This window comes from Melospiza melodia, chromosome 16, assembly GCF_035770615.1.
Source record: "Melospiza melodia melodia isolate bMelMel2 chromosome 16, bMelMel2.pri, whole genome shotgun sequence".
Lineage (NCBI taxonomy): Eukaryota > Metazoa > Chordata > Aves > Passeriformes > Passerellidae > Melospiza > Melospiza melodia.
In genome coordinates, this window is record NC_086209.1 from 19,479,602 (window position 1) to 19,551,446 (window position 71,845).

A 71,845-nucleotide genomic window follows, 5' to 3' on the forward strand; every position below is an offset into this window, starting at 1 on the left:
CTCTCCCCACAGGATGTTGTCTCTTTTGCCACCAGCCCACCCCAGCAGCTCCTGTGGTGCTTTGTTCTTTGCCAGTTTGTTTTACCATGGGGAAAACCCCTTGGCTGGGGGAGCTGCTGCTGTTTTACCCCAGAGAAGGCAAACCAGAATGCCAGGTCATGAGTAACGTAGTATGAATACCTCCCCTCCCATTTACCTGGAGAATGTAGGGCTGTTTAGGTGCTAAATAATGAATAGAATAAAACAAGATGCACGGCTTCATCTGGCCAGGTGTCCCCAGGAATGGAATGGCAGCAGAGAGGCTCAGAGGATTGAGGAGCAGGGCACTTGGAGCGTGGCAATATCTGGGATGATTAACTGGTGCTCTGGAAGGTCGTGGCGGCAGCATAAAGAACATGCTGTGGAAAACAGTGATTCTTCCCCATAAATAAAATAGCACCGAGGCCTTAAAGGAGCAGGGCTTGGAAACAAGCAGAGGGTGTAAATAAGTAAGTAGCAAGGGGAATGTGAGAATATCAATCAAGAAATTAAGCCGACAGCATAAATAAGCAGGCAGCCATAGCCTGGGGGGGGATGGAAGAGCAGGGAGTCAAGCAAAGATGTCAGAGCAGCAGCTGAGAGAAAAGAGAATCTGAGTGTGAAGACAAATGGTGCAGTGGAAGGAGCCTGAGAAAGAACTTCACCTCAAACACCAAACCCCTGATAAGCAGGGCTGGCCAGCACACAGATTAATAAAGCGAAGCAGAGGTCACAGTCCAAGAGACAGCTCAGGATCCTTGGCACTGATAAAACTGCATTAGCCTCAGAAAGTGATTTTCTATGGAAGTCACTGGGTTTGTATCTCAGCGTATTTTTTTTAAATACCACAGACTATACAGGCTGTGGATGTGCCTAGGGAGGAATGTATTATGGATAGAAAAAGTGTCAGTTATTCTTTCCTTTTCTAAAACCCTTCACTTTGAACACCCATAAATGAACTGTAGGAGGGCATCTTTGAGGCAGACAGCTGAGCGTTTTGATTTTGCTTTTAAGCTATGTCATTAGCAAATGCTTTTCTTTTGTAGCTAATAGTCCTTGTGGGATGTTGTGGAATACTGAAAAAAAGGGGAGAGAAGGTCAAAATATGTGTGGTAAACTCGGTTTTGTCACTTGATGTATTTTCTTCCATAGACCATCAAACTTTCTTTTTGTCCTTTTTGGTACTGTGAGCCCAACTTAATTCTTTATCATTAACAAAAGCTGTGGGTAATATCACCAGTGACAGTTCAGGAGGTGTCTGAAAAGGTGTTCTGTGTTCTTGAGAAAGTGCTGTGTGTGAGAGAGGACAGTTTGGGTGTGAGACTTTATCTGCAGTCAAAGAAAAAGAAAAGAAACTCCCTCTGTAACAAAGCAAAGGTTGTTTCTTCAAAATTAACACAGAAATTTGCTAAGGATAACAAAAGTGAGGGGACAGCAGGTTTGACTGACAGAGAACCTCCATGGCCACTGGGAATAGAGAACCCCATTCAGGATTTATTCAAACTTTGCTCCCTACTGAAGCACAGCTTGGTGGGTTTGGCTCCAATCACTGTCCCCTCCGTTGCAGAAGCAAGTCCCTCTGTCTTTTTCCAGACCAAATTTCAGCATTTGCCTCTTTAGAGTCCCATATCATTTGCAACTCTGCTCAGACACTCTAAACAATGGGAGAATTATGTTCTTTCTTTAAATATTTTCCCCTTACAAATCAGTATTTTCCTGCACTCGCTATTGGGAAAAGCTTGATTAGGTCTAGTTTGAGCTGAAAAAACTTCCTGACCTTTCCGGGCTGGGCCCGGGGGTTCTCCTGTTCAGAAAATCAAGGCTGCTAATAGGCTGTGAGGGCATTCATTCTGTCTTTAGTTGTTGCAGGAGCTGTGTGTGTTGGAGGGTGAGTGCCCCTGATCCTCACTCTGGAGGCTCAGTGCTGCAAGCCCAGCAATCTGCTCTGTTTACAGTGTTGGGTCTCAGCTTTGGGCTTTTCCCTGCAGAAAACCAAGTGAAATGATCCCATCCAGTGACAACAGTGTGTTTGAGTTCCCCAAATGAATGCCAGCCTTCCCATTAAGGACCTTGTTGTCTCCCCTCTTTTTTATTTTTTCCTGTGGTCTTTCCCTCACGAGCTTACATGGCATGGTTAAAAACCTTCAGTTCTTCTGCTCTGCATTTGGTGTCACTCCCCAGAGCCTGCAGAGCTCAGGGCTCACCTGAGGATGTCTGCTGGCCCCTGCAATCCAGCTTTATGTTTGCAGCTGCATCCCCAAATACAGACACCAACCAAGGCAGGAGATGGGACATGACATAAATTACAGAAAACACCCGCTCACAGATAACGTTTGGGAGGAATAGGAAGAAGCAATCCATCACAAAGCTCAGGGTGAGCTCTCTGGGACACAGCTTTCCTCTCTTCAGAGCTCTGTTCACACAGCAGCAAAGCCCCTGTCCACAGTGGGATTTCTAGGCATTACTACAACACAAATAATAATAATTAAAAAAGAAGGTGTTTAATTCACTGCAATTCCAAACAAACTCTGCAGAGAATTCTGTAACAGCAGAAGATAAACAACTTAAAAGGGAAAGCACTGGATGCTTGATTCTGCTTGCTCACAGCTGTGATAAAAGCTATTACCAATTTAGAGTGGCTTATCAAAGAGGAGTATCTGGTGTATCAATAAGTAATTGGCAAAGGGAAACCAGCACTATTTATTAATTAGCACCTATCACTTGTGCAGGGCTGACTTTGTTTGCAGAACACAGCCTTAGAGCCTGCCCAGGCCCTGTCATTCAGCACTCCAGATTTCAGATACTGCTTTCTTGCTTTACCTGAGTGAAGTTTTTGGGATCCAGGGGGATTTTTCCATTAGCAATCCCAGCTTTTTCCTGCCCTGTTTGCCACCAGGTCAGGGCTGGGGGTGTGTCCATGAGCCTGGTCTGGTACTGAGGTGTTTGAACAGAGGAGCAGAGATGGGAGCAAACCCTTTACCAGGGCAGTGAGGCCCGGGGTGATGGACTTAAACTGAGGGAGGGGGCAGTTAGATTGCGCAAAAGGAAGGTTTCTGAAGTGAGGATGGTGAAACACTGCATTTCCAGAGAGGGGGTGGGTGCCACAGCCCTGGGGGCATTGGGGGGCAGGCTGGAGGGGCTCGGGAGCTGCTCCAGTCCAGGTGTCCCTGCTGAGGGCATTGGGGCTCCATTCCAGTCCAGGTGTCCCTGCTGATGGCATTGGGGGTCCATTCCAACCCAGAGTATTCTGTGAGTGTCTGATCCATGCAGGAGCCAGCCCAGAGCTGTCCTGTCTGCCTGGAGCAGCTGCAGGCAGCACATGGATGGGTTATTGATGAGTTATTGATTGGTTATTGATGGCTTGGGCCAGTGTGGGACAGAGCACCAGGGCTTGAACCAAGTCACCAGCTCTGAGATGACGCTAATGAGCATCTTTGCACTTCTGTTGAACACAATGATGCTTCTATGGATTTAGTCAAACTGAGGGGATTTTTTTTTATCTTTAATGAGCACTTTAATGCCCCTTCTCATTGCAGTCCAGTCACTATAAGATATGAGCTTTTTTAATAAAAACACAGTCAATTCTCCTTCATTGTTGCCAGCAAACAACGATTGACTGTTTTTAATGTACATTTCAATTTACAGTGCTTTTGGAGGCCATGAGGGAAATATATAGTCCTAACAGCTTAGCTTAGAGTCGTTGTTCTGTCAATACAAAATCATTATAATAAAAAACTCCTGTCGCCTCTGAACTTAAAAAATCCAGAAATAATTTGATACGTGTTTTATACAAATCCATAGCTTACCTCTGTTGGAAATGGAATTGTGGTTAGCTCCATTATCATTATTGCAAACTTATGATCATAATCATGGCACCCCTGCAGGAGGAGCTCTGAAAGGCTCTGCAGCCTCTCAATGCTGACAGGGCACTTTCTGGGGGAGCCTTTCAGTAAAGAAATGGATCTGGTTAATGTTGAGAGGCTGGGCTGGAGCACCTGAGCTGGGTACCTGGCCTTGCCACCATGGTCTGAATGCTGTGACAGAGCAGGAGGCTCCAAGGGAAGGGAATGCCAAAGGTGGGACAGCTCACTTGGGTTCCTCAGCACCCTGTGAGTCCAGGATGGAAATTTCACAGCCTCACTGGGAGGTTCCACTGTTGGACTGGTAATTTTTATTTTTTTTTTCCCCCAAGCATCTTCTCAGAATTTTTTATCACAGCTCTTGTCCTCTGATTCTGTCACCTCTCCACGTGCAAGGGCCCAGCCCTGATCTCTCTGCACTCTGCCAGGCAGCACTGGGATCCTGCCCTTCTCTTTTTAACACTGACCACACTCAGCTCTCTCAGCCTTTCCTCGTGCACCCCTGCCCCAGCCCCAGACTGATGTGGTGCCCCTCTGTTCCCTCTTCTCACATGTTCCAGGCCCCGAGGTTTGGGGTGGAAGTGGATGGTTCCAGAGAATCCTGGAAAAGGCAGTAGGGGCTGGTACAGCTGCTCACCCAGAAACTTCCCTTTGTAGCTGGGTGCTGCCTCTGGGGGTGGGGAGCTGTGTCTGCTGCTCTTGAAGGTCTCTGGCAGGTACTCAACCCTCCAGAGAGAGCTCAGGCAGCTTTGGGAGATGGTGCACAAAGAGCAGCAAGTGGTTTTCAGGTGATGTGGGAGGAGGGTGATGGTGACCTGCCAGTTAAAGAATGGAACAGGAGATTTTTAATGTATTTGAAAGGTGTGCAGTGAGGAGAGTCTGGAGCAGGCAGCGAGGAGAACAAAAATCCCCTGTATTGATGAGCTCCTGGTGAAGCAGGAAACAGGGCCCTGGTAATGAACTCCTCAAAGAAATTAAGGAATTTTGAAGGCAGCATCTTTGTGTCTCCAGATTCAGCTCCACACGTGACAAAGGCTTTTGCTATGAGAGCAAGCATCTGACCTTTTCCTTCCCACCTCTGCTGCAGCTGCAGTGCTCAGCCTGCTCATTAGCAGTGCCTGGATATTAACCTTGGAATAATCCAAGGGAACGGCCCAGAGGAAGCTGCAGCCTCTGTTCTCAACTCCACCATTGCAGGAGGGATGGATGGGGCAGCTGCAGCGTCCCTCAGGGCAGTTCCCAAGGTCTGGGGAGTTCCAGAGCAATCCCTCTGAAATCCCTGATGTGAGCACACCAGGTGGGTTGGGCTGAGCCGGTGAAGCCTGTCAGACTGCAGACACACAGCTCTACATGAGGCACAAGAGGAGAGGAAAGCTCACCTTGCCACCTCCCCGTCCCCTGCACGGGCAGGCAAATGCTCCAACCAGGGCCACAAGGCAGGGTTTGAAGGGAAAGGTGCTGGCAGGAGCCTGCTGCCAGCCCTGATGCTCTGTGACATCCCCGGACACCCTCCTCACCCTGGCTACTGCTGCAGCTGCTGCTTGTCCCACTGCTGTCAACAGCCCTGCTCTGCTGCTGGAGAGCCACACAGGGACACACAGGGCAGCACAGGGACACACAGGGACACACAGGGCAGCACAGGGACACACAGGGACAAACAGAGCAACACAGGGACACACAGGGCAGCACAGGGACACACAGGGACACACAGGGTCACATAGAGACACACAGAGCACACAGAGCCACATAGAGACACACAGAGCCACATAGATCCATACAGGGCCACATAGAGACACACAGGGCAGCACAGGGACACACAGGGACACACAGAGACACACAGAGCAGCACAGGGACACAGGGACACACAGGGCAGCACAGGGACACACAGAGACACACAGGGACACACAGAGACACATAGATCCATACAGGGCCACCCAGAGACACACAGGGCCGCTCCTTCAGAGGGAGGAGAGCTGGATGTGAACAGTTCCATTGCCTCCAGGTAATCATTTGGGATTTTAGAAACACTTCTGCACTCACTCAGGATATTGCTCAGTTGTAGCCAGCAGAGTACAGACTCAGGGACCTCCCCACTGCTTGTCCCCAGCTTTTGCAGATCTGCTTTGTTTTCTTCCCTTCCCTTACTGATGTGCTTTCAGACAGCAGTGAAATCTTCCTCTGAAATTACAGAATTGTCATACAATGGTTTGGGTTGGCTGGGACTTTAAAGATTGTCTCATTCCAGCTCCCCTGCCATGGCAGGGACACCTCCCACTGTCCCAGGCGCTCCAGCCCCAGTGCCCAGCCTGGCCTTGGGCACTGCCAGGGATGCAGGGGCAGCCACAGCTGCTCTGGGCACCTGTGCCAGGGCCTGCCACCCTCACAGGGAACAATTTCTTCCTAATATTTAATCTAAACCTGCCCTCTTTTAGTTTACCCCTTGTCCTATAAATACTTACTATAATATTCTTATTATTCTTAATAAGAATAATAAGTAAATACTGTTCCTGGTATTCAGTAATTACATTTTAATTCATGCCTCCAGATTTAATTGGCAATTCAGGAGGTCTAGTGACAGACCTGGAAGGCAGCTGCCTTCTCTGGAGGCTGTGTCAGGGTGTGCCAGCACGTCGGTGACCCGAGCCAGGAGCTGGCAAAGCCCTGCACAGCCTTCAGACACACAGATACACCTTGCAACAGCCCCTGGGTGTGAGCTCCTGCTCACTGTACAGGGCTCTTCCAGAGTGATCAAGTGCTGTTCTGTGCTCTGCAGCAATCTGATCTCCATCTCCAGGCAGGGATGTTTGTCATGGGCCGCCAGCTCCACTTGTCACAGGAGCAGAGAGAGCCAAGAGCTGCATGGCCATGTCGGCTTCTCCTGGTGAGGGAAGGGTCTGTTCCACCCTTCTTCCCTACCCACCTCCCCTGGGCAACCCAGGCTGCTCAGCTGGGCCTTCCAAGGAGCAGCCAGGCTGTGGGGAGCCGTCTCTGGGGCTTCAGTGGGTGAGCAGTGGCACACTGGTGCCACAAAGGTGCAGTCCTAGCCATGGCACATAAACCAGCCTCTGAGCACACATTGCCCTGTGGTATCTGCACTTTTGACTGAGGTGGTTCCAGTAAATTCCCATTTTGGTGGCCTCCTGTCACATGTGGTTCTAGAAAAGGAATGTGCAAAAACAGCCCCCAGGCTTTTCCTGTGGTCGTGTTTCCAGAGGGTTCCTCTCTTGTTGGTATTTACTGTTTCTCCTCAGACTTTTGCAGGAAGTGGAATGGAAACAATAGCAGCTCATTTGATCAAATATGACTAAGCAGTAATCATTCATTTGCCAACCTAAAGAGCAAAAAGAGAAAATTAATGAATAGCCATGTGCTAATAAGCTAAGGTTAATTTGAATTGCCAAATGCCACAGATGAATTGATTTTGTACTTTCTACATTTTTCCTGTACTCTGTGCTTTCCCTCTTTAAATTCCCTTGTGGCTTCAGAAGAAAAAGATGTTTTCTAGTTCCTGTCAGATGAGGTTGGATAGTGCTAACACGTAGCACAGCACAACTGTGTCACACTGGATGGTGTTGAGCAGTGTCTCTGCACCAACTCTTGTGGAAATTGTTCTTTATTTCTCAGGGATACTTGGGGATGGTCATAAAAACAAAAACCAGCTTAAATTTCTGCAGTGACCCTGAAGGACACAGAGGCCTTGTGCCTTTTGGCATTTAAATTCCAAACACAGCAGCCTGGCTGCCCCTGGGCACCAGCACCTCCTGATGTGTTTCCAGAGGATGAGGTTCCAACCTCAGTGCATCTCCTGGAGGGAAAAGGGTCCTGCAGCCCCAGGTCCCACTGAAACCCCCTCAGCAGAGCCAGGAACAAGCCTCAAGAGTCTCATTTAAAAATGGTGGGTGCTGTAAAGGGGCAGCTGGGAGTCAGGCAGAGCACAGAAAGCAAAACACAAAGTTATTGTGATGACAGCTATTTTCTCTTCTGGGAATGGCAAGGAAAGGGCATCTCCAAACCCTGACATCAGAGAGCTCCTTGATCCTTCCATCACTCGTCAGAAAGCTCCTTGATCAGCCCTGTGATTGGTGCCTCAGCGTGCAGGTGTCACTCTGGGGATGTTTCTGGTTAGTTTTCAGCTCCCCGTGCAGAGGGATCGGGGAGCAGACGTGTCCTGCAGGGGTGTGCTGGGCTCAGGGTGTCTCAGCCCCTTTGGGGTGGCTCTGCATGGGCAGAGCTGCAGGGGTGCCCCAGCCCTGCCAGGCTCCTGCCCTGGCCCAGCTCTCTGTGCTGGCAGTGGCTCAGCAGAGCACGAGCTGCAGCTTGGCCCTGTACCTGCCCTGGAAGGCTGCGGGGTTTTGTTGTTGTTGTCCTTTTGTACCTGATGTGTTTGGGAAAAACGCTGCTATCTTGGCAAATATCTGGACATCTTTGCTGTTAAGAGAGCAGTGATTAATGTGCTTTTTTGTTCTCTCTGATTAAATTAAAACATGCATTCTAACATGTCCTGGAGACATTTATAATTGTCCTTGTGCAGCCCAGCTTATCAGGACGCAGGAGCAGGTGTTGTCAGCAGAGGCAGCCAGGGTTTCTGTTGCTGCGTGCCAGCCTTGTGCTGAGGGCCAGGGCCCAGATGCCACAGCCCTGTGCTGATGCTGAGCAGGGTTTTCCATGAGCATCCCCCGTGCCCCAGCCCTGCCTGTGCCCATCCTGCAGGGGCTGCTCTGTTTTCCCCATGGGCTGCCTGATGGTCACTCTCCAGCCAGGGTGGGACCAGCTTTGGGCCAGCTCTTTAATCGGCTCATTCCATCCCTTTCTCTGGCAAATTTTATCTTCTTAATTTAATTTTAATTAATTATTTATATATTATTATATTATATATATTATTATATTATGTATATTATATATATTTTTTATTTAATTATTTGATTATTTAATTTATTTTAAATTTAATCTTCTTAATTTAATCTTCTTCATTTTCAGCCCCTTTCGAAAGGTCTGACACCATAAGCTAGGGCTGCAGGGAAAGTTATCACTCTAAAAAACTCCCCCCATTTTACAGACTTGGAGGTTAGATTTCTTGCTGTGGAATGATGATAAAATAACTTTCATTTGAACTTGCTGAGATAAGTTTCTCTTGCACTTTTGCCACCTTTGTGTGGGGAATAAGGACTGAACTGATGGTGGTGTGAGCGAAACACCAAGGGTCAAGTTTTCTGTTTCTGCCATGTTAGCATTATTTTCCTTTGAAGAAGGTGTAAGCCCATGAAGGTGTTGGCATGTACTGGTTGAAAGTCTGAAAAATTAATGTCAAAAAGAAGTTTCAAAGGCAGGACAGTGTTTTCCATGATGTACCTAACACCTGGAAAGGGGAATGCACACTCATGATATTGCTCTGTTGCAACTCCCTGGCAAATTTTTCCTGCATAGGGAAAAGAACTAGCAGTCCCTAAATGTGATACTTAACCTGGGGGCAGTTTGGCATTTTTTTGTTTGCATCTCTTAAGTTTCCTTGGCCCATCAGCCCTGGAGTCACATTAATTCATCAGCTGTGTTTTGGGCATGTAAATCTATTTGCAGTTATGGCCACAGAAGGGCCTGGTCAGAGCTCTGGCAAGGCATCCATCAAAAAACATCACATAAGAGATGTCTCTGATCCCAGCAGTGGCCACTCAGGGTTACCACTGCTCTGGAAGCAGATGTGCAGCAGAAAACTGAGGTTTTTATCAGAGGTTTTCAGGGCAGCGAGTTACCATGGCAGTTGCAGTAAGATGAAACACTGTAGGATCTCTGAGAAGGAGTCTGCTATAATTTTGTAATTCTATAGGGCGTATTGTCCAAGAATTCAAAGCACCCCATTAAGTTTCACTGCTCTATTGTAAGGTGGGTAAATATGATTAGTTCCATTGTTAGTCTGGCAAAATGAGGCACAGAAGTGAGCTGATTCCCCCACTGTGGCACATGTGCCACTGGTGTCAGCTCTTGCGGGGTGTCAGCCTGCCCAGCCCAGCGAGGCAGCTGGGGATGTCTGATGGCCCCTTTGAGCAGTTCTGCAGGCTCAGGTGCAGCTGTGTTTTCCCAGTGGTGTCTATTCCTGGTCTCTCAGAGATTCACCCCTGTAGTGAATATTTTACATATTTTACTTGATGTATCTAAAAGTGGAGTTCATTAAGCAGTCCTTAAAAAAAGCCCGAGCGCTGAGTTCATGCCTTCATTAGCGTCTGTGTGCTGTCAGCGCTTTCATCAGCCCTCACCCTCTGCATCCCTGCTCTGTGCACTCCCACACGGTGCCTGAGAGCAGAGCTGCCCTGGCACTCGTGTCCCTGTCCCCACAGGGTCCCTGTCCCCTCTTTTGGAGCTCCTTTGATCCCATTCCCTGCCCTCCCGGGAGCCTCGGCACAGACAGGTGCCTCCTCAGCACAGCACTCTTATTAAAAATTACCCCCATCGGCTGATTGCTGTTATTATTCTTCTTTATCCTGCTCTTGTCTCCCCTAGGCCAGTCAAACAGTGAAAAGACAAACTTTAATCAGGGATTGCTTTTACACTTGCTTGTGTTTCAGGCATGCTGGGAGGCGCGAGGCTCCAGCCTGCGCTCTCTGAGCGCTGCTTCCTTACATTCCCAAGATTCTTTTTGTAGTTGATTTTCTACCTTTAAAGGTGATGTGTGCTCTGAAGGAGACAACAAGTCTTCCTTAATCCTGTCTTCCACACCAGCGTTGTTCCACCTTTGTTAAAGCATGGGATTATCCAGGCTGGAGATGATCTGGGCTTGCTTTCCCGGCAGTGTTTGGGATGGGGCAGGCAGCACAGCCATGCCTGGCTGTAAAGCCAGCCTTAAAGAAATTCAGCTTTCTCTGGGAAGGGGCCAACTGCAGCATTCCACTGAGCTCACCCCAGCTCTGAGACCTTGCCTGGTGTGTGCAGATCAGTGCTGGGCAGGCCAGCAGGGATCCCTGCAAGGCTGTGCCCCCCTGGCAGTGCCAGCCCAGCTCCTGCTCCAAACCAGCACCCAGCCACGGGTGACCTGCCAATGGCACCTGCAAGGGCAGCCACGCAGCACAGGGTGCCAGCTGAACCCCACTGCCATCCCCTGGGAGCACGAGCAGGGACTGGGGATGGAGCCTGGGGATGGAACCCTCTGTGGGTGGGTGTCAGTGATGGAGAGAGATGGGGAGACTGACTCTGTGATCAGAATCCCATTTTATTGTGGGATCAAACACTTATATACTATTTCAGGGAGGCTAGTAATGTGTACTGCAATGATTAAGTTAAAATCACATACACAAACTTATGCATATAACATCTCTTGCTTGCAGATTTTAATGGGAGTTTCTTTTTCCCATTTTTTTTTATTTGAGGGGTTTTTTTGATTTAATCTTCTTGCCATCCAGGTCTAATTTTCAAAGTTCCCTTTGCTTTTGCCAAGGCATCCTGTTATCAAATCTCTGATGTTGACCAGGTCCAGAGTCCATCATCTGTCTTGTGTCCCCCAACATTCCAACAGGTGTGTGTGTGTCCCAACATTCCAACAGGTGTGTGTGTGTCCCCCAACATTCCAACAGGTGTGTGTGTGTCCCAACATTCCAACAGGTGTGTGTGTGTCTCCACATCTGTGAGGCTTCAGGGCTCTCCGTGATTTTTGCTCCTCTTTCTCAGAGAATTATGCACAAGGACTGCAAGCAATGGGTCAAGCAATGTTTAATCTCTTCAATTTAAAAGCCCAATGCTGTTGCTGACTTCCTCATTAGGGGCACCCAGCCCCTGTTCCTGGGTCCCTCCTGCAGTGCCATCCAGGTGACACAGATGTCCTGTCCTGTCCAGTCTGGGTCCCTTTAACTCTTATCCCTTATCTCCTCTTTCTTTACTGCCTTGGGATCTCCTCAAGGCTGACATTTTGGTTATGTTTTAGTGCCTGCTGAAAGGTTCTTGTTCAAACCTTCCTAATGTTTTCCTTCTCAGGTTTCCTGCAAAGGGCTCCTGTGGGAGCCCTGCTCCTCTCTGTGCTTCATTTCACAACCCTCCACCCTGGCCTCAAATAGGACGTGGTAGATCTTGCTGATTCACCAATTAAATCGAGTGGAATAATTTGGATTATTTTAAAAATAATTTTTAACATAGTTTAAATCAGCCCAATTGATTGTTCTCTCATGTATCCCCATTAGGCATTTTCCGAGAGGGAAGAAAAAAAATCCTCGCTTTTATTATTTTTTCTGACTTTTGGCTTTTATGGCAGCCCAGCATTTGACTCTTTGCTCCTTGTCTTGCTCTGAAGCAGTTTATCAAATCTCCTTCAACAATTACTGTCTGCTCCTCTATTATTCACTTTCACTTGCTTGATTCTTTCCTATCAATCAGCTTTCTTCTCCCTTCCCAGCCCGTGTTCTGCCAGCATAAAAGTCTCCTGCCTGAGCTGCAGTGCAGGCTGAGTGCAGGCTTCCCCTTCCCCAGCTCTCCACACCCGGTGCCAAGGCAGACACTCCTTTCTGTCCCCCTGCTCCAGCCCAAGCTGCTCACGCTCTCCGTCACCTGCTCATTGTTCCTCTCCATTTGCAACGAGGGAATTTCTGAGTCAACAAAGGTTTCCTGCAGTTTTTGCTCACCATCCCCGCAAAGCCGCAGCTTTCCCTGAAGCTTAGGCGGGTGCTGTAAGTTTTTAGGGCTAAAACAAAGAGTTTTAGAGCTTCTCACTGATTCCTGTGTGCCTCAGATGAGTCTCTGTCCAGGAGCCCACTTCACTGCGAGGTCTCCTCTGCAGTTGGGTTGAGGTGGGACTGTGAGGAGGGAGTTTTCTCCCTGAAAATAAAAGCTGCCCATTCATCCTGACCACAGAAGTGTTCCTGCTCCATGTTCTGCTGTTTTCTTCTCTTCTTCGCTCCTCAGCCCCTTTTCATCCTCCCTCCCCCAGATTTCAGCATGCCCAGTGCCAGTGCTGCTCAGTGCCTTCACCTTCACGTGTTTACATCACAAAGGCTCTCAGAGAAAAAGGTTTTCCTAAGTAGGAAGCAGAGCTCTGGTTTTATCATAGCCATTAATAAAGCAATTAATTTGGTCTGTGTGCTATGAAATTCAAAGACCTTTGGTAGGTCATGCTTAGAAGTACATGTCTTTTGTATTAGTGAAGCGATAAAATTCAAATGGAAATGAGAAATGTTTTCTGCTCTTTACGTGGAATGTGGAAAATAATACATTAGAATTTTACTGGTTTATTAAAGGGAAGATGTCAGAGGGACTGTTCCTACTCTGTGCTTTTGAGTGTCAGAAAAACGTGCAATCTCACATTTTTCAGTGAAAAAAGCAGGCTTAAGGTATAAAAATACTGTTTATTTATGAAAAGTGTAGAATTTTGTCCAAGCCCAAGCCCCGGTGGTGGCAGTGTCCTGCCCAGGGGCAGCAGGCTGGCTGTGGCAGTAAATGCAGTGCAGGGATGGACTCTTACCTCTCCAGCTCTGGTGTTTGGGCTTGCTATCAATGAGGATCAAAGCCACCTAGCTGGCTGAGATCTGCTTCCTCTGAATCCTCTTTTTGGGTTTCTGTCATGCTTCTTTAATCTCCTACAAAGTTACATTTCCATGAAAAAAAATTTCCATTTTTCCTGCTTATTTTCGTTAAGTGGAAAGTCTCCTTAATGATGTTTTTTGGATTCAGAAGCTCCTCATCTAGGTCAGCATTTTCAGAGTGCCACAGTTGTTACATCGCTACGCCTCAAATCCTGAATTCTAAACAATGAAAGTCTTGGAACAGTTCTTGCTTTCCTTTAATTTCCTTCCTTCTGCGAGCTGAATTTCTCCTCTCATCACGGTCTCCATCCCAGCCTCAACTCATTTATCAATTTATAAGTCTCGCTTCTTCCAGAATAGTTTTTCAGATACGTATTTTTAGATGAGAGCTGTTCCATCTTTCCAAAATGATCACTTCAAGCTCAGCCACTGGAGCTGAGACATACAATATTTAAATTATTATTTATAGTACAGGAACATGTGGAGACTTTCATTAAAGATAAGGCATTAGCCTTGTGCCTTGATGAGTAAAGGCACGGTGAGTGATGGTCCCTGCTCGGAGCACTTTGCACTCCAGCCTGGGTGGACTTGCTGGCAGAATTTAAGGAGGAATTTAACCCAAACACGTGTTGGCATCACTCTGGGATGAATACAGCCCCCAGCTTTGTCAGAGTTGCCCAGCTCAGGCTGCTGCTATTTGTGTCTCAGTGCATCACAGGCAAGAGAGAAAGCAGGGTAAGAGTGGGGAACAGGGGGACAGGGAGCTGCCAGCAGGATGGGTTAGTGCCATGAACAGGGGGACAGGGAGCTGCCAGCAGGATGGGTGAGTGCCATGAACAGGGACCTGGGAGCTGCCAGCAGGATGGGTGAGTGCCATGAACAGGGACCTGGGAGCTGCCAGCAGGATGGGTGAGTGTGGAGAACAGGGAATGGAGAGCTGCCAGCAGGATGGGTCAGTGCCACAAACAGGGACCTGGGAGCCCCCATGAGACCACAACCACCCATGGGAGAGGCCAGGGGAGCACAGCTGGGCACATCTGCAGGGGAGTGCAGCACAGTGACCCCTGAGCTCCAGGCAGAATGGGCAAACACCACCTGAGGTACTAGGACAGGTGCACAAACACAGCCACAGATTCCAGCATTCTCCAGTCACTGGCAGAGGTCCCTTTTCTCCAGCACATCCCTAATTCTTTTGATTCCTCAGCTGGTACCAGCTCATGATCTGTCAGGCTCCAGCAGAGCCTGGTGCATTTCTGTCCTGAAAGAAACCTTTCTACTCGGATTACCATTTATAGCTCCAATTTTTTTCACTAACTGGTGTAAATTAGTTCTGTGTGACTTGATGGATTCTCTCCCTCCCCCTTGACAACAGTGATAAAAGATCTGACCCCTTTCTGGATGTCTATAAAACCAAACATACAAAATCTAATTTGTTTAGGGCTGAGCTTTTAATTGCTTCACCATCACAATGTGAAACCAAACACTTTAGCAATCTTGGGGATTGATGGACTGATGTATAACAAGGGACTTGACCCAGGAGGGGTTATCAGCCTTGAATGTAGTAAGATAAATCTCTGGGGTTTGTCAGGATGCTGGTGCAGCCCTGTTGGGGCAGGGGTGTGCTGTGCAGCTCTGAACCCTGCTGAGGAATGTCCCAGTGAAATGGCTTCAGGCTGCACACAGAGAATTAAAGCTGAACAGCCAGGCCAGGCTCTGCTCTGCTTCCAGGTGTCCAAAACCAGGCTGTGCTCACTGACCCAACAGGGGATGGAACCCCTGCAGGCTTGAGGGGCTTTTGGGGTTAGATTGCTAAGAATTAGGATTGCAATGCTTATATGCAGAGTATTCCTGGAATTAAACCAGCTCTAATTAATTTGGGGCTATTTGCCCTGGCCCACAGTCACAAGGCCTTCTTTAGCCTCTCAGAGGTAGCACTGGTTCAGCCTTCTGCATGTGCTGATTGCCATCGAGTCAAACTAATTCTTTTTTCCCCAGAGAAATCCCCTGCGTTTCACTCATAAATAAAAAAGGAAAGGAAGAAACATTCTTGATGGTATTTTTGCAGTTTGACTTTGCCTTTAGAATAGATCTGCACACACACAGCACTTGTCGTTCCTAAAACTTACATTTTGAAAGTTCTTTGAAGATCTAAATTACAGATCTTTCATATGAAAACTTAATGAAGGACTCTAAACAAAATAAAATAGAAATGATGACATGAAAGAGCCTTCTTATGGCTTCAATAACAAGATAAACAGTTTAATATTCCACATACTGCATTAAAAATAACAGCTGGGCTCTGTGCAGATGAATCCCCTAACTCAGCTTTGCTGGTTCCCACATCACCCAGCACAGGCTGGGGGCTCTCCCTCCCTTGGCACCTCCCTCTGGCCCCCAGAAATGCCAAAGGCAGCCAGCACCTGATCAGTTTTAGCAAACACCACAAGAACTTTTAACAAACACAGAGCAAAGTGCCATTACCAGCACCACTCCAGTACCCCCAAGTGATAGACACATTCTGTATTGACAGCCTCCAATTTTAATGAGCTATTGCTGGTTCAGACCATATTGATTGGCCTTTTTTTCCATCTTCCTCCAATTCAGCAAGAGGAAACGAGAACCAGCATTTCATTAAAAGGAGACTTTGTCCAGTGTTTCATATTTCATGAACACTTGTGAGTGAACACATCCCATAAAACAACCAATTAATTCAGCCCTGCTAAGACCCAGGCTGAAAACTACAGCACTACATTAACAGAAGCCCAGGGAGGCACGAGGTTTAGCATTTCCTCCTGTATAAAAAGTTCCCAAACATTATTTCCATCCACATCCCTGGATTCACTTCACTTTCCACCTCTGGGCTTTGCTGACAGCTTCTGCTGTGTTTGTTGTTGTGTGTGACTATTCTACCATGCTGTTCGCAGCTCAGGGTGCTTCAGATGCAATCCCCGCTTTCCTGCCAGTGATTTTTGTTATTGTGCATTTTGACAACATCTCAGATTCAAGTTAAGAGTGACCAAAGGAGCAGGGCAAGGAGTAACCTGCAATAACGATTTGCAAATTGTGTTAATTTCATAGTGGGATTCTGCTTTTTGATAGGATTTAATGCGTAATGAGCTCCTGAGACGTTATTTTTGCTTCAAAGCTTTGCTGAGTACTAGATCCTATTAAATTCTTGCAGTGAACACACCAAAAAAATACTTTGAGCTAATTTTAATAATTTTTAATTGAAGGAATATTTTTATTCCAATTTGAATATTCAAGCTGTTCAAAAGTTAACACATTCTCAAAGTACTCATCAGTCTTTTCTTCACATAAAATCTTTTTTTAGGCAGCCTGTGGCTTTTGGGGAGAGGGGCAGGTTTGTTTGTCTCAGGTTTGTTTTTCAGACCCAATTGGAACAAATTTAGGCATATTTCGCTATTTATTTCTTTTTGAGTGCCTGCATGCTGCAGTCTAATCTCCATTCTTTTTATTGCTGTTTTATAGTCTGCCATTATTGTTTGTTTCCTTTGCGTTTTCCAAAAAGCAGAAACAAAACACAAATTTCCCTGCTAGTCCTTTCTTGTGCGGTGGCAGGAGCTGGGTTTGTGTGCGTGTGTCACACTCAGTAACATATGTATTTCCTTTTTAGCAGTGCTGTTATATTCCATTAAATCCTGGGGATTCCAGCAGAGCCTGGCATCCCAGGCTGCACAACAGCTCACAGGAGCCCAGGCAGCGTCAAAATCTGCACAAAGAGCAGGGCTGTGTGAGTGCCACGTGTGAGTGCCGTGCTCCAGGGCAGGAGAGACACCAGGGGCTGCAGGGGCCTGGTTCTGCCTGCCCAAACGCCTGGGGGCGCTTCCTGCAGCCACAAAACTCTGATTTACCCTCTCAGTGCTCTCCCCAGTCCCAGGGAAGGCTGGAGAGCAGTAGGAGACAGGACAGCCCTGGGGTTCAGGGCACGGCTGGGGCACTGCAGGCATGGCTGTGCCAGGGTACAGGGACACCCTGGGATTTGATGGAGGGTGTGCAGAGGCTCTGACCCACAGCTCTGCCTGCATCCAGAACCCAGGACATCCCCTCTGGCTGCCCAGGGGGCTCAGAGACCTTGGCACCCAGCCCCAGACCCCTGTGCCTTTGATTTAGCCCTTGGAAAAAACAATTACCAGCCTTATATGAAGAACTGCAAGCCACAACAGTTTAAGTAGAATGATAGTGAATTTATCACAGGGTGAAAAATAGATTTTTTGGGGATTTTAGAATGGGGGCTCAGGGGACAAGATGGAGGAATCTGGGCATGTCCAGCCTTTCTCCTTCTTCTTCTTGGTCTCCATCTTCTGCTGTGATGGTGGCACTCACAGATTGGTTTAGAGTAGAAGCTCACTGTCTAACACAGGTGATAGGGATTGGGGAGTTATGGTAAATATTGTATACATAGTTTTTAGTATAAAAAGGTAACACCACCCCAGGGGAGGCAGAGTGCCTTGGACTGTCTTGCAGAGCAGACCTTGGCAGGTCAGGAGAAAGAATTTTATAGATAAGAAACAATAAACAACCTTGAGGCTGAGAAATGAAGAGCCCTGACTCCTTCTTCAAGTGCTGGGCTGGGAAAAGAGAATTTCTGACACATCTTGGGGTCACTGTGACCAGCTAGAGACCCCAGGATCTGGAGGGGCTTTGGGGCCAGTAGGGGCTGGTGGAGCTGGTGGGGGACCCCAGCTCACCTGGCCTGTTCTCACAGGGGAGCGCTGCCAGGCACTCTGGGCACACAGGGGAGTGCATGGGCACACAGGTGAGCGCTGCCAGGCACTCTGGGCACACAGGGGAGTGCATGGGCACACAGGGGAGTGCTGCCAGGCACTCTGGGCACACAGCTGATCTCTGAGCACCCAGGGGCTTTGCTGTGCTGCCCTGGCTCTGCTCCCAGCACAGCAGCCAGGGGCTCTTCATTAGTGCTAAATGAGTGACCCTAACGAGTCCTTCCATCTCCAGATCAGTCTTTAGGAGTCACAGGCAGATGGCTGAGAGCTGTGAGGTGTTTGGGGTGACCTTGGGGAGGCTCTCACTGCAACACAAAATTGCAAATGGTGACTGCAGTAAGCAGATTAGGGGTCTGGCACTCTGGCAAATCTCAAGACCTAGTCTTGTGTTGCTATTTTTCCCCTATGGCAAACTTACAGATTTCACAATGACTTTGCTGTAGCAGCGACTTGAAAATTATAGCGAGTGAGCGTTCCCTTTTTAAATAATGGATTATGAGGCAAAGATTAATTTTTGCTCAGTTCTCCCACTGATCCGGCGCCTCGCTGCCAGCAGGAGCACAAAGCAGGACACGAACTCGCAGTGGCTCTCCTCTGTCTCAGAGCTGTCACAGCCTGGGCTGCATGGGGCTGTGTGCAGTGGGGCCCTGCCATCACCTCTGGTGCCTGCTGGACCGTGGGGCGGCGAGCCCTCCTGGAACACCCTCTGCTCCCTGTCAGAGCCAGGGACCCGGCCCTTCCCAGCGGGCAGGAGCTCACAAACAGCAGCCAGGGACAGGCACTCTGCAGCTGCCAGGCGCCTCCTGCTTTCCAGGCCACTTCAAAAAGCAGGGCAGAGAGAGAGAGGGAAGGAAACGGAGGAAGACAGACAGCTGGGAAGAGGTGAAACCAGAAATGCTGTGTCCCAGAGGCATTTATCAGCCCAAATGAAATGGAAACAGCGAAAGGGAAACACTGCTTTGCTTTTCTCAAAATTGTATTTCCAGCTGAATGAGTTGAAAAGAAAATATCCTTTCCTTTTGGTGCGATTTTGAGAGATCTGTTTGCTAAGTCTGCAGGCTTAGAGGGAGAGACAAGGAGTATTTATTTTCTGTATACGTTGGTAATTTATGAGGTTGCTATAAATGCAGAGTTTATGGAAGTAAAATCAGGCCGTGAAATAAAAAGGATTTTATTCAAATATCCCAGCTTATTAATTCTTTCTAATTCTTCACAGAGGAGGAGATGAGTGAGGATGCACACACGGTTTACTGAATATTAACAGGGAGATCCAGTGAAAGTAGCAAATGCAGGTATAATTTAAAAATAGAAAAAGATGAAAGATAAGTGAATTTTATTAGGGATTGAAATATAATTGAATTTTCCTTTTCCTATGTTGCCATCAAAGATGGCAGAAAGAGGTTTACCATTGTGGGAAAGGTTCTTGCATTGCTAACAAAGCTGTGCAAAGTGGCTTTACCTTCCTGTGCAGCAGGGTGTGACTGAAGGGATGTAAATGCAGCTTTTTCTGTGCCACAGGAAGGGGTGGAAAGGAGATTTAGAGCCTTGAGCAAGAAAGGAGATGGCACAATAACTTTCACTGGGATTTAGGGCTCCACCAAGAGCAGAAATGGGGCAAACAGGTATGAGTAGTATTGACTGTCTGTTCCACTGAGTGTCCATCATGTGCCTGGCTCTGTGATGGGAAACTGGCCTGAACTCATCTCCAGAAATGTCCGGGAGGGTGAAGGGATGGGGCTGGAAGTCTGTGCTCAAACCTGGGACAGAGGGGTTTGAAGTGGCTCTGGAGTTCCCAGGGCAGGGGCACTGCATGGGGCTGGGGCTGTGATGAGATGAGATAAAATGGGATGGGATAAGATGGGATGAGATAAAATGGGATGGGATGGGATAAAATGAGATGGGATGGGATGAGATGGGCTGCACTTCACACAGTGCAGGAGTGCAGGAGCAGTGTGGCAGGCAGGGCAACGTTGGTGTCTTTTTTTGGAAGGCTTTTGATAGTCGAGGTGGCATCTGACCTTCTGCATTTGAGATCTGATGGCTCAGGGACCTCCAGCTCTAATATTGGCCATCAGTCCCTACTCTCTTGTACAGAGCCAGTGCCAGGCTCAGAAAACCTGAAAAACCTCAGAGAAAGCTGGCTGTTCTGAAAAGCAATTCCCATTGTTGCACTCACTAAAACTTCTGGGCCCCTGAGGTATACAAGGGAGTGTCTGAGTTGTAAGTATCAAAAGAAATTAATTATTCTATATTATAATTAAGTCTTTTTTAATTAGCTGAATAATTGGAATTTTTCCTGCATTACAATGCAGGTTTTCACGTAGCCAGATAATCTGAAACTACAGAGGGATTTACCTGAGAAATTTCTCACATCCACAATTGTCTTTTTGTGATATAAAGTAGTAAATAGGGGTTCTGAGGTGGCTGAAAGAAAGGCAGCTCTCTTTAAAAGAAGTCTGTCAAGCCTAACTTGTCCCTCAAAATGTATGTTTTGTAAAAGCCTTCAGAAAATGTTGGGTCGAACTGTTTTAGTGTTATTGTGAGGAAATCAATATTTCCCTGCAGCCTTTGCAGCCCCCAAATTGTAGCATGTTGTTTGTGCAGAAGCAGCTGAAAGTGAAACTGCCTAAAAATGAGAGTGAAGTAAACTGGCCTGTTTCTATAATTTACCTTAGAAATCCCCAAGGTAAACAAAACAACACACTTGAGCAGTCAGAACTGAAATATTCTCCTGATGCAAACACCTGAATTGGAGACGCTGGTGGCAATCCGGGAGGGATTTTTGCTTTTCTTTCAGCCTTTGTCCTTCTTCCCACATCTTCGCCATCTCCCTGCTCCTTGTGTGCCGTGCAGCAGATCTTGCAGGCTTTGTCCTGCAGCAGGAGCACCAGGGAGGTGGTGCAGGACCCCCGTGTGCTCCAGCAGTGCACTCAGTGAGTTGCCTGCAGTTCCACACCATGGGAGATGAGAGAACCTTTTCACCCTGCCCTGAGCTGGCAGCAGTCAGGGCACCAGGCAGGGCACAGCTCCATGAGAACCTTTTCACCCTGTCCTGAGCTGGCAGCAGGCAGGGCATCAGGCAGGGCGTCAGCTCCATGAGAACCTTTTCACCCTGCCCTGAGCTGGCAGCAGCCAGGGCACCAGGCAGGGCACAGCTCCATGAGAACCTTTTCACCCTGTCCTGAGCTGGCAGCAGCCAGGGCATCAGGCAGGGCAGGGCAGCAGCTCCATGAGAACCTTTTCACCATGTCCTGAGCTGGCAGCAGTCAGGGCACCAGGCAGGGCACAGCTCCATGAGAACCTTTTCACCCTGTCCTGAGCTGGCAGCAGCCAGGGCATCAGGCAGGGCAGGGCAGCAGCTCCATGAGAACCTTTTCACCATGTCCTGAGCTGGCAGCAGCCAGGGCAACAGGCAGGGCACAGCTCCATGAGAACCTTTTCACCCTGTCCTGAGCTGGCAGCAGGCAGGGCACCAGGCAGGGCACAGCTCCATGAGAACCTTTTCACCCTGTCCTGAGCTGGCAGCAGCCAGGGCACCAGGCAGGGCACAGCTCCATGAGAACCTTTTCACCCTGCCCTGAGCTGGCAGCAGTCAGGGCACCAGGCAGGGCAGGGCACAGCTCCATGAGAGCCTTTTCACCCTGCCCTGAGCTGGCAGCAGGCAGGGCATCAGGCAGGGCATCAGCTCCATGAGAACCTTTTCACCCTGTCCTGAGCTGGCAGCAGGCAGGGCACCAGGCAGGGCAGGGCAGCAGCTCCATGTGAGGGACGCCTTTGGGAGCCTGGCAGAGATGCAGGCAGCACTCCCAGGTGTTCCTGAGCCCGGCTGGGACCTCTCTCAGGTGACATGGGCCTGGCTGAAGGGCTCTGCGGGGCTGGGATTGGGACAGGTGATGCCAGGAGGAGCAGAGTTTATTGTTTTGGAGGCTGTGGCTGTAGGCTGGCATTCACTGCTGCTGTGACTGAGTTCAGAAAGGAGCCACGCTGATTTGGTGAGCTTGGCTGGGACCTCTGCCAAGAAAATTAAAAGGGAGACTCTGGGAGACACGTGGCTTGCTCACAGACACACCAGCGTGGATGCAGCAGCTTTACAATCCTGGGTGTTCACCTGTGTCAGACAGAAAAAAAAGATGAAGCCGGTTTGTTTTTGAGAACAGGAGGAGATCAGGAGAGCAAAGGACCAGGGGAAAGCAAATGCTGTGCTGACTGGCAAAGAGACTGCTCTCTTTGTGTTCTTTGTGCTTGACTGAAACGTCTTCACAGGATTTTTTTCCCTCTAATCTGGAAATAATTCTGATTTATTTTCAGCCTTCTATTAGGAGGAGTCGGGCAGCAGTGGCTGGCGGCCGCCTCGGTGTGCTTCCTTCAGGGCTGCTGCCTTCCTCACTTGGCACTGCAGTCAATTCCTGTGTTTTCAATTATATATAAAAGGCAATGATGGAGGTTTTCAGCTTTTATAGCACCACAAATCACAGGGTCCCTCACTGTACAGCGCTGCCACAGTGCAGCACGGGGCATCACAGCTTCTCTTGCAGGCCATCAGGGACCCCAAACTGCACAGGGACACCTGGGGAGGGCAAACCTCCACTGGCAGCTGCTCCTCTGCACTGTCCTCAGCCAGCAGCCCCTGGCTGACAGACAGGGCAGGGACAGGGACCCTGGGCTGTGCCATGGAGGGACAGGGAGATTTCTGTGTGCTTCACATGGGCACAGCACGTCTGCAAGGAGCTCTGCAGCCCCTGTGGGCAAGGAAGGGTTAAGGCGAGGACATCACTGGTGACAAGGGCCATGGCACAGAGAGTGACATTGGCTGCAGCACTTCTGGGGCTGCTTATTCTCTTGCCAGCTCAAAGTTACTGGGTAGGCTTGAAGTGAGTATGCTGGGAAACTGTTGGGAACTGGGATCTCTTTCACAGAGTGATCCTGTCATTGTACATAATATCCTAACATCATCACCATCATTATTGAGGTGTTTGGAATGGTGCTGTGTCACCCAGAGCACAGCCTGGGCCCCTGTGCTGCTTTGCAGGGTAAGGGTACAGGAGAGGAGGATCCCTCCATGGTAAAGAAAGCTGTTAGTTCAGAGAGACAGGGACCAGAGAGACCCTGAGAGACTCAGTTAGCTGCAGCTGGCTGCCACTGAGGGCTGGTTTTGAGCCTCAACTGGAAAAAAAAAAAAAAAAAGAAAACCAAAAAAGAAGAAGAAAAAGACCATTCCTATAAAATGGCTGCTGGTGTGGGTGCTGCACTGTTGAACTGGCATTCAGAGTTTGCTGGATGTCAGGCATCACTGAAGGAACTGGGAATGCTGCTGACATAAATTAGGGGCAGACTGGAGGACTGGAAGGATTCTCTGGAAAGAAAAGGAATTAGAAGTTCTTAGGCAAAGCAATAATGGCTTCCATGGATCAGGGTGCAGAGGATGGACAAACAGACCCACAGCTGTGGGGGAGGGAGGAGAGGGCCCTTGAGTGTCCGGCAGTCTGGCTGTCTGCCCACAGGAAGGCAGAGGGGATCCTGTCTGGACTGGATAAATCTTGGAAATGGCATTTGAAGTGGATGTGAAATAGGGTTTGGAGGGAGCTAGAGCCTGGGAGAAGATCTGGCTGGATGGCATATAAAATCCATTAGTGTCTTAATGCATAAATTGGCAGAAGTGTACAACAGCAATGAAAAACAAGCTCCTGGGAGCCCAAACTGTTATTAGATTCTGGTGCCTCAGTGACTGTGGAAATATGTATTCTGCAAGAGCCAGGGTGCCCATGAGGTGCCCCAAGAGACAGGGGTGTACAGGGCTCTCCTGTGGTGCAGGGACAGTCTCAGCTCTGCCCCACACACACTCCAGTGCAAACTGCTTATGGACACTGTGTCTGAGGGCTTTTGTATTCAGCATCATGTACAGGATAAAAAATGGGCTTTTCAGCGGCCTGTTCCTTAAACAAAACAGGTGAGTTCAGATCTGACTAACTGTGCAAGTGTAATACAGAAATAGAAAGACTCATAATTACCTTGCCTACAAAATGATGTTTTGCTGTAAAGGCTCCTGAAACAGTCAGAGGAGCTCGGGATGAGGGTCAGTTACCTTTCTGCAAGTATAAGCTTGAGATAAGTTGGAGTATGGGAAGATTAATGCCTTTGCTTTAATAACAGGGCTTGATCCACGGCTGCAGAAATGCTGTGAGTACCCAGGCAGAGCCTGCTGGATCAGGGAGTGCCAGTGCAGTGACCCAGGTGTGTAATTCCCCTGGGGGGCTGGCACTAAAGGGAAATGGAGAGATGCATCTGACTGCGGATTCCAGAGCATTAAATGCTGTAACTCTGAAAACATCACCTCTTCTTGTTAAAATGCCAGAAATTACGGCTGCAGTAGTATGAGGAGCTAAGTGGTTTTTGGCCATAGATTCAGCAAATGCATTTTTCTTCAGCTCTCCAGCAGAGAAATGTTGGTAAAAGTTTGGGGTTTACAGTTCGGGAGGGGAAAACAATATTTCACTTGGGTTCCTCAAGGATTTCACCAGCTCCTGTGGTCTGTCACATAACCGTCACCCAGATGTGGGGAAATTAGCCTGCAGGAAGTGTGTGACCTCAGAGGTGGCTCACACCTGAACTGGGCAGATTCTGCAGAACAAGGGTGTCAGCAGCCTGGAGGATCTGGCTGCAGTCCAGGAGGGAGGATTGAAAGTCAACAGACAAAAGGTTCAATTAGTGCAACAAGAGGTAAAATATTTAGGAGCAATACGAGGCATTGAAGGCCAGGCTCCTGATAAACAGAGTGTGGAGTTAGTTCCAAAGCTGCCCAGCCCCATGCCCTGCCTGGCTGAGGGCACTGTACTGCACAGTTAATTGTATGCAGGATTTTATTCTGAGGCTCACTGAAGTGAGTCATCCTCCAGCTAAGCTTGTAGAGAAGCCCAGGCAGTGGGAGCAGGGTGCAGGGCAGCAGCTCAGTCAGGCTGGGCTGCAGAGCTGGGCTGGCTGGACCCAGGCATCACCTCATGCATGCTTTGCCTCTGTCAGCCAGGGAAACAAGTGCCAATTTGGCACAAAGAGGAGGATACCGTGTTCCAGGCTATTGTCTGTGCATCTCCAATCCTATTGACACCGCAGCTCCTTGTCAAAAGGAATGAGTATATTTAGTCTGGAAATCAGAAAAATTGGATTATCTCGTTGGCGGGCGGTCAGTGGCACAACACCCTAGTCATGCTTCCTTGAAACACAGCGTGCTCAGTGCAGCACAGGATGGGCCTGGGGAGCCCTGGGTGGGTGACAGGACAGGGCAGGGACAGGGCAGGGACAGGGAGGGCTGGAGCAGGACACGGGGCACCAGCAGCTCTGAGCTCCAGCAGTGCAGGGCGCTGAGCTGAGGTGCTGCAGCCTCCTGATGGGCATGGGCTGTGCAGGTTGAATTGCCTCTGCCTCACAGATCCCCATGCAGCAGAGGTGTGCTGGTGCAGATCCCCATGCAGCAGAGACGTGCTGTGCAGGTGCTGGGGCTTCTCAGGTAACTGGTTGTTCATTGCTGCCCCGAGATGTGCAGGATTCTCTGTTTCGGCCCATGCAGCTGAAGAACGAGTCTGAACTCTTCAGTTTTCGGTCTTGAGGTTGTTTATTAATTCTTATCTATAAAATTTCCTTTCTGCCCAGCTGAGCTCTGCTCAGCAGGGCAGCCACAGGCACTCTGTGTTGTCCTTTTATACTACAAACTTCGTATAACATATTTACACTTAATTCCCAATACCCATCACCTATGTTAGACAGTGAGCTTCTACTCTAAATATAACATATTTACAATTACTTTGCAATACCTATCACCTGTGTTAGACAGTGCACTTCTCCTCTGAACCAACCCCAAAGTGCCAACATCACAGCAGAAAATGGAGAAGAAAGGCTGGACACGCCCAAGTTCCTCCACCTTGTCCCCATAACCCCCATACCAAAAATCCTAAAATCTACATTTTCACCCTGTGATAATTTTATTATTGTACTGTTCACACTTCTGTGACTTTCAGGTCCTCATACAAAGCTGGTGACTCGCTCCAGGGGTCATAATCCAACCCGCAGGTGCTCTGGGCAGCGTGCCAGGGTCTCTGAGCCCCCTGGCGGGGTCCTGGCAGCTCTGGACACCCAGAGGGATGCACTGAGTTCTGCCAGGGGCTGGCTCAGTAAATGCAGAGCAGAGCAGGAGGCAGGGCAGGGCTCAGGCTGGGCTCAGCTGGTGCAGAGCAGAGCGGGACAGGAGGCAGCGCTCAGCTCACCTCGCTCCCTGCCAGTGGCAGCTGACAGCGCCAGTCCCACGGGCATTGCCAGCCCTGCTCCCCGCGGGCTCAGCCACCAGGAAGGATTTCGTTTTGCTGAACAAGGGTTTTGTTACAAAGCAGCAAGTGCACGGAGCAGAATGCCCACAAACCTCAGGATGTGGAGAACTCGGCTTCCAAAGGAAGCTTGGAGGAGGTTAGTGCAGGTGAATGGCAGAAGGGAGGATGTGGTGTTCCCGTCTGAGTGACTCCACAGGCAGCTGCAGTCAGCCGTGGTTCTGTTCCTTTGAAGGCCTTGACATGAAGTGAGATATGACTCTGAGAGAATTGGTGGTTAAAAACTTCCTTATCAGATGAATTGCAACTGAAGGGTCTCACAGATTAATGAATAAAAGGATCTGACAAACGACTGCAGGATAATCAACAAATAGCTGAGCAATTAGGGCAAAATGTTCATAGAATAGATAAAAGGCAGAAAATGGTAAATAATCAACATGAAGGATGGTGAGCAGGGGTTCAGGTAGTACATCATGGGCTCCAGCAAAGAGCACACCTGGGGCTGTGAGGGGGGTGGATCTGGCACTAGCACAAATAAAGGCATTTCCATTGTTTATTAGTTCAGGTAAGTTCTGACAATGCCAGGCAGCTTCATCAATCACAGCCAGAGCTTTGGAAAGGAGAAAAACACCAAGCCAAAAGCAAAGTTGTCTTTACTTTCCAGATGACAGAAAGCAGAGTGTGTCAACCATCACCAGAGCTGGACCAGCACTGAAACATGGATCTGCTGTGGTGGGTAAGGACAGCTCTTCCAGCTGTAGTGTACATGGATTTTACTGGAGCTGGACACCTGGTTGAGTGCTGTTGGAGTCTTTTTGTTCTGCCCACTGCATGCAGTGGTGGTGCCTGTATCTCACCCTGGAGGGATGCTCCCTGAGATGCACAGGTTCTCTCCTCTGTGTCAGGGCACAGCCCCTGCTGCAGCAGGATGGTGCTCAGTGGGACAAAGGCATTTGCATCCCTGAGATGCTCTGTGAGAGCACAGCTCCTGCTGTGGGCAGGGTGGTGCCCAGTGGGATAAAGGCATTTGCATCCCTGAGATGCTCTGTGTGAGAGCACAGCCCCTGCTGTGGACAGGATGGTGCCCAGTGGGATAAAGGCATTTCAGCCTTGCTGCACTGGGACCTGGGGCTCTCTCCTCTTTGAGGTGCCTGGTCTCTCCATCACCCACAGCTGGATGCGTCCAGGGGTGCCTCAGAGCTGCCTCAGCCCCACTTTCCCATTGCCAGCCGTGCTTTGCTGTGGCTGGAAGGAGAACACCAGCTTACCCAGCAGTTTTGAAAGCCCTTACGTTTTATTTCCTTCTCCCTTCCCTCCGTTTCCCAGCCCCATCCAGTTTAATTTAAAAGTACTGTGCTCCCCTTTCCTGGGAGGCCAGCGTGTGTCTAGCAGGCAGTGTAGACACAGCCATGCACTATTGTTCCTGTCAGCTCCAATCACACAGCCATCACCATCATGGCAAATCCCTTCCTCCCCTCTGCATTCCTCTGCATCCCATCCTCCCTCAGACCTCCATCCCCAGCCCCTGCAAGCAATTCATCAGCTGGGGAGGGAGGGCTGCCTTGTTATGGTCGAGGGTCTTTTTCCTGTCAGGAACTTGTTTTTTCTGCCAGCAGCTAGGATCTCTTGAGAGAAAGCAAACTGAAAATGTCTTTGAGCAGCCTCTTCTGTTCTGCCCTCCTGGTGCCAGTTGAAAATGAGAGGAAAAAGGTGGGGGGAGAAGATTAAAAAAAATAAAGAAAAGGAAAAGCTCTTCAAAAAGGAAGGCTCTTCCAGAGCCCAAACAATCAATGGGACAATAGGAGATGAGGATTGCAGCTTTGCTCCATCCCCGAGCTGGGCTCTGAAGTGGCCTGGGTGAGGAGCTGAACAGACAGAGCCTGGGCAGAGGGCAGAGCTGGAGCCAGCCCTGCAATCAGACCCACGCTGAGGGCTGGGGGCACAGGCAGGAGTGACCTCGAGCCCCAGCTCAGTGCCCCACTGCACAATCCACCCCTGAGGGCTCTGATAAAGACACTCACACCTGCACAGCTGCAGGTGTGACCTCTTCTGTTTGCCGCCACAAACACAGAGGGAGAGAGTCAAGGATCATTAGCTGACGAGGCAAAACTGCCTCTTGCCTTGTGCTTCTATTTTTCCTGTGAGTACCACAGAAAATACCAATCAGCTGCTTGGGAGGCAGAGCTTGGCACATCCTTGCTGTGTCCAGGACAGGCCTCTGTGGAGCTGGGGAACAAATTACAGCAGAGTTTCTGCAGTTTGGGCAGCTCCAGGCTGCACATTCCCCGTGCCATAGCTCCAGAGGCTGTCAGTGGTCCCAGAGAGCCTGCAGGGTCTGGGTAATGCTGCCAGCCCATCTCTGCCCAAATTTTGGTGAAGAAGAAGGATTTGCATGCACCAGGGACCAGAAGAAATCCATCCCCACCCCTCAGTGACCTCCTGAGGGTCCCTGGCTGTGCTGCACAAGCCAAGGGGCTTTGGCTTCTGGGGAAGGTCACCTGCCTCAGCAGGGAGGAGAAAAGATGGATCTGGACCTCTGTAATTTTTTTTCTAAGCAGGTTAAAGAAAATTTGATAGAAAAAATGTATGGTTTGAAACCTAAAGAGTCAAGGGTCAATTTGGTAGATTTTCTTTTAAGTTTTGAGCTTTCTGGGGATTATTTTATTATTTTATTTTGTGGTTGGATTTATTTTTTTTCCTTGCATTAGAAATCGTGTCAGTTGTCAAACAAGGCTCCAGATTGATTTGTTTTTTTTATGTCTAGCTTTCAGCATCCTCAAAGGTATCTAATTGTTCAGGACACAGGGAGTATCTGCACTTACAGAAATCAAGCTGGAGTGGAGCTCCCTGAAAGCCAGCTCGGAGAAGCCAAGATTCATTTTCAGAAAGTAAGTGCTTTTCATTTTTCGGTTTCTCAAGGACTCTTTCAAGGGCCAAGCAGATGGCTGGGAGATCTGCAGAATGGAAACCTGCAGCTCTAATGGGGACACAGAAGTGTGTGTGGAGGGGGCTGTTTGTTTGGGGTTCTGTTAGCTCAATTGCCTTTTGGTTTGGCAGCAATTTGCACTGTTTATGCAGCTGGAATGCCACTGCATTTTCATGTGGACTCTCCGACAAAGGGCTGAGAAAATTGCCACACTAATTCTGGGAGCTCCCCAGCAGCTCCAAGGCACAACCAGCAGAGATTTCCAGCTCAGAAACACGAGGGCAGGCAGCAGGAGAACAGCTCAGTTCCAGAACAGCTCTGGCTCCATCTCAGGGGTTCATGGGGATGTGTGGGACACCAGGCTGGCCCCAGCTGCTCTCTGGGGCTGTGTTGGCCTTTTGGCAGGGCTGCCCTGCCTGGCACAGGCTCCCTGTCCCCAGGGGTGAGGCCTGTGCCACAGGGAGGCAGTGGCAGCACAGGTGTCCCCATGCCCCAGGGCCTGGCAGGCCTTCCACGTGTTTGTACCTCACTACATTCAGGCTAATGTCTTATTTTCCTGTCCTCTCCACATCATTCCCGTGGTGATTCACTGGAGCCTGCCTGGACACGTTCCTGTGAGAGGAACCTGCTGAGAAACCCTCTCATGTGAGGGCAGAGAGCACCAGGGTTCCCACAGGAGGCACAGGGATCCCTGCGGAGCTCCTGGTGTGGGGAACATGCAGAGGAACCCACCCCAGAGAGCACCAGGGTTCCCCAAAGGAGGCACAGGAATCCCTGCAGAGCTCCTGAGGTGTGTAACCCACTCATGTGAGGGCAGAGAGCACCAGAATTCCCCAAAGGAGGCACAGGGATCCCTGCAGAGCACCTGGTGTGAGGAACTGCTGGGGAACCAACTCATGTGAGGGCAGAGAGCACCAGGATTGCCCAAGGAGGCACAGGAATCCCTGCAGAGCTCCTGAAGCTGCTGAGGAACCCACCCCAGAGAACGCCAGGGTTCCCAAAGGAGGCACAGGAATCCCTGCCAAGGGCACACACAGCTCAGGAATGGAGCATGACCTCCTCTCTCCCCACCTGGGCTGAGCACACTGCCCGTGCCATAACGAAATAGGGGAAACTGAGGCACGGCTGGGGTGGTGCCCGCCCTGGGGAGCCCCAGGTGTGATCCTGCACCCAGCCAGCCCGGGTTCCACTGGAGGGAGCAGGGCACACACACCCCCTCATGTTTGCCTGTGTTTGCTGTGTGCCTGTCCCACTCCTTTTCCTCGCTAGCCTGTCACAAGCATCACTAAAATATGCTTATCTCATGTATGCAAATAGCAGGATATTTATAAGATTCTTTGAAATTTCCATAATTGTGCTGTAAAAAAAAAAAAAATCTCTTTGCTTATCTCACAAAGTGTTGTAACCACAGTGTTACTTTTATTGAAATCCAAAAATCACTCGGCAAAATAAGAATAGTTAGAAAACTGTCAAGTTTTTATATTTTTGAAATAGAAGGGAAAGAAAGTGAGCAAACCAGGCTTTATTATTTTAAATTAGAAACTTTAATGCTCACCAAAAAGGATATAAACTGTAAATGTATTTTAGCAGTTCCTAGAGAAAAAAGAGAGAGGTTTTAATAATAACACTGTGTGCTCCTATATCATTTTCATTAGAAAAATCTTGGAGCACTTTCAGCTTATTAAAGAATGGAATGCCTCAGAAGGCTCTCGGGAGGCACTGGAGGAAAGTAAAGTAACAAAAATATAAATCCACATTGTTCTCCATCCTGTGGTTCCCTGGAGCTGGGGACAGCAGCTGCCCCTGGCACTCTGGGGTCCCTCTGCTCATTCTGGGGGTGAGTGAACCAAAATATGGAAGGATTTTCCCAAATCTCCTGTCCTGACCCGTGGGGACACAGCAGGAGCTCTGCAGGGATTCCTGTGCCTCCTTTGGGGAATCCTGGTGCTCTCTGCCCTCACATGAGTGGGTTCCTCACTATGTTCTTCACCCCAGGAGCTCTGCAGGGATTTCTGGGCCTCCCTGGGGAGCCCTGGTGCTCTCTGGGGTGGGTTCCTCACCATGTTCTTCACCCCAGGAGCTCTGCAGGGATTCCTGTGCCTCCTTTGGGCAATCCTGGTGCTCTCTGGGGTGGGTTCCTCACCATGTTCTTCACCCCAGGAGCTCTGCAGGGATTCCTGTGCCTCCTTTGGGGAACCCTGGTGCTCTCTGCCCTCACATGAGTGGGTTCCTCACCATGTTCTTCACAGGAACGTGTCCAGGCAGGCTCCAGTGAATCACCCTGGGAATGATGTGGAGAGGACAGAAAAAACAAGGTATTAGCCTAAATTTAGCAAGAGTGGTAAAATGCTCACTGGAACAACAAAAGGAGGAAGAGAGGCTGTAAAGGTAAGGGGTATTCCCTGGTCTGATGAGGAAAATAATATTAAAAAGTCCCCAGTGTTTAATTTCAGGAAATCCAATAGCCCAGGCGAGTGCCCAGAAGAGGAACAGCGTGTTAACATATCTTAGATAAACAGGAGCCAAGTTGTTTCCCTGACAGGAACACGAGAGAGCCCATCAGTGCAGTGGGGGAGAATAATAAATTAAAAACCAGATGGTTCAAAGATGTGATTGCGTCTTCAGCTTCAGCAGGAAGAGAGAAGGGGAATACATATGGATTGCAGGCAGGCCAGGAACACAAAAGCCTGGAAAAAAACACAAGAACAGGAGAGGCAGGCTCATCAGAATGAAATTAATTAAAAGAGCAGGACCTCAAGTTATTTTAGGTCCCAGTGGTAGAAACACCAGAATTCCAAGCTCCATTCTTCATTTGTACACAAAGTTTCCTGTTTCATCCCTGCTCAAAAAAGGACCTCTTCCTTTCTGAGCTAGATAGTGAGTCGAGGCAGATGGGAATTATTCTGAGCTTGGAGAAAACAAAGAAGCACAAATTAATGGCTTACTGGCAGAAAGGCAGTTTGAAGCGCTTTGCCAGAGCACATTTTATTCCTACCCTTATCCTACATAGATATTTTTTCCTTTAATTCTGCTCAGCACAGAAATGCATGACTAAGCAGAGATCCATATCTGCATCGTGCATAGGCTGGAGGGGGCACTAAACCAGGCAAAAATCAGACAAAAGGAGTGGGGGAGAGTCTGCAGTGCCTGTGCAGTGACTTAACAACTTGCTGCGTGTCGTTCGGCACACAGAAAATGGAACAAAATAGAACAACCCCCTCCTGCCAGCTTGAACTCTCCCATCCCATCCTTTCTGTGTGGGTTTCTGTGCATCTGCCTGCATTCTGTCACTCATACATGGGCATATGTACAGTCACAGCCATCCCTGGTGTTCCACAGGCTCTGACTGGAGAGGAGGAGCCCTCGTGGCCATGGGCACCTTGGCCAGAATCCCACTTTGCCATGAGAGGAGCTTGTGGCTTTGGCTTGAGAAGGGGCAGGGTTTCACCCAGCCTCCTGTGCAGCAGCAAAGCTCCAAATCTGCAGCAGGGCTCTCCCTGCCCGGGATTATGCTCAGCCATTTCTGGGGGAAGCCTGGAAATGGTTTAACTGTGCAAATTTATCATGCATAAACAATTTAGGTTATGATACCGATAATATTTCAGTCTTAATTTGGCAAAATGATGGAGGCAGAAACTCAAACTGCACTTGTGTTTGAACAGTGTTGATTCTTCCATAACTATTAACTTGCAAGACCTCAATTTGATATCCCCTGGGAACAGATTCCCTCTGTGCTGAGGGTGTTAGAAGCAGGAGATCAGGAGGTGGAGGTTCAGGTCTTGTTATGAGATTTTCAGCTGCTTTCTTAACTTCCTGTCACCTCCTTTCCCCTGGTGTAAAATTAGGATAATGACATTTCTTCGTATGACAGCAGCTTAAAGCTGAAATGCTCAGGTGGAAGGTGTTCTACACTTCAGAGATTATTGTTTATTACCACCACTGCTATTACTGATATTTCTGAGAGTTTCACTCTCATGTATGCAATGAGGGCAAAATATTATGAACATTTTGCCTGATTTTGAACTTAAAACCAATTTTGTTGTGAATTAATTCCTTTGAATAGAATTATTCCTGAACTACATCAACTGGGGACCAGCTGCTGACCCCAAGTGTTTAAGAACTCCAGATAATCACTGATGAAAGGAGACAAAAATACATTTTATCTAAGAAGTATCTAATGTTGTGATAGAAACTGAAATTAAAGTATAATCCAGAGAGAGAGGGAGAGAGAGAAGGAGAGTGTTCTTTAATTAAAATCAGCTACCTCAAAAGATGGATTTTCTCAGGAGTAAAATTTGCACTGTGCTGAAGGCTTTCCACTTAAATCCTTGATGATGCAAGGAAAAAGAATTCTCAGGGAGTAATATTGGCATTAGCAGATAGCCACATTTCACAATAAGAGAAAATCTGCAGAGAAAAAGATGTATGGCCAATAGAATGGAAAGATGCACAAACCAGGGAACTCCCTGAAACACAAACGCACGATTGTTCAGCAGCAAATGAATAGTTTGGCAGAGAAAGGGACACCAGATAGAGGCTTGAGGATAGAGAAGGAAAATAAACCCAGAAGCAGCAGAGATCAGTGAAAACAATGGGCACTTTGTGCCGGGAGATAGGTTAAAAATACTGAAAGAGGGTTTTAGATAAGGTGTTCAGGAGGATCCATGGGCCTCCCACCACCCCCTGGCAGCTCCTGGTCCTGGGCAAGCACAGGTGGGTTCAGGGCATGGGGATGGGCAAGGGGATGGTGTGGAGGCAATGGGGACAGGGGGAGCAGTGTGCAGCCAGGTGGGAGCAGCAGGTGAGAGCCAGCATCCCCTGGGGCCGGGCAGCACTGCCTTCCCCACTGCAGAGCTGCTGATGGTGATGGGGATGCTGATGGTGATGATGATGCTGATGGTGATGATGGCAGCTGTGCTGAGGGGAGCACTCCCAATGGCTGCTCATTGGGAATCCTCTCCCTTGCCAGGCTGGCTGCCATCCCAGATGGTTTCCTGAGCACAGAGGAGGCTCCTGGCCAGGCAGAGTGCTGGGAGCTGGGGCAGGACTACCTTGCAGAGACTCCTTAAACCAGCATGTATTGCATTGAGTGGAGCTGTGGCAGGAGTACCTTGCCAAAACTCCCTTCCACCAGCATTTATTGCATTGTGTGCAGCAGAGAGGGCTCCAGCAGCTGCTTCAGCTGCTCTCCTCACATGCAAACCTCTCCTGCAGCAATCTTGTCTAACAGCCAGGTGGGCTCTGTGAGAAGTGGTTCTGCTGCAGTCAGGAAAACATATCCTTTTTTTATTAATCTTATAATTTTTTCCTTCATTTTTAAAAAATAATTTCAGGGCTAAAGTGGAGGAGCTGCTGCAGAGGTGTCCCACTCTGGGATCTGGGCAGGTGTGGGCAGCAGCAGAGCTCCCTCCCTGTGCTCACCTCATTGCCAGGGACAGGACACAGAGCTCCAGTGCCTGCAAATGCCTCACAGCTCTGCTCTGTGTGATGCAAATGGCTTTGCAGAAAGAGCCTAAACCCAAATTGTTAGTCTAATATTGGCCAGGATATTGCAGCCAGGCAGGATGGGATATGTAGCAGGGGACATTTTAATGTGTCAGATTAAAACACCTCTGCAAATCTTGGCTGAGTGCAGGCTCCCAAAGAGCTGCTGTGGATTCAGGACAGATTTCAGTTCAAGCAGAAGGGCTGGCTAATCATTAAAATACATCATACAGGTAATCTGGCTCGCACTCCCAGACCTTTAGAGGTATTTTAACACCCACAGCACTCCAAGTGCTAAAACAGCTTGACCAAATTTGGCATCCAGCATCTCCTGAAAGGAAAACAGAACTCAGAGCAGCAGAAGAGCAAGGCCCTTTCAGTGATGTGACTACAGGGGAAAGCAGAGGCTGCTCCTGAGCTGAGCCCCCCGTCCCAGAGCTCCCAGCTCCCCTGTGAGCAGGATGAGCAGGGCTGGTGTCCGTGGCACAGGGGACAGAGGAGCTGGAGCCAGCCCTGGTGGGGCGTGCTGGCGAGCAGCGCTCACATATTAACAGATTTCCACTCAAACTGGCAAATAGGGATGTCTATGCTCGAGATGCTGTGTGAAAGCCAAGGCAACAAAAGTCAAAATGTGCATGCGAGAATATGTGGCACACACAGTATATGTCACAATGTTTACCATCACTTCAAAACATGCACCCGCCCACAGCTCTTCACTAGCAGCGTCCTGGAACTTCTCCAATTGGGATTTGCTATATGAAGCAAAAGTCAATTAAAATCAGCCATTATTGTACAGATCATGAGATCCATAGTAGGAGATCCCATACTCGTCCCAGATGCTCATTAATAGCAGTGTGTTGTAAACAATCCAGGACAATTGCTTGGGGTTTGTAGACTTTTCTGATGGCTGTGTTTGCTCAGTTAACACGCAACATTTTTAAATGGGTTGGATTAAAATTTTTAGCAAATCTCAAATTCCCCAGAAACACAGTTCTGTTGCATTCTGGAACTGTTTCAAATGTAGGTCAGAGTCAGCGAGGATGCTTAGCTAGTGAAAACAGAGACAGGGGGAGGAAGATTTGGGGAAGGGAAATTCTGCCTGCCCAGCTTGCAGAGGAGCCCAGCTCGCCCACCTTCCCTCCCAGAGCTGCTGCTGAGCTGTGTGAGTCATCCCTGCATCACTCCAGTGCCACAGCTCCCCTTGGGAAGGCACCACCTGCTGCAGCCTGGGGTCCCTCCCTGCTCCCCTCAGGGCCTTGAGGGGCTGCTCCATGCAGGTAAGGAGATGTGATTTTCCAGGGAGGCAGAACTGTGCAGCCCCCTGTGCAGGAGCTGCTGTGACTCTGCAGATCCAAACCCATGATTATATGTGAAGATTTACTGGGCTGATTCAGTGAAACCCATGCAAGAATGGCCTTGAGCTGAGATAATTTTTGGGGTAAGTGGAAGTTTTCAGTCCTTCAGATAGAGCCAAACAGCAGCATCCATCTCCCAGCTCCCAGGTGAGGCCAGGCCAGAATTACAGGTGAATCTGACCCTTCAGTCCTGCTCAGAAACAAAACCCTGGCAGGGCTTTTTTGGTCAAATAAAACATCAGCTCAATACAAAACAAACTCCTTTATTTGGAAAAAGATTGCCCCACCCCTACACACACACACAAATGCACACACTAATTTCTAGGGATGATTTATAAACTAAAAGTCTGTAATTAGTACAATTTTGTTTGTAATTAGCAGGGATAAGTTGTTTGCTTTAGTGCCAATATCAGTAACAATGGAAGTTTTCTTTTGTTTTCAACTCTTTCACTACCTCTTTATGTTTAGTTTCAAGGTGAGATCAGTATCTGGAAACATGATGTAATTTATGCTTTATCATTTTATGAACTTCAGCAAATCTACCCCTGATAATGTAGTATAATTATTCTGGTAATCAGAACTGGATTTGGAAATGCAGGAAGCCTGGTGCCAACTGCCACTGTGTGTCTGACCAGATCACAAAAGGAAAACAACAGTTACTGGCACTTATTGCCAGGGGAGCTTCAACTCAGATCTGCAGACAGATACGGACTGCAAAAATGAAATGGCTGTTCATTTCATATGTACACCTAATTTCTGTGGGTTTTCAGACTGGCATCCTCGTCTCTGTCACGCTTGTTCCCATTTTCCTCTCAGTTTTCCTTTAAGAGAAGCTTCCCTGCTCTAAAGCCAAATGCAGTGTTCCCTGCTGTGATGGATTCCTTCTTTTTCCTTCCTAATTGGAGCCATTTCATCAGATCGAATTTTGACAAAGATAGTAATTGTCATCCAATTTTAAGGCAATGACAAGATCAATATGAATTCTCAGATGACAAGTACTATTACTGGGTGAGCACAAAGAAACAAAGAAAATGAAAAATCCATGTTCTAGGGATCAAAACAGGGAGAGGCACATGCTTGCCTTGATCCACGTGTGTGTGAATCCTGCTTCAACAATGGAGGCAGTGCCTGTGCAGGGATGGGGTAGAACAGATGGCCTTTGCCAGGCAAATAGTGCAGGGAAACGAGCACCCAGTGCTTTAGTACACTGCAGTTTGGGTAATGTGGGACTCAATTAACTTGCCACCAAACAGGCTTGCAGGGAAAATTACCCACAGCCCCATCTCAGAGAGTTCTGCTCCTCCCTAACATTTTGTGCTCCTTCTGTTCCCCAAATGCCAGGAGTAAGTGCCCAAGAAAACCCTGCTTTTTTAGGGTAAATATATCCCAACTGTATTTATGTAGGCAGAAGTACTTGATTATTTTTATAACATTGTTTAAATGAGATGATCTGATTAGTTAATGGCCCAAAGAGTTCAGGCAGAGTTCAGACAGGGATCTAAAACGTGCAGCAGCATCTTCAGACGTTTTCCACACCACGGTGGCTTTGGGAGGGACTCTGCCCTGTATGCAGAACTGGCCAGGTGCTGTCAGGTTGTTTTAGCAGGTTCACCCTGCAACAAGACATTTCTTCAAGGCATTTGACCCTCAGAGCTCAGCTCCTGTTTGGGATGTGCTGCTCAGAGTGCATCCACTGCACACGCCTGTCTGGCCATTAAAGCAGAGCTCACAGTGTTAAATCCAAGGAATTAGAACTGGGTTTCTTTTTTTTTTTTTCATTATTTATATTCAAAATACATTTTAACAGAGGAAAGGCAAAATAACCCATGGTTGTCGTGCTAATTGGCAGCTGCTCTGGGTAACAGCCGTGACAAGTTTCAGCTCTGGCCACTCCAAGGCAGCCAAGTCATTAAGGGTTTCCAGGCAGAGAATTGGGTTATGAAACCCAACGCTCACTGCTGGTGCCCCTGCCCTGCTGAGCACGTTCCCAGCCACCCCAGTGCAGGTTCAGGGGGATTATCATCCGTGGAGCAAGGCCTCAGCCAAGCGCTGAAAGGATGTTTGTTAGCCTCCAAAATATAAATAAAATATTTACAAAGAGAATAATTGACTTTTGATGTTTACTTCAGGCTATGGTTAAGCAGGCACTGTCTGTGCTAAGCAATGCAGTGACCACCTGCCACAAATGCTGTGATATTTGACAGATCCCTTTCTGCCAAGAACTATAATTCCTATTTAAATCTAAATAGAGGAGCCATGAATGCAGATTTCTCATCACAAAGACACTGATGTTAATCCCCAGTACAGAAAAATAAGAAAAGCCAGAACATTTTATTGGATTTTATATGGAAGATAATTAAACAGTATTTCTTCTTTACTTGGTATACAGCATCCCATCAACCTTCCTGCTGAAATTTGTTTATAAAGAAAGCCAGAAAGTTTTATTACATTTTTATGTAAAAGAAAATTAGCATTTTGTATATTTGAACTTACATTAGAATAACAAAAAGTTAGTAAACAAAAAATGACCAAAGAATGATGAAAATAAACAGGAAAAAAAAAAAGTAAGGAAAGCAAAACACTGTTCTCATACACACAATTTCATATTCCAAGCATGCAGACCAAATAAATGTTTGTGTGCATATGTACGTATTGTATAAATTCATGTACCAGCAGTTCTGAAGCCTGAGCTGATGGAAGTTGGGAAATGCAGGGATTAGATGTGCTGGCACACCCCTCATTTGCCCTTTCTGCCTGCGGACACAGAACGTATGCTGGGGTTTTTCCCACACACACCCCCACAGAAAATGGTGCAGTGTAGGCAGAAATTGGCTGTGAGAATGATGTCATCTCTGAGAGCTGCTTTGCAGGAGCCGTTTCTGCTCTGCCCACCAGGCAGTTCGGTGTTTTGGATGTACCCAAGGAAGTTCTGGTGCATGTTCCCCAGCAGGTGGGTGCTGCCAGTCCGGGCTGTGCAAACGGGGCTGGGGGTGCATTTCAGGGGCTCATTAACACAGGGGAGGGGGCAGCTGTATCCAGGGCTGCATCCCTGGCATTTAAAAATGCTTCCCTTCAGCCCCTGCTGCCATTTACTGCATTATGTGATGCTGTGGATTTTCCAAACAAAAGATGTTTATGAGGAGAGTATATTTTAAGATCCCTTTCATGACTGCACAGACCCCTCTCCAAGCAGATGGCCTGACAGTTGCAAGGAAACTATTCATAAGCCAGAAGTAGCGTTTAAAATTCTTTTTTTTTTAAAAAAAAAGGACAGATTGTTCTCCGTGTACATTTTAAGCAGGTACTAATTCTGTCTGTGGCAGCACCTTCCCAGCCCAGCAGCACCACAGCTCCTTCCTGGCTGCTCCCAGGCACTGAAATTCCAATTCCACTCACTGCTAACTTGGAGTAACACTGGAGGTACAACAGCTTCCCCTGTGTACCCAAAACAGGAGGGACCCACTGAGAAAATGTTTCTTGTGAGTGTGTAGAAACAAGAATTTTCTAAGGACGTGAATCTATTTAATTCCATTTTCATTCTCAGCCTTGACTGCTACCTAGATGTTGTTAACAGTCTTTGGGGAGAATAACCAGTAACGAAACCTGAGCCACTTCAGCATTCCCGAGCTGATGTATTTGGGAGGAATCTGAAGCAATGGCTTCACACAGCTGCATTTGCTGACCCTTTTAATTGCCTGCCACAGAACCTCCTGCTCGAAGGAAACCAGCCCTTCCCTGTCATGCACATGATAAATAAATAATGCCATCCCTCTGGAGACAGGAATTCCATCTCCAGCACAAGGACGGGGACTGAGTGTCCTTCCACTTTGGGGAGATGGTTTGTTTTTGCTTTTCCTTCACCTCGGGAGCTGTGGCTTATTATTTGCCACATCAAACACATTTAAAGTATTTCTGAAAAATTTGCCTAATATCCTGCAGCAATGAGTTGCAGGGTTGATTATACACTGCACGAATGTTTTCAGCATTTTCCCTTCACCTTTCCATGTATATTTGTGCTTCAGAGAAAACAGAATAAATAGCCTCTTCTCTCTGCTTCTGTTATATCATCTTTTATTCTTGTGTTTTGTAAACTAAACAATGCTAGTCTTTTTAATCACTTTTTAGAGGGAAGCCTCTTTCCTCATGTGTTTAATCATTTTTGCTGCACTTTTCTGCTGCAGAAGTACATACATGTGGGCATAGACACCCTGGAGCAATCAAAAACTCTGCCAAGAACAGGTTCTAAGGCTTCACAGAGGTTTGCTGTTTGCTCCCAAAACAATTCCTGTTCGTCTCACTCTGAATTCTCTTTTGGAAAGAGGGTCCGGGGGGGCTGTGCAGGGGCTGAGCTGTGCATGCAGGTATGCAGGGGAAAAGGGAGGAGCAGGACAAAAGCCAAAAGAGGCTGGAGCAGGGCAGCAGTGGTTGGTGCTGGGTGAGGATGAGTGAGACCGTGTTCACAGGGGTCTGAGGGAAGAGATGAGGATCTGACTCCATGTTTCAGAAGGCTGATTTATTATTTTATGATACGTATTACATTAAAACTATACTGAAAGAATAGAAGAAAGGATTTCATCAGAAGGCTGGCAAAGAATAGAAAAAGAAGGAATGATAACAAAGGCTTGTGGCTCAGAGAGAGAGTCTGTGATTGGCCATTAATTAGAAACAACTGCATGACACTAATTACAGATCTACCTGTTGCATTCCACAGCAGCAGATAACCATTGTTTGCATTTTGTTCCTTAGGCCTCTCAGCTTCTCAGAAGGAAAACATCCCAAGGAAAGGATTTTCCATAAAAGATGTCTGCGACAGATGAGCCTTCTGAAGGCACACCCCTCACACAGGTACTTTGTGGATGGTGCTGTCCCACGCTCCTGTGGCTCTCCTCCCCTCCAGGCTGCCACAGCAGTGCCCAGCTCTGAGAGCAGCTCTGGGAGGGCAGCTCTGGTGCTGCTGCTCTGCTCAGCCCAAAGGAGAAGGTGAAGGAGGAGTAAGAACCTGGTGAAGGTGATGCCTAAAGAGGCTCCTTGGAACAGAGGCTGACAGAGTTAAAGAATAAAGCAGGGATTTATTAAAATGCCTTCACAGGACATACTTTGGGCAGTGCAAGAGCCCAAAGTACAAGAGCCATGGCTACACCCAGGATGGACTCAGAGTTATGAGTTTTCCCACTTTTGTAAGTTCTGGTGCATTTCCATATTTGGGTTCATTGCCCAATCCCAGCTCCAGGCTGTGCAGTCCCACCCTCCCAGGTTGCTCCTCTCCATTCCCTGTTTGCCCTTTTGGGGCTGAAGCTGCAGTGCTGTCCTTGGTTCTGGGCTGGAAAAGGATTGCTGTGTGGGACTGAGGAGGGGAAAAGGATTATTGTGTGTGCCTGAGCTGTGAGGAGAGCTGCTGGCACTGTGTGTGGGGTTCAGAGTTATAACCAAAGCAGGCTGGAATGTAGGGAAGCTCAAACTGAAGGCATCCAAGTCTCCAGGAGAAATTTGCTCTCCAGCTGGGACCAGGTCCCCATAGAGGGGCAGTCAAGGCCCTTCTCCTCTGGCAGCCTTTGGTTCTCTGCCCTGCAGAAGCTTTTTGCTTGTTCCTTTCTGGATGCAGAATCTCTGTGTATTTTCCTGGGGGAAAGCAGCACACGCTTCAAGGGGAGTGGACTGGCTCTACATGGGTTATTTGAAGACCAAGGCCAATTCCATTTTGCATAGGATTCCCTCAGTCTAATTTGAGCCCTCCAACTTTCCTTCCATTCCTAAAATCCAACTGAATATATCTTGTCCTTGCACAGGTTTTTGCTAATCCTGTTTTTAGTTTTAAATGCTATGTAAACATTTCCATTGTGGATTAATGTGCTGTTTCAAAGCAGGGCAGATTTTAAGATTGCCATTAATTCAGAGAAAGAGACTTCTGTTACTGTTACAGTTCTTTTGGAAACTTAATTTCATTCAATGTCCCTTTGAAGGCTTTGCACCAGAGTGTTAAATGAATGCTATCAAAAGCCATATTAAAGAGGATTGTATGTAGTTGACCAGGGTTCATGCTAGGGCCTAGTTTTAGACAATATCTTACATTGAAAATATGGTTCTTCAATTATACCTTCTATTGCAGAAATGAAATTACCTTGAACGCTTGGGTGTAGTAGGCTTATTTCTCAGAATACAATAGAAAATGGTCAAATTCTTCCTCACAGTAAAACATATCTGATTAAAAATGAAAGAGAGAAAAAAATGTGAAAAGCAAAATCAGTCATAAGAACCCTGGGATCAGTGAAAAGACAGCTTGGACAAAGGCTCTGCATCTGAGTAGCCCAAATAATTCCAGGATTGTCTGAATGCTTCAAGCAGAAGTGTCTAAAGTGCCTCGTGTTCTGCCAGCTGATTCAGGATGCTGCAAAGGGGGATCAGGGGGCCAGAGTGAATATGCAGAAGCTTTTAAATACATTCCCATTATTCACAGTAATCAAAGTAACTTGCAAATACATCTTCTTAGCAAAACTTAACATCTTTGGGATCACAACCGTAAAAAATAATTGATACAATTAGAGGTATGGAGCTACATTTGGTGTAACTGCAGCTATTCACATTTATTATGTTTCTAAGTGTTTTCTTGTCTGCTTTCCCAACTCATAATGTACATCTGATTTATTTGGGGAATTATAGTGATTGCAGTCCTTCCCTGGTTTTGTTTTGGGTTTTTTTTTTTTTTGGTGGTTTTTTTTTTGCTTGTTTGGTTTGGGGTTTTTTTGGGGGGGGTTTTTGGTTTTTTTGGGTTTTTTTGTTTGGTTGGGTTTTGTTTTTTGGGGTTTTTTTGGGGTTTTTTTTGGGGGGGGGGTTGGAGGTTTTTTTTGTGGTTTTTTGGGGGGTTTTTTGTTGTTTTTTTGGTTTTGGTGGTTTTTTTTGGTTTTTGGGAGGGGGTTTGGAGGGGTTTTTTTGTGGGTTTTGTTGTGGTTGTGGTTTGGTTTTTGGTTTGGGGGGTTTTTTTGGTTTTTTGGGGGGGTTGGAGGGGTTTTTTTGTGGGTTTTTTGTGGGGTTTTATTTTTTGTTTTTGTTGTTTTTGTTTGGTTTTTGGTTTGGGGGGTTTTTTTGGTTTGTTGGGGGGGTTGGAGGGTTTTTTTTGTGGTTTTTTTGTGGGGTTTTATTTGTTGTTGTTGTTGTTGTTGTTGTTGTTGTTTGGTTTGGGGTTTTTCCTGCAGCGTTTCAGGTGTGTTTCCAGCGTGCAGAGGCACACGACAGCTCTGGCCAGGCTGCTGTGGCAGTGCTGGCAGTGCTGGCACCTCGGCTTGGCTCTGGCCGGGTTCTGCTGCTGCAAACACACACACACAGAGCCTGCTGTGCTGCTCCCACCTGCCTGCCTGCCTAATTCCAGGATTACAGCTCAGGGACAGGTAAGGATGATGGGCAAGGGGAGAGGATCTCGTGTGCTCACATCCGCAGGGAGCGCCGCGCCTCTGTCCTGCTGGCACGAGCCGTGTAAGCCTCCCGCTCATCCTCCACCCTGGCAAGGGGGATTTGCTCAGCCTCGGCTGCTTCGCTCCGGTTCTGATGCGCTGGCTGAGAGAACTCCGTGGTTGCCTGTGTGTCTGGGAATTCATTATGGGTTTGGGCTGTACAAAGCTGTCTTGTGGGCTCCTGCTTCGTTAGTAACGGGATCTGCTGGCCACGGCACTGCTGAGTGCCTCAGTGCACACTGCAGACACCACTGCTGGAGGGAGCAGAGGTGTGGGTGGAATTTGGGATGTTTCACCATTTGGGTGGAATTTGGGATGTTTCACCAATTGGGTGGAATTTATGTGGAATTCGGCATGTTTCACCAATTGGGTGGAATTTGACATGTTTCACCAACTCTTCACATTATATTCTCACCATCCTCCTCTCATCAGGAGGGCAGGAGTACAGGATAAGTGTTGTTCTCCCCACTGAAAAGGTGTCCTGTGGAAAAGATTCCATTGATTTTCTTTGTGAGAGAAAGCAAATTAGAGTGCAGGTCTGGCCTGTGGGCATGGACAGGCACCTTGAGGCTGCTGCTGGCTTTAAGGACAGAGTAAAATGTCCCAACAGCTACTGATGAACAGCACAACACAAGGGTGAAGTGGTTATTTTCTTCTTTTAACCAGTCTCTTCTTATTTGTAAACTAATTAAATTTATTCTTTGGCAATTTGATACCCCGAGCCACCACCTGCAGGAACCTTCTTGTTTGGTAAAAAGGAATCATTTTTGTTTTCCATAAGAGACCTGGAGAGGACAAAGAAACATTTCTATATTGTATGCATTGGCAAGAAGGATTAGACAGGCTGTAATCTTGGTCAGTCTGACTTCTACAATTATGGAAAATTACAAAGATTGATGTTAGTTGCAATTTATCTTATTCACAAACTGGTACAGGATGAATCTTCTCTTTTGAAATACATATTTCACTAAAACTAGAGTACATATGAAGTGAATTCTTTTTCTTTCTTTTCCCCATCAGATTGATAATAGTCTGTGTAGGAAAGAGCTGAAAAACACAAAAAGAAAAAGTTGGAGCTATTTGAATTGTCATGGCAATATCCTGGATTTTTCAAGAAGTTTGGTTCTGTTTAGCTAGTCACTTTAATTTTCCTTCACTAACTTGTCTCCATTCTCTGCCACAATGATAATTCTTTATATGACTGTCAGCCCTTTGCATTGTGACAGCTTAAATTAATGTTTTGATATTTCTCTCTTTGTAAGAATACAACAAAGAAGACAACTGCCAAGGATAGGACAGAAACTATATGAATGTAAAACAGACACTGCGCACCAATAAAGCCAGAAGGAATAATTTTCATGTTATTGCCTTGTTAATCAGCTTTTGCAACAACTCATCCTGGAGTCTTTGGGTTCTCTGGGCCAGCGGGGCCCTGGTGCTTCATCTGGGTGGTGGGGAACTTCTTAGGGGGACCTTGGGCACTTCTGGGAGTGCTGCAGCCCCTTGGGCTGGGCAGGTGTAACAGCTCAGGCAGGCTGGTTCAGCCTCACCAAGCACAGACTGAGCTTTGCTGGGTTGGTTTGTTTTGCCCCCATAATCAAAATAACACCCTTCTGCACAGTGAGACCCTCTGCAAACTAATGCACGCTCATCTCATTTTCACACACCACAAAGGAATCAATGGAATCTTGAGTGCTGAGGAGATCAGAACTCCAAAAGGAAGGTGAAGGAGGAGTTGGAAGGGTTTGATCTGGCACTTACAAAAGCAATGATGAAAAGGAATTGTCTTTAAGGTTTCGTGGAGGTTTGCACCAATCCTTATCTAAGGTTCAGGGCCTTTAGCAGCATCGTTCCTGCTCTTAATGTATGCTTCCAAAATCCCAACCCATCTGGCATTGCTGTAAATGAAGCTTGACTTCAATGAGGATGGTGTTTTTCAATGTTCTTTAAAAAATCCTTTTAAAAAGATCTGAGATATCAGATGCGGTTTAATGTTTCAGTATAGCTGAGGATTTCATTATTACCTTCTCTCATTTTTATCATTTTCCGTCTGTTTCTCCTCTCACACATTCCTTCAGGACCTGGCCTCACCTGAGAGATGAGGAATTTAAATGAAAGTAGAACAAAAAAAAATCAATTAATCCATTCTTTGTGGCAGGAGCCACCAGATGATGCTGTTACTCTTACAGCTTCTTAGCATGTGAGCAAGATTTCAGTTTTTGAAGGAATGTTGCATTGTTATTAGCTTAGTTTTACAGTAATCCTCTGAGAGAAGCTACCAGCAGAGTGTGTTTTCTGCTTTATTCTCTGTAGGATGCAGTTCTTAGGACAAATTATATTCCTTGGAGTTAAATGTGCAGTGCCATGCTGCAGAGTAGTGTTCCAGTGGGAGGAGGATCTCCTGTGATGACTGTGGATACCACTGTTACACGGTAAAAATAATAATTAAAAAAGGAAAAGCATAAAGAAAATGGGTTTCACTCACTTAGCAGAAAGTCCACGTTACTTCTTGTTTTATCACCAGATCATTGCCAAACCCCCAAATTCTGTCTCTATAGAGAAAGAAGAGAGTTGTCAGAGCTGGAGAGGACACTCATCACTGTGGATGTGCTGGGCCATGTCTGAGAGCCATCAGCAGAGCACTGTTTGCATCTCCAAACATCCCTTGACCTGTGCCTCTCCCTCTCCAACAGAGAGCTGGTCCCAGAGAGCTTCAAAGAATAGATCAAAAGTGTGAGCTGCACTATTTATCTCAATGGACCACAAGTGCTGAAAGCTAGAGATGAAAAATTTAACATCAGATTTGTCAAATATTTCACTGCTGATGGGATCATTTCAGCAGAAATGACCAATGGCAGCGCTTATCCATCAAACTGAAGGTTTAATATAAAAAATAAATAACACGGGAGATGGGGCTTCTCGTGGATGATTCATTTATGCATTTTAATTAAAACCCTTGATTGTTTAAATGCAAATGAAGCAAAGCCAGGAATGGCAGTGCATTGCCTCAGCAGCAGCTGGGCTGGGTTTGCTCAGGTGTGCTGGTGGCAGGGAAGCACAGGGAAGGTGTCCCTGTCTCTGTGATTGCCACCAGCTGCTCCTGACCCCGCTCCTGCCAGCAGCAAAGCCCCCTGAGAGCTCCTGGCCCGGCCTGGGCACTGCTCTCACCTGGTCACTGCTCTCACCTGGTCACTGCTCTCACCTGGGCACTGCTCTCACCTGGGCACCGGTGCTGAAGGGCAGTGCCAGCGTTCGAGCGGTGCCAGAGCTGAACGGTGCCGCCACATTTCTCTGCACAGAGAACAGCAAGGCACAGTCCCTCCCAAGGATTTCTGAGATTCACGTTCTCTGAACCTCAGAGAGAGGGAAAACACAATTCTTATCACTTGCTGTGCCTGTGTTGTGCCAAAGCAGAATGCAATGTGGAGATGGTTTACCCACAGTGATGGTGTTTCGGTTCCTTGGCCTGTCAGAGCCAAGTGTGCAGCCCCACATTTCTCTTCACAGAGAAAAGCAAGGCACAATTCTTCCCAAGAATGTTCTTATCTCATTGGCTGTGCCTGTGTTTGTGCCAAAGCAGAATGCAATATGGAAATTGTTTACTCACAGCGATGGTGTTTTGTTTTCTTGGCCTATCAGGGCCAGGTGTGTGTGTGTGTCAGGACTATCAGGACAGTCACGAGATTCAGGGCAGAGTGAGCAGTGAGTGCTTGGTAGATTTAGTTTAGATGAAATGTATATGGTATAATATAATAAAGTAATTCATTAGCCTTCTGATATCCATGGAGTCACCATTCTCCTTCCTTCATCGGAGTTGCCTTTGATTTACAATAGAACGAGGTAACATCAAACCAATCTAGAGACTGCTTTCCCTGTAACTGAGATTACCTCTGCCCTGGGGTTTCCAGGCTTGACCACCATTTAGTGTAAAGTTCTGTTTATGTTTTATAGGCCTTACAAGAAGGAAGGAGCAGGCACACACAGAAGCCAAGCGAGCCCGTAGCACAGCTGATGCACCCAGGCTTTGCTAAGCCAATTAAGCAATCAAATAAAGGCCACAACTGCAATGGACTCCACAGATCAGTGAAATCAAATCGTCAAAATTAATATACTAGGAAATTAGATCAGAATTATGAAGCTGAGACTGAATTTGATTTGTTGGTCTTGGGCTGGGGATATTTACAGGAATCAGCTCTTTTCTTTGCAGTCTGAAGGGCATTTGTGTCCATCAGGTGTGAGGTTTGTGCTGTTCTTCCCAAAAGAGACCCTTTAAAACAAAGATTGATCCTGACCTGCTCCACTTAAGGAGGAGGCACAGCCACCACAGTGCTGTCAGCGGCTCTGCCTCATTCTTTTCTACCTTAAATCTCCCTGTTGTAACAAGTTACTAGCTGGCTGCTCTGATTTTCCCTTTCTAGCACAGAAAATCTTTCCCTAGAAGTGACACAGATGACAGCCATATCAAGCAGTAACAGCTTTGGGGAAAAAAATAATAAATCCAGAAGAATCTTCCTAATTATATGCAACATTTACAGAGTTTGGTGTTTACTTTTAGGGACCTGTATGTAGTGCTGTTTCTCCATTATAGAGTGCAAGTATGCAAGTGTGTCTTTGAGATAAGGCAGTATCATCCCGGTATAATGGAAAGGAAATGAAAAGAAAGAGTTCAAAATGCTTTATATTTTGGGATTTTCACCTGTGGTGTTGACAGCAGCTGCAACAAAGATTCAGGTTGAAGACAACTTACAATTCATGTAGAACATCTCCGTGGCATTAGCACAGCCAGTGACAAGTCTTGTACCTCTGTCCCCATGGATTGCACAGCCACGAGGAGGAAAAGCTTTCTGTCCAGAAGCTGTCCATGGTGCCTGGGAATGAATGCACTTCTCTCCATCAGGATCCTCCCTCCCTTCAGAGTCCTCCCTGTGGTGATTAGGACCAGACCTGGTGGATGAAGTTCCCATGGAAGCCTTGAGCCATGGGGTTACCATGGAGGGTCACTGTCATGAAATGTCTGCCAGTCTTATTGCAGGCTGCTTGTCAGAGGAGCAGGCTGTGGAAACTCATTCTTGTCTGTGGAAACTCATCCTTGGCTGTGGAAACTCATCCTTGTCTCCCAGCTTAATGAAAAATATTAAGTGGACATATAAATAAATGTATTTATTTATAATATATATTTTATACATTTATAAAATATATATTATAAATAAATCTATTTATTTTAATGCAGTAAAATACGTTAAAAATAAATTCTTTGTGAGTTCTTCTACAGCAGTTGCTTCCTCATCCTAGCTTAGCAATGAATGCAGGTAAATTCCTATCCTGCCCCAGATTAAAATACTTTTTATTTTTGTCCCATCAGGCTAAATTTTACTTATAATTAGAGTTTTTCTAGGTTTGATTCAAACTGATTTCAAGGAACCTTTTTGCTAAAGGAGCAGATTTTCCTTTGAGCACAGGCTGGGCTACCCTTGGGTGCAGGGCACAGCCCTTGGGCTGGAGCAGAGCGCTCTGTGAGGGCATGGAGCAGCTCTGCTCTCCCCAAAAATCCTTTATCAGCAGGATGTGATTGGCCAGGGCCCAGGCTTCACCATCCCCCTTTCCATGTCAGGTTATATCCCTGCACATGACAAGGTGATCTTTGGGGTCCCTTCCATCCTAAACCATCCTGTGATCCAAGAGCTGGGGCTTTGGCAGGAGAGGGAGAGGAAAGGAGATTTCTCACCAGTTGTGTTGGACATCCCCAAGGACGAGCGAGTCCTGACATCCATCTGTGCCACAGCTCAGCTCAGAGCGCGCCAAGGCTGCTGAGGGAGCTTCTGTCAGCAACTCCTCCCCATGGAGAGAGGTGTGCTCAGAGCCAGGCCTTCTGTTTGGGCAAAACCCAACACACAGTGAACTAAAGACACCACTGGGGTCTGGCAAAACTGCAGCACAGCTGCCCAAGGTCGTCTGCAGTGAGAGCAGCCGAGGAGGGTGGCAGGAAGATGTTGGTTGGATTTCTGTGTTCTCCTCAGGAAGGTCCAGGGCTCTGGGATCTCACCCCACAACGAGCTCCATGAGTATGTCCAGGGATTCTGTGAGCTGATTATTGCTCCCTCCTGGCGGCTCTCCATCTCCCTACCAGCAGCATTAGCATTAATACGGTGCCCAGGGCTCCAGGATGGCACTGATGGAACCCAATCAGCCCCCAGAGAACAAAGGATCCCTTTTCCACGGCTCCCTGTGCCTGTCAGAGGGTTGGAGCAGCAGCTCGTCAGTCCTGCGCTCGCAGGCGCTTTGCTGATGCGCTCCTGAGCGCCTGGGCAGTGCGTGGAATTACATTATCTGAAAAATTAACCCAAAACACTCAGCCACAGCCATGTGCTATTCCCTCCTGACCTGATTATTCTAGATTATTTAACTAAGTAGCCAGCATACCCCCTAATTTAAGTGCTGAATTTCCACCACACAGAACGTTATCTTTTCTCATAAAAGGAGCCCACGAAAAGAGCAAGCTCAATTGCCAATTATGCTTCTTCCATGAAATCTCTTCTATCCCCTTCAGGATAGGTTTGGGTAAAAATATAATTGCAGCGGATAAGGAAGCTTAAGAAAAGATGTAAGTGAAAAATGTTATGTGTTGGCATCTGATTGATCCATTTGAAAGAAAGAGAAGGAGAATTTGATGAGATGGCAAGGAGCTCATAGTTTGTTTCGAAGGAACCCAGCATTTTTTAACCTGTACAGGGTGCTGAGCTATAATTAAGAACGGCAAGTCAGTGAAAAATCTATTTAAACTCCTGACAGCTTCTCTGCATTAGCATTTTTGACATCTACATTCGCTCTGGCAAATCACTAATGTAATTTTTTTTTTCAAAATTATTTTTTTATTAGCTTTCTGGATATAATAACAAAGTAAAACTGATGCTGAAGCCTGGACAGGTCTTTAACTCAAAAGCTCAGCAGTTACATTGTACTTGATTACCTGCCTGATTATTGTTTTTATTCTGGAAGAAGTTTTGTAAATATGTTTTCATCTATAAAGCATCTTTAAAGGGAAAACAAGTGTTTGATACTGTTAATCAGTGAAAAGTATGGCAAACCCTGGATTACAAACACTGTGATTAATTGATGCCAAGATACTCATCCCTGCGGATTTTTTATTAATAATAATAATAATAAATAAAACCGATAATTTATAAAATTACTTTTATTATAATTCATTATCATAATTACTACCATTATTATTACTATATAACCATTATTATCGTTATTAGCATTATTACCATTATTATTGCCTTGGGGTGAACTTTGAGTTATACAGGTCTTTGCCATTAATAATTATCCTCAGGCAAGGGAGGAACCATGGCTCAAGCCTGGTAACTTGTGTATAGGTGTCATATTTTCAAACACATCAACAATCTTCCTCAAAGTGCGAAGAATTTGTGATAACATTTAAGTCAGATGCACTGTGAATGTGTTGGGTTTAATTTGATAGCAAAGAAATACCATCATTAATTAGAATGCTTTCAGATTAGTGTTTGTCTTGCATAATTCAACATTTGCCAAAGTTCAGGAAAGATACGCACTAAATAGAAATTATTACTTTGATAATGCTGCTACATTTCCTCTCCTTATTTTTAATATGGCTTTTTAATTTGGGTAATGAGTATATATCACTAATCATTTTGAAAGCCTATTACCAACACCAACCAATTCGTCAGCTTGAGTTAATAATTTACTTTGTTAGAAAAATTGGAACCGGACACAGCTGTGGAGGGCTGAAGGAAATAAATAATAATAAAAAACAGCCTCCTTAGCAGATAACCTATTTTCCTATGTGCATAAAACGCCCCTTGTTCTGTCAGGACTTGTTTTCCCACTGCTGGAGCTCTTTGGTGGCCATTAAGCTCCTGCTCCAGACACATTCTACTGCAGGGCATTTGGAAATTAAATGCTGGAGGAATTAGAAGAAGAAGGTCTTCTCCCATACTTAATTTTCCCATGCATTATTAGTAGCAGCCTCTGCACTGCTAATGCCCTTCTCCCACTGTGTAGGCATGAGCTGGCAAGGTCATTTGTTTTTCAGCGTGTTTACTGGAAAAATGCACTTGCATCTGAATGATTGTTTTGGGAAAAATAAAAATCTTGGGATGAGTCATAAGTGAAGAAAAAAAGGTCATTTGAGAAGATTTCAATAAGGGGAGAAATTGATAAAGAATATGGAAATGCATTCTAATTAGAATGAAAAGTTTGGAGACTGCACCCTGTAGTGAAATTAGTGTCTGCAGCAGACAATGCTCCTCATTAACAAACCGGGACCTCACTTTTATTACACTTAAACCACGATTCTTCCCTGTGTCCTGCCACTTAGAAACATGCATCAGTGACCACAACACTCACCCGTGGTACCCTGAAGCCTCTGCATCCGTGAGCAGAGAGGAGCTCTGAAAGGAGCCCCAGTGAGGGATGCCACAGAGATGGAGTGCTCTGTGCTGGAGCTGAATCTGCCTTTGAATGGTGGAAGAATAATAAGGACCCTGCCTACTGAATCATGCTAAATGCAGCATTTATTTATTTTTAGTGCAGTTTTATCTGGTGACAATGCAGTCATCATAGCCTTTTGTTGTTAAGGTGTGTGTATATTTCTATTTGAAAACCTTAGGATAAGAAAGGCATGAACAGTAAAGCTTTGAACAGGAGCCCCATCCAAGCAGTCACAACTCCAGTTCCCCCAAGTTCTGACATTTTTCATTACTGTGGGTCGCTCCATGGGAAGGAGAGGAAGCAAAGAAAGAAATGAGCAAACACCCGGAGAAATTTAAATGAGAAGCCTTGTCTTTAATAAGATCTTGCTGTGACATTAATCCCTGTCTGCAGCTGAGGTATTGTTTGCCTTTGTGGGAGCCCTGCTCAGCTCCTGCCTCCTGAGCTGGGAGTCAGCCCCAGCCCCGGGCACAGCTCTGCCCAAAACTGGCACAGCCCAAAGCCCCAAACTGCCCCAGCCCCAGGCACAGCTCTGCCCAAAACTGCCCCAGCCCCGGGCACAGCCCAAAGCCCAAAACTGCCCCAGCCCTGGGCACAGCTCTGCCCAAACTGCCCCAGCCCTGGGCACAGCTCTGCCCAAAACTGGCACAGCCCTGGGCACAGCTCTGCCCAAAACTGGCACAGCCCTGGGCACAGCCCAAAGCCCCAAACTGCCCCAGCCCTGGGCACAGCTCTGCCCAAAACTGGCACAGCCCAAAGCCCAAAACTGCCCCAGCCCCGGGCACAGCTCTGCCCAAAACTGGCACAGCCCAAAGCCCCAAACTGCCCCAGCCCTGGGCACAGCTCTGCCCAAAACTGGCACAGCCCTGGGCACAGCGCTGCCCAAAACTGGCACAGCCCTGGGCACAGCCCAAAGCCCAAAACTGCCCCAGGCACAGCTCTGCCCAAAACTGGCACAGCCCTGGGCACAGCCCAAAGCCCCAAACTGCCCCAGCCCTGGGCACAGCCCAAAGCCCCAAACTGCCCCAACCCTGGGCACAGCCCAAAGCCCCAAACTGCCCCAGCCCTGGGCACAGCTCTGCCCAAACTGCCCCAGCCCTGGGCACAGCTCTGCCCAAACCTGCCCCAGCTCCGGGCACAGCTCTGCCCAAAACTGGCACAGCCCTGGGCACAGCCCAAAGCCCCAAACTGCCCCAGCCCTGGGCACAGCTCTGCCCAAACTGCCCCAGCCCTGGGCACAGCTCTGCCCAAACTGCCCCAGCCCTGGGCACAGCTCTGCCCAAAACTGCCCCAGCCCTGGGCACAGCCCAAAGCCCCAAACTGCCCCAGCCCTGGGCACAGCTCTGCCCAAAACTGCCCCAGCCCTGGGCACAGCCCAAAGCCCCAAACTGCCCCAGCCCTGGGCACAGCTCTGCCCAGACCTGCCAAGCCCAGGCGGGCTCAGCCAGGTACAGCCCAAACCCAGCGTGCCCCAGGCACTGAAACATCTCCTCACATTCCCCCCTGGAACATTCCAAACCCAGCCCTTTGCACACAGTGAGCTTTAACACATTTCCTATTTCCAGATGAAAGCGAATTTCGCTGGAATCTGGTGAGTGCTGGTTTATGGCTGCTTTCAGCCCACATGCTTGGAGAGCAGGAGCTGCACCTGCACTGCTGACCCAGCCCCATCTGTGCCAGCGGCTGCCCACAGCTCCTCCAGGCAGCCCTGCAGTGCCAGGAGCCTCACGCGAGCTGCCCACGGCTCCTGGTGCCCCTCCAGCCCCAGCAGCAGCGCTGGGTACCCAGGCTGATCCCCCAGAGACACCTGAGAGCCCTTCAGCACCTGGAGGAGCCACAGGACAGCTGGGGAGGGACTTTCACAGAGAGCTGCAGTGACAGGACTCGGGGAATTGCCCCATTTAGGGGCTCACACAAGGGCTAACCCTCTTTAAACTGAAAGGGGGGGTTCAGATCAGATGTTAGGCAGAAATTCTCACCTGTGGGCTCGGTGAGGCTCTGGCACAACCCCTGTGGATGCCCAAGCCACGAAGTGTCCAAGGCCAGGCTGGTCAGAGCTCTGAACAACCTGGTGGAGTTGAAGTGTCCCCAGCCATGGCAGGGGCTTGCAGAAGGCGATCTTTAAGGTGATCCAAAGCATCCCTGGGCTCTGGGATGCAGCAGGGATGCATTCCCCCATCCCTGGTGTCTCACAGCACGTCAGGGACAGACACAAAGCCTGACCAGCATAGCAAGAGCAGGCTGCTTTTATTTACTCCTTTAGTCCTGTGGAAGGAAAGGGGAGCAGGGTGCAGATAAAGGTAATAAACACCTCCAAGCTGTGGCAGGGCTGGAAATGATTCTGCTGTTTATGGTTTCTCCTGGCCACAAGTAATTCTGTGTCTGTTCAATGGGCAGCAGTGGCTGGGAGCACTGGGGCAGCAGGATGACAAAGAGGAGCACACAGCCACAGGGCAGGCATCTCTCTGCAGCTCTGTGGGCATTTCTGACCCCTCTGCTGCTTTATGGGCCTTGTTTTCCCTGCCCAAACACCTGTACCCCACTGGTGCCAGCTCCAGGAGCCTCCTGGCAGGGTGAGACATGAACCACAGACATGGACAGCCAGGCTTTTCCTGCCATGGCACAGCCTGGCTGCTCACAGACACCCAGACACACCCAGACACGCCCAGACACGCCCAGACACACCCAGACACATCCAGACACGCCCAGACACGCCCAGACACGCCCAGACACACCCCTACACCCCTCTGGATTATCCACTGCTGCTCCTATTGTGCCATTTGGGTAAATGATGTTAAACCCATGAATTTCTGCTCCTGCTCTGTCAGAGCTCACTTGGCTGAGGTGATCTTGGGGTCCCTGCTGCCCCAGGCTGGCGGAGCTGGAGGGGGATGCTGCAGAGCTGCAGCTAATTACAGTCAAACATCACAACTTTAGACAACTCTAATGTTTGCAGCTGGAAAGACTTAAAAGCTATTTGCCTCTAATCTCCCTCTGACAATCAATGAATTGAACAGTAAATGTTATTAGACTAATTTACTGTTCATCAAGAGTGAGAAATGAATAGAATAATTTACTATTCATACATCCAACTGTGTGACATGTGTACAGATCAGTTTGAAAGAAAAAGCAACATTATGGTTCCAGTTCTACTCCCATACCTTTTTTTTATTCCAATTTATCTCCATTCTCATCCTGAAGCTGCTCTGGCTTTGCCCCAGTGGCAGGATGACCACATCTGTTTGGATGCACATCTGCCTTTGCTGCTTCCCAGCCATCTCAGTGTTCTCCGCTGAGGAAAGCAGCCAAAACCTGCACAGCTCAAAGGGAACCCCCTGCTAATTCTCACTGTTCCCTGGGAGAGGCATTGACCTCCAGTTTCAGGTGCCTCCCATGAGGATGTTTCAGCTGGGCTGCATTTGAGCACCTCATCCTTCTGCTGTGCCTACCCTGCTTATTTGGGAGTCTGCAGCATACAAGGAGTAAATTGGGTTAATTTTTCTTTCTAGGACAAAACGGGGATGGTGAAAGGCTGGAAAACCTGAATATCCTTAGAGAGTTTGGCAATATCCATGCGTAGGAAAAATGCAACCCAACAGGTCTGCATCCTCTCCAGTCAAATAGTCTGAATATTTTAGATATTAAGGACAGAATATGACATCGCTTTCTGGATGCCACAGACCTGAGCACAAGGAAAGGACACTGAAAATGTGAGCATAAGGAAAGCACACTGAAAATGGGATCTGGAATGGCTGGAGCTGAGGTTCTCAGAGGGCTGGTGTTACCTCTGATGCGGATGCCCTTCCAACCCTCAGTGATTGTGTCTGGAGTCCAAACTCTGGGTTTCCTGGTGATGGTAAGAGTGACAGCCCTGGTGACTTTCCCTTCAAACCCAGCACAAGACTGATGCCCTTCCCATTGGCTCTCCTTGGCTAAATTCACTTTTCAGCAAACAGGAGCAGTTTCCCAGTCCAGAGGCGATGGCTGGTGAGTGCACACAGACAACCTCTCACTTCAGTGTACAGCTCTCCCAGCACCCCGAGAGATGCCACAGTTCTTGTTTTGATAAGCAAATGCCACCACCATCTGCCACCTGCCATCTCCTCTGCTCTGTCAGGAAGGGAGGGCTGAGGATCCTTCCAGCTGTCCCTGCACTCCACACTTCCCTTTGGAGCAGCTTTAAACCTCTGTCCAAAGCTCCGAGGTGCTGGTGTTGAAAAGAAAATCTGACAAAACCAAAGATTCAACCTTGAAGATTTAGGATTGCTTTTAAAACTATTTACAAAACAAAGCAGAAAGTACAGTTTTACCTTTTTTCCCCGTTTCTGAGCATATTTCTTCTCAGGACGTGACAGGCAGGCTTGTTTCTGTCCCAGTCCCCCACCAGCACCAGTAAAAGAGATCCCAGCAGCCAAATGCCCCATCAAGGCTCCCCTGAACCTCCTCCTTCAGAATATTATAATGAGGAGGAAAGGCACCTGAGCAGAGACACCTGAGGAAATACACCTGAGGAAGAACACCTGAGCAAAGGACACCTCAGGAAATACACCTGAGGAAAGGCACCTGAAAAAATACACCTGAGCAAAGGACACCTGAGCAAAGGACACCTGAGCAAAGGACACCTGAGCCCTGTGGGAGCCCAGCCCTGCCCTGCAAGGCAGGAGAGCTGGGCTGTGCAGGGCAGAGCTGATGCTGGCTGAGCTGCAGCCAGCTCTGCTGTCTGTGCTAGGCAGTGTTTGAAAAATAGAATCAACACATCAAATGTTCTGTCATGTAAGTTTTCCGTGTCAAGGAAAATAGCCCAAGGCCCTTCTTCCCACATTTGCTGCTACAACAGCCAGACAACCTGGCCTCTGAATTTATTCTGGTCTTTAATCAGGCAAAAATCCCTGTGATCTCTGAGCTGGGGCTGCAGGCTCTGGGAATAGATGGTGCAGTTTCCTCAAAGGAAGGCACTCACCCAGTGCTGCTGGGCTCTGCGGTCACTGTGAGAGTCACACACGTTGTGCACAGCCGTGGACACGTGGGGATTGCTCTCATCTGTCCCAGCCCTGTCTGTGCAGTGAACATCCAGCGTGGCAGCTCCAGAGCTCAGTGTCCCTCTGTGCGCACACAGCAGCTGCTCCCCAGCACCCAGATCACTCTCGGTGCTGCTTTCATCCTCTCCTCGTTCCTCTGTTCAATTTTTCCATCTCCTTGTGCTGTGCTTTGCCTTTCCCCCAGCTGCGTTGCCCTAAGAACAAATCTGGTCCTGCACAGCCCAGGCACAGCGAGGCTGCACAGGATGCAGGGTCACTGCTGCTCTTAATTGGTTTTGTTCTCCAGGTTAGGGCACAAATAAAACTTCAATTGGCCAGAGTGGGATTTCCCCTCCTGTGCTTGCCTTTCCACCTTAATTAACGACTTCAGAGGTTTTTCAGGATTTTGTGAGATGCAAGTTTTGCCTTCAGGAAAGAACAAACACCCTAAATGTGTGTTCAGCTGTTGGAGGCTCTGCCACTGGCAGCTGCAGGCGGAGCAGGACCATCATGGAGCTCATCAAAGTCTCCATTTCAGGTTCTGAGCACTCTAACTCGGAGCTCTAAAGTGAGCACACTCTGAGGAGAGAAAGGATGTAAAACATGAGCCAGGGTTCAAGAGCACACGAAGCCTCAGCAGAGCCTTTTAGGCCAACATGCAGTTTCTCTGGCAGGCAATGTGTTTTTCTTGTACATGTACTAAACCTCAGTAGTCAGTAGGTTTCTTGTATATGCATTAAACCTCAGTAGTCAGTAGGTTTCTTGTATATGTACTAAACCTCAGTAGAGCTCTGTGCTGCCACTGCCCCTCTCTCCCGTGGTGCAGCCCTGGTTGCTCCCACTGATCTGAGCTATTTCTGAGCTCAAGCAGAAGGTTTATCATCCCTGCTGTTCTACCCTGCGAGCAGGAGTTTAAAAAAGGTCGACCACTGTGTTCAGGCAACATCAAATTACTGTAAAACAAGTGAGAAACTGCAGCAATATATGGGGAATCTCAGCATCTCCAGCTCTCTCTCAGGCTTGGTTATAAGTGGGTGGCAAACTGTTGCACTCCTCACAGAAACACGAGCCTTCAGCCCAGACATCCCTCCCAAACCGGTGAGCAGAATGGGTTTCAAATGAAAGTGTTTTGTACCTGGACATGCCCTGGTGCACCTGGCATGCTTTGTGTGAGCTGTCTAATGAAGAGTTTCGTGTTGAAAAGCAGCTTCAGGCTGGTTTGGCTTTGTTTGATAAAAACGAGGGGAGAAGATGTGCACAGCTCCTGGGAGGATGTGTCACACACAGCCCTGGGCTGGGATGTGAGAGGAGCTGGGCACCTCCTCATCAGTGCCTGTGGTCTCCCAAAAATGGCTGGGAGCCCCTCAGAACCCAAAATCAGCCTGCACACAGCCCTTGGTCTGTGCCAGCCCTTCCTCTGCCACTGAGGGCACCCTTTGTCCTTCCAAGCTACACTGAGCCCTCACTGGGAGCCTCTGCAGCCCAAAGACACCTGTCCTGCACCTCAAACACACCTTCTCTGCAGCCCAAACACACCTGTCCTGCACCTGTCAGAACCTGAGTGTCCTGCATGCACACCTGGATATTCTGCATGCACACCTGGAGCTCACCCTGCATGCACACCTGGATATCCTGCATGCACACCTGGAGCTCACCTGCACTCCCTCCCTGGCTCGGGGCTGCCATTCCCCAGCTCATTTCTCACCAATTACTTGTCAAACAACGTGTAATTAAACAGCACAGAACTGCCTGCGATGCATCTTTGGGTCTTTAAGCCGTTTTTTTGCATCCCCCTGTTTGTGGCATGCCTCTCCAGCACTTCAAGGCTACTGCACACTGCAGAGCAGCAGAGGAACAGAGTGATAATTGAACAATTAACAAGTGATGTCATAAAACAATGCGCTTAAAATAAAATGCATAATTAAAATAAGTGAACCAAAAAAAAAAAAAAAAGATGTTACAACATAGACACACAAATGTTGACTGTAAGTCTCATATAGGAACTGAAAAATGTAATAAAAAGGGAAAAAGATAGTACTGTAGTGGTTAAATAAAATTGTGGCGTAAACTAGCAAACATCTCTGTGATTTGCCAAAAAATATAATAATGTTGCAAAAGAATTATCCTCTGAAGTTACCAAGTCTGGAGCATGAAGCGGTGCTTTGGTGGCTCCCTGTGTCATTACGTGCCACCAAGGCACGGCACTGATGGGCTCGTGGGGCCCCTGCATTCAGCCATAGATCAGTAGGCAGGAAAGCAGAGCTCCCCCCAGATTCCCTGCCTGGAGAGTTGTTAGGATCCATGCTAGTTCTTTAAAGAGCAGAGCTGTGTACAACGCTGCGCTCACAAAGACCCCATTAGGAATATAATCTTCTGCTACAAATGAGATGTTCGGGGAAAAGAAAACCACAAGAAAGCCAAAAGGAAAAAAACAAAAACCAAAAAACCAACAACCAACAAGCGTGCTTGACTGAAGCTCACTGTAATTGCAGTTAAAACGCGATTTTTAGGAGTTCTGCGTGCTGCCTGTACGTCTGCCCTTGGGAAGGGCCACAGAGGGGTCACTCGTGCTCCTCCAGGCCAGGCTGCAGGCTGCAGGCTGGATTCACCCTGGCTCTCACTGCCATGGGCACCCAGCATGGAGCTGTTACCCTCAGCCCACACCTGCAGCCTGCTCATCCACAGCCCGTGCAGTCCCCTGCTCCAGTTTCTCTGCTTTCTTCCAGCACGTTCAGTTCCTTTTTCTCTAAACGCAAGACACTAGGAAAGGTTTTAAAGCGCGAGGCAGACGTGCTTTCCAAGAATAATTGCTCCTTGGCTGATGCACAGGAGCTCTGCTCATGCATTTCTGGGAGATGCCTGCAGACTGCTAACTGCTCTGGAAGCCTCTCAGCCTTTGCTGCCTGCAAATGGCATTATTATTCACTAATAGCCTTGGCTCACCACGTTGTCTTTTGGTTAGTTAGCAGCTATTCTGCAAGTCAGAGACAGGCAGAGAGGAACATATGTTTAAGCAGTAGCCAACTTGTGACCTGTAAAAAAACCATCCTGGAAGGTTTTCTCGGAGCAATCCCCACCATTAGCTGGGAGTGATTAGCAGTCAGCAATGGGAAGGGCTGTCCCCCACTCCCACGGAGCAGCTGCTGTGTCTCGGGCAGGTTCCTGCAGGGGAGGATGCAGAGGATGCAGAGGATGCTCCTGCTGCTCCTGCGGCTGCTGCCGCAGGCCCAGGGAGCAGCAGGTGCCAGGATTCCATGGGGGTAGGAGCAGAGAGTGACCCCCAATATCCACGGTGCAGCATTCCCAGACTAGTGCACCTAAATGACAAACATTCAGAAATCTCATTAAAACTCAGGAGGACTTAATTAAAAAAATCCTTCCTGGTTTGTTTTTTTCTAAAGGTTAGGGACTGGGTTTGTTTCATTTTGTTTCTCTAAGGTTACTTGCTCACCTGCTCATTTCTTTTTGGATATTGTAGGGTTCTGTTATTTACTGCTCAGGCAGTCCCAAGCACTGCTCTGCTGACATTTCACGGTATTTAGTATTGACCAAACACTACATGATAAATCTTTATAATGCTCCAGAGACACCATCAGGGGAGCAGTTACAAATGTATACATTGCAGTGTGCTGTGTTCTGGGTTAAATGAAATATAAAACCCCATGGCCAGGCTGGCACTAACGTCTCTATCAGTGTTCCATCACACCAGCTGCAGGTGTGGTGCTTGCCATGGAGACATCAGCGTTTGTCAATGGCTGCAGATGGTAACTGATGGATTCCCCTTCCCTGGGCACTAGGGATGGCATGGGAGCGGCAGGAGCAGCAGCATCTCAGCCCAGTTACTGCTCAGACCCCATGGGAGCTGCAGGAGCAGCAGCATCTCACCCCAACCACTGCCCAGACCCCATGGGAGCTGCAGGAGCAGCAGCATCTCAGCCCAAACACTGCTCAGAGCTCATGGGAGCTGCAGGAACAGCAGCATCTCACCCCAAGCACTGCTCAGACCCCATGGGAGCTGCAGGAACAGCAGCATCTCACCCCAAACACTGCTCAGACCTGTGGGAGCTGCAGGAGCAGCAGCATCTCAGCCCAAACACTGCTCAGACTCCATGGGAGCTGCAGGAACAGCAGCATCTCACCCCAAACACTGCTCAGACCTGTGGGAGCTGCAGGAACAGCAGCATCTCAGCCCAAACACTGCTCAGACTCCATGGGAGCTGCAGGAACAGCAGCATCTCACCCCAAGCACTGCTCAGACCCCATGGGAGCTGCAGGAACAGCAGCATCTCACCCCAAACACTGCTCAGACCTGTGGGAGCTGCAGGAGCAGCAGCATCTCAGCCCAAACACTGCTCAGACTCCATGGGAGCTGCAGGAACAGCAGCATCTCACCCCAAACACTGCTCAGACCTGTGGGAGCTGCAGGAACAGCAGCATCTCAGCCCAAACACTGCTCAGACTCCATGGGAGCTGCAGGAACAGCAGCATCTCACCCCAAGCACTGCTCAGACCCCATGGGAGCTGCAGGAACAGCAGCATCTCACCCCAAACACTGCTCAGACCTGTGGGAGCTGCAGGAGCAGCAGCATCTCAGCCCAAACACTGCTCAGACTCCATGGGAGCTGCAGGAACAGCAGCATCTCACCCCAAGCACTGCTCAGACCCCATGGGAGCTGCAGGAACAGCAGCATCTCACCCCAAACACTGCTCAGACCTGTGGGAGCTGCAGGAGCAGCAGCATCTCAGCCCAAACACTGCTCAGACTCCATGGGAGCTGCAGGAACAGCAGCATCTCACCCCAAACACTGCTCAGACCCCATGGGAGCTGCAGGAACAGCAGCATCTCACCCCAAACACTGCTCAGACCTGTGGGAGCTGCAGGAACAGCAGCATCTCAGCCCAAACACTGCTCAGACTCCATGGGAGCTGCAGGAACAGCAGCATCTCAGCCCAGTTACTGCTCAGACCCCATGAAGCACACACACACACAGAGGGACAGGGTGGCACAGGCCATTCAGCATGGTCACCCTGCTCTCCTACATGCAAAGCCTTCTGCTCCAGGAGAAGAGCTTTTCCAAGCTCTCTGAAAGTTCTGCATTAGTTTTGGTTAATTTACAGCCAAGTTGATTTCGCCATCATTATCTTTTGTACGTTCAGACACACTTTAATTTTCTTTGGAAGATGCAGACGTGTGTACAGCTAGATAATGCCCTGTTTATTTTACTGACTAATTCATCACCTAAAGTGCAAGGCTATAGGTTGAGAGACCAAGACTTATGCACAGTTCCACACCCCTAAATCAGGCCAATAAAAGTTAAATTCACACTGTTTGCAAGCACTTCATGCAGATGGAAAATGTCACCTTGTCTGAAATACTTTATGGTGCGATGCCGAAGCAAAAAGAAATCCCACAGTGAGAGATTAAAAAGCTTCACTAATGCTTAGCTGGGAGGCACAGGGCTCTGTGCTGCCTCCTCCCCGTGCAGTGGGGAGCCTTTGCTGGCAAGCAGCAGCTGGTGCAGCTCTGGCTGGGTACAGAGAGCTCCCCCAGTGCCCCAACGCCCCCCTGGCATCACTGAGGGCAATCCTGAGCAGGGCTGGAGGGGATAGCTGCAGGGCACATGGACAGGGTATAGAGAGCTCCCCCAGTGCCCAAACACCCCCTGGCATCACTGAGGGCAATCCTGAGCGGGGCTGGAGGGGGTGGCTCTGCCTGGGCACATGGACAGGGTACAGAGAGCTCTCCCAGTGCCCCAACGCCCCCTGGCATCACTGAGGGCAATCCTGAGCAGGGCTGGAGGGGATAGCTGCAGGGCACATGGACATGGTACAGAGAGCTCTCCCAGTGCCCCAACGCCCCCTGGCATCACTGAATGCAATCCTGAGCAGGGCTGGAGGGGGTGGCTCTGCCTGGGCACATGGACAGGGTACAGAGAGCTCTCCCAGTGCCCCAACGCCCCCTGGCATCACTGAATGCAATCCTGAGCAGGGCTGGAGGGGGTGGCTCTGCCTGGGCACATGGACATGGTACAGAGAGCTCCCCCAGTGCCCCAACACCCCCTGGCATCACTGAGGGCAATCCTGAGCAGGGCTGGAGGGGATGGCTCTGCCTGGGCACATGGGCAGGGTACAGAGAGCTCCCCCAGTGCCAGCCCTCACTGGAACAGAGCTGCCTGGCCCTGTGAGCTTCACACCCGCTGAAGCAAAACCAACAGCCTCCAAAGCCCCATTCCCAGGTGGGAGAGACAGAAATTGAGGGTGGAGCCGCTGCTCCCAGCCCACCTGTGCCACCCAGGCCTGTGGTGGCTGCCAGAGCAGGAGCGATCCTCACCCCAAAAGTGCCAAAGCTGCTCTGAGCCACCCCCTGTGCCCCTGCCAAAGAGGGGGCATTGCCCAGCTCTGTGCTGGGTGGCACAGCTGGCTGCAGGCACGGCAATAAACGCTCTGAAAGCGTTTGTGCACTGGGAAGTGAGGCTCTGCAAACAGCTAATGGGGGTATTTCAATTCCCTATTAATTGCATATTTATTACTCGGCTGCTGCAAGGAAACGTCATGTTACGTTGATTAAAGCTTTGCAAGCTGTACAGTAAATATTTTAAACAAAAAAGGTTTTGATCTCTGTTGCTGTTGGGAAGGGTGGGGGGAAGTTGCCATTAGAGCTGCTGTAATTAGCAAACTCCATTGCAGACAGTATTTCCCACAGGCTCTGCAGCATGCTTCGTGTGCGTCTGCATGTATTTAGACTGAATATTATTTTATGTATACGTTATCTATAAATTATATATACTTTTATATATATATATATATATCATGTGTGAAGAAAAAAGGAAGAAAGCCTGTGCTGCTCTCATCTTGCAGATTGGAAAGATAAAAGACTTAAAAGGCAGAATAGAAAGGGGAATTTTGGTGCCTTGATTGAAGTTTGGGGGGTTAGGTGACCTGCCTGCCAGCCCTGGCTGCCCAAAAATCCTGTCTGATTAATGCAGTCCTGCAGAAGCCTCTGCTCCAAAGTGCCAAGGCTCTGCACAGATGCTTCCAGTCCCCCTCTCTTGCTGGTGTCACTGCTGGTCTGTATGGAAGGGCAGATTTCACTGGAGAAGGTTTGTCAGCACCCCCCAGACACGGGGCAGAGATGACCAGCACAGCCACCCCGAGCTTTGTCTCCTCTCCATCTGTGCAGTGTCACCAACCCATCCCAAGAGCAGAGAAAAAGCCAGTCCATATTTCTGACAGACCGAGTCACCTTCGTGTGCTGTTCAGCCCCGCTCACCCCCTGCACCAGGAGCTGCCACAAACAGAACCCACAGCAGGACCATGCCAGCAGCGTGTGCCCAGCAGAGCTCTGTGCTCCCCTCAGAGCAGCTCAGGTGAGTCCCAGCCCTGCTGTCCCAGCCTGCAGCAGCAGCAGTGCCCTGGCCCCAGCCCTGTGCTGGCCAAGGGCAGCTCCCTCTTCCCCAGCTCTCCTCTTCCTGACACACGACATGAGTCAGAGCAGGCATCGGTCACAGCCAGCCAAACAGCTGTGCACAGCTGCCACAGACAGGACAAGTCAAATGGCCCTGGCAGAGGAGAGACAGCTCAGTGATTCACAGCGCAGTGATTCACAGTGCTGGCTGAACCAGGGGTGGCTCTGGCAGGCTCAGCCAGCCCAGGCTCAGCCCCAGGGCTGCAGCACCAGCTCTAACACAGAGCAGTGCTGAGCTCTGATAAACCCTTCAGGGCCCAGGCACTCCTCAGGGCACTCACTCTTGGCTCCCTTCAGACTTGATTTCCTTACCCCCAGTGCATGGAGCCCATGTCCCCATCCTGCCCCCACGTCCCCCCGGCACCCAGAGCTGCTGCAGGCAAACCAAGGGGCCATTTTCAGCAGCAGAATTTGTTGTTGTCAAGCCGTAGGAGTTTGTTAAGCTGCAGTATTTGACTTGGCTCGTTTCCTGCAGTGGCTCCCTCTCGGAGCTGTGTGATTGCAGGCGATGCAGCAGTTATTAACAGCAAAGCAAGTTTCCATCTCTTATGATTGTACATGGAGGCTCAGAAGTGTGAACCTTCAAAGGCACAAAATGCAGAAAGCAAAACCAGAAATTATTCAGAATTTATTTCTTCAACAAAGGTTTTTGAAACCCTTTTCAAAATTCAAGGGACCTTATGTCTGATTTTTGAAACAAAAGTTGGCAGTGCTAAAACCAAATGAGCCGTATTTACATCTGACTGATTTCTGTGAATGAAAGGGTGGCAATGGGGGTTTGGGGGAGACACAACTCCATTTGGCAAGTCCCAGCACAGAGAAAAGAACTTAAATAAACAAAGCAGCAACGGAGCACTTTCAAAAAGAATCAAACAGCATGGACCATTAATGTTTTAAGAGATAGGAGCTGTACGTGAGCCAACCATCCCCAAGATATTTATTTCCTATCTTTAAAATTGGGAATTGCATTAGAACAGGTAGAACCTTTCAAAGCTGCGAAAATTTTTAAGGGCACTCACTATACTTTAAAGAAGACTTCAAAAACCATCTCCAGTATTGAGCTGAATAAGTTGAAGAGATTTGTAGGTTATAGCAAGGGAGAGTGATGGGAATACATACAGAGCAAGCTGGTTACTGCAGTAAACAAACCTCCCCCAAACCAACAGCGAGTGCTTCAGCTCAGGAACAAATGTTTCACATGAAGAAATCCATTTTAAAGTGAGACAAGGTGCTGGGTAAACAGCAGCCAAGAGCTATAAAGCATTGCTGGGGAAGGTGAAAGCCAACCAGCCTTGGCCATTGGGCTGGCGAGGGAGCGCGGAGCCAGACTGAGAGCAGCCTTGAGGAAGCCAAGCCCTGAAGGCTCTGAAATTAAAAATGATGAAAAGGGAGACGTTTTCATTGCAAAGGGGGACAGCACAGCACAGCTGTAGAGGCAAGGCTTCAAGCAGGGCTGTTCAAATCCGTGACAAAGGCAGCGAGAAGGCGCCGCTCATCGCGCAGCACCGAGGGCAGCCCAGCCCGCTGCAGGAGCGAGCCACTTCATCTCCTGCACAGAGACATTATCAATAATTGACTCACACCCAGCCTTTCCCTCACTGCTGCGTGCTGGAAAGCTGAGATACTGTAATCACGCCAAGTTTCAAAATTAACGGGGATTGCTGGGCTTTGTTTCCCCACCCAAAAACGTGGAAGAAGTGCCACCCTCAGCCCAGTGCCAGCCTGGGTATCCACAGCATGCCCAGCCCCTCGCCATCCTGCCCGTGGACCAGGGGCCTTCGCTGCCCCCTCACGTCTGCAGGGCTCTGCCCAGGCAGCTCTGGCACTGCCCTTGTGGTCACAGTGCCCAGGTCCCAGCACAGGCTCCATTTCCCACTGTCTGACCTGGAACCCTGTCTAACAGCCCCAACTTCCTTGCTTTCCCACAACTCTCCCTCCCTTTGTCTGACAAAAATAACTCTACCTCTTGCATCCTTGCAACATTGCCCCCCTTCCATGTTAGTACTACATTATTATTAGTATTAGTAGTATTGTTATTATTGTTGTTATTATTGACAATAACAACAACAATAATGATAACGATAATAATTTTATAAGCCATTTGGATCGTCTTTTATCAGAATTTCTCATTTTATAATTACTATTCTGAAAGCCAGACTCATTATTTCGATGACTTATTATTACAATTCTATCTCCTTAGGCTCTGCCAGTTCTCCAGGTTGCTTCAGGGCTGGACTGAGGGGTCCAAAGGCTTCCTCACTCGCCCATAGCTCGGGGCAGAAGAAGTGCAGGGCATGCCCAAGGCTGCTGTGAATGGATCCCTTTAGCCCTCCGGGAGCCAGCCTGGGGCAGGGCAGCCCCCTGAGCCCCCAGCCTGAGCCCCACAGGCTGGACAGGGCCCTTTGAGCCAGCCCAGCACTGCTCAGAGGAGCCCCTGCACCTCGTGTGCTTCCAGAGACACCTCTGCTATTCCCCTGCAGGCAAACATCTTCCCAGATACTGTGAAGAGCCCTTGCTATAATGTAGGATCATGTCCAGGACACTCCATTACCAAGAAGATACTTAACTAATGTTCTGCTTGTAGCAGGAGGTCACAGGAGATTTATCTGAAGAGATGCACATAGAAAGAATTAGCAGACAAGCCATTTCACAACCTCTAATACCCTCACCTTCTTAGTTGCTCGGCTGAAATGCCTTCAGGGATACGTTTTACAGGAGCTCAAAAGTGAACTGGAAACTGCTTAGATCACACAACTTATGCATTTTAAATAGCAGTGTAAAATACAGTGCTTGACAAAAGCCCAGTGTTGTAGTGAGCAGGAAAGCCCTGCTCTGGGCAGGCAGGCTGCAAAAGTTGCAGCCAGTACAATGGAGAAAACCCCTCATACAGCAAAAACAAATCTGTGACTTACTAAAGTTTATGATTAAAATTTAAAGACTGTTCAAGTTTTATTCCCCGTAGCTGCTGCTCCCTGGACGAGAAGAGACAGAGGGAGACTGACCTTGAATAATTAAGCTGGTCTGTGGCACCAGATCAATTGCTGGTATTGGCAGAGCTCCACAATCAGGCATTTTGAAATGCAAGTGTCAAAGTGCATGTAACTGTGGGGCTTTTGGTGCAAAGCAGCCAATATAAAGGAGAAGAGGTGAAGAGCGAGAGAAAATAGATTGTGGAGTTTTGAGCACAGTCATGGGGGAGGGATGGGTAAAGTTTTCATTTCCCAACTCTAACAGGGCAAAAATTACAGTTGACAGAAACCTGACATGTTGTTTTTTCCCCCTGTAACCTTGAAGATGTCACCTGGAGCAAGCTGAATGTCTCCTGAGCGACTTAAATCCATCACCGGCTCTGGAAACAGACTCTGAGCAAGTACCAGTCAACAGTTTAATTGAAAATAAACGCTGTAAATCCAGGGAAACCTCTCTGTTCAACATCAATTACTGGACAAACCCAAAGGTGTTTGAGCCCAGGTAAGCATTCCCAGACGTGGTGAGGATTTTTGCTGCTGTTTCTGCCCTCCCTCGGATCACAGTGCTAAGGTGACCCACCAGAACGGAATGTGGCGGATTTTACAACAGCCAGGCAAGGCTTTATATCAATGTCTGCCAAATAAGACTTTGTATTAATTTCAGGAGCCATGGGAACTCCTATTTAAATCCCTCCCAATCCCTTGACCTACAAATGCGCGCGTGCAGGAGCAGCACCAGGCAATCATTGTGCCCCAGTGCAGCAGCCCTGGAGGATGCCCTTGGTACTGGAGCTGCTCCTCAGGCTCTCTGCCAGACAAAGCCCAAACCCACTTAGGTGGCCTTCTGCGGAGCAGGCAAGGGACAGCAGGCAGGCAGAGAGGATGTCCCACACACAAAGGCCCGAGGTCCCCTGGCCAAAGGCTCTCTGCAGCACGAGGAAGGTGGCGAGGGGTTGGCAGGGATGTCACAGGGCACTCTCCTGTCCCCTCCTGCAGGGTGGCCTGTGCATTCCTGCCAAAGCAGCAGCAGCATGGCACAGGGAAGGGAGCAGACCTGGCCATTCCACTGCCAGCCCCATGATTTTATAGCAGGTTTTGTGGTGCCTGCTGTTCTCCAGAGAGCTCCAGCACCTCGAGTTCTGTGATGAGACAACAGCAGCATCCCTCGATGCAGCTTCACAGCTCATCACGAGCCACAATTTTCTCAAGAGTATCCTATGGATGCAAATTCCAGGAGGAAATCAAAACCAGCCCAAATACAATGAACAAAGAAGAGAATCAATCCCTAGCCCAAGTCATTATCTACAAGAGTTTGCCATGATTATGTGGGGTGGCCATTCTGTAGTGATCTGGAGACCTGGCTCAAAGTGCAGCGTGAGGAGCGAGGAAAGCTTGGTTATGGCAGCTGCAGGTCAGATGGGCTGGGCAGGAGGAGGACAATGGTTTCCTCATGCTCTCCCAACCCATGACCACCCTTGCCAAGGACTGTGAGGACCCTGCACTGCAGTTAGGAGGGCAGGAAGGGATAGCAGAGCCTCTCAGGGCTCAGGGCCATCAGTTCCAGCATCCCTGTGAGTAATGCTGGTGCCTTACAGGCCTCCAGTGCCTTTGTTCTCCCTTCCTTCCACTCCATGGGCTTCTGGTTTGCACAGTTTCCACGACACAGTGAGAGGGAATCAGCAGCCCGGGCTCCCCTCCTGGGTGGAGATGCTTTGAAACTTTCAAAGAACCCAAGTCTTTGCCCACATCCCTGTTAATATGCACCAACTCTGCTCCTGATGCACTCCATTGTAAATGATGTATGAAATGAAATCTCCTCGCTCGCCTAATGCAGAGAAGAAAGGCTCTGTAGGCAACACTGCAGCATCCCCATCCAGAGATAAAGGCACAGAAACCTCACACTCCCTATGAACATTTTTTTTAAGTTGTTGCTCTTCAGTGTTGGTGTTTCTTCCTTTTATTATTTTTTTTTCCTTTCTTTACTGAGAGTGGGGATTTGAATTCAGATTTCACAGAGAAACCCAAACTACTTACATGTGTTTCTAAGCCTTTCACAGCAATTGTGTGACTGTTCCCATCCCCTCCTCAGAGGGAATAGCAGCAGCAAATTCATTAGCCCCACAAAGCAGCAGAGTGAAAAGAATGGCTTAAAACTTGCAGGAGGGAAGAGGCCGAGTACGTGGGGGATCGGCAGTGGATGTTAAGCTTGATCTGGATTTGAGACCTCCTTCCAGTTTTATATGAAGCTGTTTCAACAGCAGACTGTGCTGGCAGGCTCCGAGGGAAAAGGGATCAGTGTGGCCCTGGAGCCATGGTGGGAGCAAAGCCTGAAGGTCGGCAGTGTAAAACAGCAAATGCACCACGGGCTGCTCCAAATGATGGATTAGCTAAGGGCAGAGGGAAAGCTGCTGGCGGGGAGATTGGGGAAGGTGACTGAGACATTGCAGGAGGCGCAGAGCGAATATCTGCTGGTGACAAACAGCCACGTGCTGCTCACACAACCCTCAGCAGGTTTCCTGCAGATGGACCAACCTCAGCAGCCCCTGGGAGCCCTCAGAGGCCTCCAGGCACTCAGCCCATCTCTCGCAGAGCTGATCCTGCTTGGCCAGGCAGAGCCCAGCTGGGGAGGGAGAGTTGGTGCTGGCAGGGACAGGCAGGGTCTCCAGTGCACGTCCTCCAGAGGGCAGGAACAGGGTGAGAGCTGTGTGTGCTCCAGAGGGCAGGAACAGCCAGGGCTGCCCCTGCCCTCCCACATCCCCCCAGGTACCTCATCTGCACTGTGACACCAGAGCTGAGGAGAGGATGAACCAAGCTTTGCCAGAATCAGAGACCAACAGGACATGCTGTGTGAAAGCAGGCACAAGGACCCTCCCAAAGCCCCACTCTTAACCCCCTCTTGGGTGTTGTCATTATAGTGTAAGAGTTCTATGGTCATTACACTGCAAGATTTTGCTAGATTTTCATACCTCCTTGATGTTCCTTGTAGGCATCTCTTCTAGCACTGACTCTTCCTTGTCCTCACAGCAGCCAACCAACTCCAGTTCCCTCAAACAACTACTCCACTCTTTTATAACACTCTTCTTATCAGCTACAGCTGTGGCCTGTTAACATCAGGCCTACTCCTAATCTTTAATAATTAACCCAGCTGCAACTCTTTAGCGGGTATGATTACTTTCTATACCACCTTTATTTACGTATGTTCTCTCCCCCTACACCTGGGCAATCCCCCAGACTGTTGGAGTTCTTGGTTTGCTCTGGCCAGAGTCACATCCCCAAGCACTGACTGTCCTCTGTGGCCAGGACTGAAGGAGACCCTGTGACAGACATTTGGTCACACACTGCCATCACCCTGCTGCTGTCACCAGCAGCAAACCCAGCTTAGACCTTAAAACGCTTTAGTAAACTTCTAGGAATGATGCATTTACAGCTGACAGATGAGCCACCCCGATGGGTGATTAGTCACGGTTAGCCATCCTTGCTAGACTTTACGTTACCAGGGAGTTTTAGGGGCCTTGCTTTCATTTTTCTCTCCCTTTTGTTTGTTCTGAGCAGCAACTCTCAAAATGACAAAACAAAATGCTTCAAGGCAGCAGCTGGAGCTTGAAATTAGTAATAAAAAGTAGTTGAGCTGATGTTTGGTTGCAGAGTCATGCTGGCAAATGCGTGTGTTTCGTACAGCCATGGTGCTCTTGATAAACCTGCTTGGCATCCCCATTTCCATGGCACAGCATTGGTGCCAGGGCAGGCAGGGAGCCAGGAAAGGCTCCCAGGGCTGGAAAAAGCAGAATTCCTGAAGGTCCAGGTTTCCTGGCACCACTGAGAGCAGTGACAAACACAAGCACAGATATTATAACCACTCCCAGCTGATATTGGCCCTGCCCAGCACACATTCCTGTTCTGGGCTGCTTGCAGGGACACGGCATCCTCCAGCCCTGAGCAACCCACACCATCACAGCTGCAATAAAGCTGCCCATTTTTCACACAGGAAGGTAAAATCTGCATGACTTAAGTGTATTGTCAAAAAAATCCCCAAAAGTGCAAAAGGGCAAATGAACGGCCACACAGTTCCACAGTTCTGCTATGAGTTCAGCTAGACTTGACCTTGCTACCCCTTGAATATGAATTTAACAGCAAAAATATCTGTTTATCTGAGCATGGCACCGCTATTTCATAAAGCTTCTTTATTTTCCCTTCTGTATTGGAAAAAATCCCCAACATAAACCGAACATTACTGCAGGCAGATTTTATTCTCGTTGTTCAAGGGTAAGAAGTGAATGGGAACGGC